The 53,267-nt window shown below is 37.8% G+C and overlaps 2 protein-coding genes across 2 annotated transcripts; one reads left to right on the top strand and one right to left on the bottom strand.

Moving 5' to 3' along the window:
• Nucleotides 1-5,837: 5,837 nt before the first annotated feature.
• LOC143034644 (uncharacterized) lies at nt 5,838-7,938 on the top strand. The gene is made up of 3 exons (XM_076201001.1): nt 5,838-6,682; nt 6,874-7,424; nt 7,811-7,938. Exons 1-3 carry the CDS (start codon nt 6,463-6,465, stop codon nt 7,904-7,906), a joined length of 867 nt encoding a protein of 288 aa, XP_076057116.1. The 5' UTR covers nt 5,838-6,462; the 3' UTR covers nt 7,907-7,938.
• Nucleotides 7,939-18,846: 10,908 nt separating this feature from the next.
• On the bottom strand, nt 18,847-51,864 carry LOC143034643 (F-box only protein 6-like). Its single transcript, XM_076201000.1, has 6 exons — nt 51,531-51,864; nt 46,495-46,648; nt 32,129-32,277; nt 28,400-28,619; nt 23,862-23,997; nt 18,847-22,807 (listed from the first exon to the last, which is right to left on the bottom strand). Exons 1-6 carry the CDS (start codon nt 51,610-51,612, stop codon nt 22,673-22,675), a joined length of 876 nt encoding a protein of 291 aa, XP_076057115.1. The 5' UTR covers nt 51,613-51,864; the 3' UTR covers nt 18,847-22,672.
• Between the last annotated feature and the right edge of the window lie 1,403 nt (nt 51,865-53,267).

Below are 53,267 nucleotides of genomic sequence, written 5' to 3'. Positions count from 1 at the left end.
ACCTAACCTAACCTAACCTAACCTAACCTAACCTAACCTAACCTAACCTAACCTAACCTAACCTAACCTAACCTAACCTAACCTAACCTAACCTAACCTAACCTAACCTAACCTAACCTAACCTAACCTAACCTAACCTAACCTAACCTAACTAACCTAACCTAACCTAACCTAACCTAACCTAACCTAACCTAACCTAACCTAACCTAACCTAACCTAACCTAACCTAACCTAACCTAACTAACCTAACCTAACCTAACCTAACCTAACCTAACCTAACCTAACCTAACCTAACCTAACCTAACCTAACCTAACCTAACCTAACCTAACCTAACCTAACCTAGCCTAACCTAACCTAAAACCTAACTTAACCTAACCTAACCTAAAACCTAACTTAACCTAACCTAACCTATTCTAACCTAAGCTAACCTAACCTAACCTAACCTATCTTAACCTAACCTAACCTAACCTAACCTAACTAACCCAACCTAACCTAACCTAACAACCTAACCTAACCTAACTAATCTAACCTAACCTAACTAACCTAACCTAACCTAACCTACCTAAACCTAACCAAAACTAGCCTAACCTAGCCTAACCTAACCTAAACCTAACCTAACATAACCTAACCTAACCTAACCTAACCCAAACTAGCCTAACCTACTTAACCTAGCCTAACCTAACCTAATCTAACCTAACCTAACCTAGCCTAACCTAACCTAACCTCACCTAACCTAACGTAACCTAATCTAACCTAACCTAACTCAAATCTAACCAAACCTACCCTAAACCACCTAACTTAACCTAACCTAACTTAAACTATCCTAACTTAACCTAACCTAACCTAACCTAACCTATCTTAACCTACCCTAACCTAACCTAACCTAACCAAACTAACCTAACCTAACCTAACCTAACCTAACCTAGCCTAACCTAACCTAACCTAACCTAACCTAACCTAACCTAACCTAACCTAACCTAACCTAACCTAACCTAACCTAACCTAACCTATAATAACCTAACCTATAATAACCTAACCTAACCTAACCTATAATAACCTAAACTAACCTAACCTAACCTAACCTAACCTAACCTAACCTAACCTAACATAACATAACCTATAATAACCTATAATAACCTAACCTAACCTAATCTAACCTAACCTAACCTAACCTAACCTACCCTAACCTAACCTAACCTATCCTAACCTAACCTAACCTAAACTGACACCTAACCTAACCTAACCTAACCTAACCTAACCTAACCTAAAACCTAACCTAACCTAACCTAACCTAACCTAACCTAAAACCTAACCTAAAACCTAACCTAACCTAACCTAACCTAACCTAAAACCTAACCTAACCTAACCTAAAACCTAACCTAACCTAACCTAAAACCTAACCTAACCTAAAACCTAACCTAACCTAAAACCTTTACCTAACCTAAAACCTAACCTAACTTAAGCTAACTTAACCTAAACTAACTAACCTAGCTTAACCTAACCTAATCTAACATAATCTAACCAATCCTAACCAAACCTAACGTAATCTAACCTTACCTAACCTAACCTAACCTACCTAACCTAACCTAACCTAACCTAACCTAACCTAACCTAACCTAACCTAACCTAACCTAACCTAACCTAACCTAACCTAACCTAACCTAACCTAACCTAACCTAACCTAACCTAACCTAACCTAACCTAACCTAACCTAACCTAACCTAACCCAACCCAACCTAACCTAACCTAACCTAACCTAACCTAACCCAACCCAACCTAACCTAACCTAACCTAACCTAACCTAACCTAACCTAACCTAACCTAACCTAACCTAACCTAACCTAACCTAAACTAACCTAACCTAACCTAACCTAACCTAACCTAACCTAACCTAACCTAACCTGCCATCCCCCAGCACCTACCACAACAATTTATATTCTTATCACATTATCATATTTATGCCAACAGTGTCAAACAGGTCTATAAAACATCTATATAACTCTGGACTCATTTGTGGTACTAATATCTGTCCTTGCAATTTGACATACGTTGCTTACTTTTTTATCATTTACAGGCCATCTCTTATACAATTATGCAATGTTTACAAATGCTCAGTACTAACCAAAGTTCTCATCCAATCAACTTGACAACATTTCTATTTCAATTTCATGGTCATGCAAAGTACTTCCAGTATCCAAATAATATATGTCATGTTTCGTACTCTTATAAACAGATAATGTATGTAAGGTATCTATGCTCACAATTTACTTTGGAATTTCAAATTCAAATAGGTTTTGTGCAAGTACAAAAATTACCTAATGGCAATGAAAGAATATTCGAAATAATCTTCAACTTTAAAGTAATACACAAATATATAATATATAGAGACAAGCAAGGTTTTGTCTCGAATGCAATGTGCTCATAAAATAAAGTCATTTCAATTCATCTATACTATTTTCACATTCATCAAGCACTTACCCGCATCCATAGTGCTTATTTCGGGCTTATCTGGGTGTGCTGGATCTGATACATAATACAATGCATAATGCAAATCATTACTTCTTACCAAACAATCTTAATTATTGTAATCTTATCATCAAATGTATATATCAAACTGCATTCACTCACCAGGCAAATTTTCATCTGGGTATGCATTGGGGCACAAACGGGTTCATCATTTATATTGCCGCTCACAAAAATCATGTCTACATATCCTTTCACTTTATTTCATTGTGTACGTCTTTTCTTCCTTAATATTCATATACCGGTTACTTGTATCCACTTTGAACATCTATCAAAAAGAACACAATCTTTATTTACATTTTTACTTCATCAATTAAATGACACTTATATGTCTATAATACTTAATCTTGGCACTATAATATACACTTACCTTTGTGCTTCTTTAGGAAGCCGATGGTACATCAATTCACGATGAGAACTTTTCCACCCTTTGAACTAACCATGTCTTCCAAGTGACGGATGGCTCAAATGTAAACATGCACACGATTCAAAAAGCCCGCTAATTCTTTCCCAATCAAGCACAGCGATCTCTAGCGTTGATTGAAGTAACTAAAGTCATGAGTAATCACTTAGGCTATTTATACACTTTTCCGTCCCTTCCAGTCTTTCCTATATAGTCTTTGCTTGTACGGATGTATATCGGCTAGGAGTCTTCTTCCAAGCAGTCAGTAGTAGAAGGGCCATTTCAAAATCGTGTCATTCACGGTTCCCTATAACACATCATATTGTATATACCTTTCATCTCCTCAACTAAATACTCTACAAATTTCTTTCCTGTATCCTCACCTGCGCGTTCTGTAAACTTTCAGTCTTTATCAACCGAGCATTTTGTGTAACAAGCAAATCAATTAGGCTCGTCTTATTGCGTATAGAACGTATAAGATCCTTCAGCATTTGGCTGTCTTCTTTTTATTCTTTCAAGAGTACTTTCAAAATCGCTATATATTACAAAACGATCTTCTATCTTTTTATACAATGATCTAAAAACAATAGGTCCCTCTACAACCTCCATTCCTACAGCTTTATAGACTGGACATTCACCTTAATGTTAACAAGTACCTCCTTCTTTCACATGGGATCCAGACAGTATCAACAAGGAAAAACTCGTCCATTAGGACTTTTAGTCATAAATTGCCTCAAATCTTCCATCAATACATAGTGCTTATTTTCTTCCTCGGACATATACACAAGGTTTACATCTTTATCTTTTTTCACTTTTGTCATTCTTAAAGGATACACACTTTTATTTTTATCATTATCTAAGGCAAAAACACTCACGCTCATTGGATTCTTCTTTTCAAATATGGTCATCTTATCTAATTTCACTCCACTCCAATCGTCATTTGGAGCACCAGCCTTAACTGTCTTACTAATTCTCTCTTTGTCCTTTTCGTCCAAGCAATCTCACCGGGCAATGCACCATTTCAAACATTCTTCATCCTCATTTTTAATATTCCCTAGTTTAGATTTTGCCTTTTCATATTTATTAGGAACTTTCATATAAGTACACACTTTCAATGCTTCGTATTTTCCTATTTTTATTTCAAAATTGAAATCTTCTCAATTATCCAACCGGAGCCCTCTCTTGTAAATTGATCAATCTTATTTTCTAATTTACCAATCATATCTAGCACTACACTTTTTATTTCTCAAAGATCAGTCATCGGCTTCATCTCGCCACTCTTGCTCCAGGGCTCTTCAGTTGATCTGCTCTCATCTCCTAACTTCTTGTACAACCCAACTTTGAGACAAAGAGAAAATTTCAAACCTTTCCAATTCTGCTCTTCGACTCTCTTCTCTATAACATCCACCATACTCATCATCAAAAGTTTTCCATCAATTGTACTAATGTCAGAATAACAATAAACTCCTAATTGACCCCCACAACCTTCCCGACTATCATCGTATTTACATGTCATTTTAGATATCAGGTTCTGAAAAGGTTTTTTTCTTTGACTGTGACTTCAATATTACATATCCCACATTTTCGTTTGGATTTCTTGGGAATATCTTGGGGGTTAACCTTGTAGTAATGTTTCTTACATTTTTCATGTCTTAAACGGTTCAAAATGGTCTTCTTACAAATTTGCCAATGAAATTTTCCCTCCTTATTGTAAATAGGATTCAACCGTTTCTTGGGATACACTGATTATTTTATGTCTTAAACGGTTAAAAATAATTTGATCACAAATTTCGCAATGAAATTTTCTCTCTTGATTGTAATTAGGATCTAACCGTTTCTTGTGATAGACTGATTTCTCATGTCTTAAAGGGTTAGTAATGGTCTTATAACAAATTTGACAATGGAATTTTAGAGATACTCGTTTTGATTATTTCATCATGGTCTTTCAGTTGATATTTGTATCCATTTTTACATATATAATTTTCTTGAAATCTTTTTTTGTTTGTAAATTTGAACTTTTTTGGGTGACCTGTCTAAGATATAGTTACCCATTGACTAATGAAAGAAAATGAGGGAGATAATACGTCATCTTCAAGCCGGATGTAAGGAAATGATAGTGGCAAAGTGCTATAGAACTTCGGTTCGATTCCCATGCTGGGTACAAAGGTTTTGGATTAATCTATGAGTCGAGGGGCAAAAATAGGAGGAGGAGAAGGAGATCAATAAATTTAAGGAGAAGATTCCAAAAATTGATCTGGAGTGAAATTACACAGAACTTTTTGTTCATTTTCTACCATGGTATTAAGTTCCAGATAAAATTCCGTTGGGCACCCATGGCCAAGCGGACTAAGACGAGACCTATTGAGCCCACAGGTTCCAGTTCGAGTCTGCATTGAGGTGCTCCCTCGAGGGGTCATCCAAGTTTGAAAATGGTTTCCAATTGCCGAGTGCGCATTAAGCAATTGTATAGAACCAGGTTTAGGCGTGGATGACTAATAATACCAACCACATGCTATCCTTCTCCCACAATTCAGTACTAGTCCGACAGGCCATGCATAAGACTATGGATTACTGTCGGGTAGCTGGGTATATAGAATTGAGGTGCACACTGATTCTTCTGAAGACGGAAGTGGCTTAAAGATGTGCAGTTGGAGAGAGTAGTATGGAGGCAAGGGGCGCTTTTACTTGAATTTTGATGAAAGTTACATTTGGTGGTTGAAATTAGGAACGATATATTAAATTTAGATTTGGTGGTTGAATCTGATTTCTACATTGCTGACCCTGTGGGAGACAATACATATCTAACACCACGCTACCGTAACTCGGGTAAGTCACGCAATTGCACATCCACAGGTCCAGGGCGGCCTGGGATGCCCTCCAGTCCAATTGCACATCAGTCAGGCCAAGGGTATCCCTGCCACAGGCCTAAAGGGCATTACTGGGCCAAAAGGCCCAACTTTGGAGGGCTCTCGCTCCCACCCCCTTGGTCTCAGCGGTCTCATTTCAACCTTGCTGTGCACTGTAGCCGACTCTCTCCTTGTGGGAGAAGTTTGGACCAAATCGCTGACCCTGGGATTTCCACTGAAATCCATGGGGTACCCCCTTTCAGATTTTGTCCATTTTGGGCCAATTTGGTCAACTCCACACATTTCCCCGCTAGCACACCCACAGGTCCAGGGCGTCCTGAAATGCCTTCCAGTCCAATTGCACATCAGTCAGGCCAAGGGTATCCCTGCCACAGGCCTAAAGGGCATTACTGGGCCAAAAGGCCCAAATTTGGAGGGGTCTCACCCCCACCCCCTTGGTCTCAGCGGTCTGATTTCAACCTTCCTGTGCACTGTAGCCGACTCTCTCCTTGTGGGAGAAGTATGGACCAAATCGCTGACCCTGGGATTTCCAGTGATATCCATGGGGTACCCCCTTTCAGATTTTGGCCCTTTTGGGCCAATTTGGCAACTCCACCCATTTACCCGCTAGCACACCCACAGGTCCAGGGCGGCCTGGGATATATATAGTAAAAAATGAAAATGAAAGGATGAAAAATGAAGATACTAACAAAAATGAGGCTTTGAAAAAAGAAGTAAAAGAACAAATTAAAGTGGTGACCAAGAAAGTTGGAGATAGCATAAAGGAGACAGATATTCAAGAAGAAGAAAAAAAAATGAAATTAGATCAGGAAAACAAAAAAATAGCTTTTAAAGAAATTGTCCAAGTGGGAGAAAATACATATCTAACACCACGCTACCGTAACTCGGGTAAGTCACGCAATTGCAAAAGTTTTGCATTTTACATTACTGCATTATTACTTAGTGAAATAATTTTATTGTGTTTATCGGAAAATATCAGTGAATGGTATAGCTACCCGTACCAATTGCCATATTGGATCGGAGGGCAGTGAAAATGTGATTTTGAGGTTAATTTCTATTTTTTTATTTTCTATTTTCAGATTTTAGCATGGCAAAGAGAAGCCTGACAGAGGAGGAGTATTTGCAGGCCCTTTTCGTGAGTAGTGATGAAGAAGAGCCTTCTACACTGGCTTTTGAGGCAGACAATGTCCGTGACGACCTGCACGACGCCCTCACTTGGCGGCAGGAGGAGGATGAGGCCCAACGTGTGGCTGCTGAACCTGAGGAAGAATTAGCTGATGAGATGCAAGATTTGGCTGTCTCGCACGCAGTTCATTTGCATTCCCTTGCTCCTAGGCCTTCTTCAGCTGGTCCTGCACCTCCTTCACCATCTCCTGTGTCTTCTGCAGTGTCTCCTGTGCCTCCTGCACCATCTCCTGTGCCTCCTTCAGCATCTCCTGCGGTTACAGCAGCTGTTCCTGTTCCTGCCCTTAGTCCTGTGGAGCTCAGGAGTAGGAAAAGGAGGAGAGGCCCTCTTCACCCTACAGGTGTGGCATTGAAGAGCTTGCCCGACGACTCCTACAAGGCTAAGGACAACACGAAGTGGCACTCAGAGCCAAACTCAACAATGCCACCCATCATGAAGATCGTGGTAAGTTTCATGAATTATTTTTTTTACCAGTTTATACTTACTAGATATAATTTTTAACATTTTTGCCTTCATCTAGGGCCATTGTAGATTGCTTTTGCAAAATTTCAGGCATATCCATCAATTATTAGTACTCTAAATATGACTTTCTTTTATGTAAATTGTGCACGGTAAGGGTTACATTGAAACTAAGCTTTTTTTTTGGCTTATAGCCACTAAATATAATTTTCTAAGGTTTTGTCATCATCTAGGATCATTGTAGATGACTTCAGGAAAATTTCATCCAGATTTAATAAGTATTACTACTATAGATATAGCCTTCCTTTCACATCAAAATTTTTAGTGATTTTGTGTATAAAAAAATTAACTACTTTTTCTTTTCTTTACAGATTTTGCAGTTTTGCTCCAATCAACAATGTTTTTACATCAATCAACTCAGGAACTCTTCTACTTTCAAGAAAACACTCGTTATTAATGTAATTTGATATTCTAAAGTGCACAGTGCCTGTTATTTGACCAAATGTCTATTTTTATACATTTTTTCGTAATCATGTAAGTAAAGTGTTATTTTTATATTCAGCAGTTTTTTCTCCTTCACCAGTAGAAAGTATAGTCTTTATATTAGTAAACTAAAAATATATAAATAAAGAAGGTCATAATGGTAACTGCCCAAAATGAAAGTAACAGATATGACACCACGCTACCCGTAGCGGGAGTTTGTCCACGCTACCTGTCCAGGGTTAAGAGAAAAAAGGAGAAAGAGCAAAAGAAATTCTGAAAGAGGTACAAGATGAGGGGCAAGAGATGGAAAAAGAAATAGAAGTGCATAAAATGGAACAATACTCAAAAGAAAGGAATACACCTCTAAAAATTAAACTAAGGTCACAAATGATAGCAGAAGTAATAGCAAACTTGGCAAAAAGTACATACATACAAGGCTTTTTCCCCTTTACAAGGGAGGTAGCAAAAAAGAAAAAGACATAAAACCATTCCCACCCATTCCATCCATAAATACACTCCACACCCCTTCCACCCTCCCTCTTATCTTAGCACCTCCTGGATGACAGGTCATCCCTACACCTTGTCCACTGGCCTGGGTCAGAGGCAGTGTAGCAAGACACAGCATATCCACAGCAAGGCCACTTCATTAAATCGGCAGCCCCCCTCTACGTCCCTCCATGCAGAGAAGGAGGAGACAGGGAGAATTACCTTCGGGCTGCGTCAAATTTTTCTCACACATACTACCTCACCCCCCACCCATTCCACCTCATGCATCACAGCATCATCCATATACAACCATTCTCCATTCACCCGTCTTCTGTCCTCTCCCGTCCTTCCTCAACAGACATTCCCCTCTTCCCCAAAGCCCCCTTCACCCCATCCATCCACCTCATCCTATGATGCCCCCTCATGTTCACTCCCTCCACATCTGCCTTCCACACCTCTTTTACTAGTCTTTCTTCACTCATTCTTTCCATGTGTCCAAACCATCCTAATACTCTTTCATCAACCCTATCTCCCAACTCCCTTACCACCCCTGTTCTCCTCCTTACCTCCTCATTTCTCACTCTATCTAGCCTAGTAACCCCCATCATACTTCTCAGACACCTCATCTCAAACACATTCAAACTCCTTCTCTCTCCCTCTCTATGTTCCATATTTCTGCCCCATATAGTGCTGTTGGCACAATCACTCCTTCATACAGTCTCCTCTTCGCATCCATTCCCAAATGTCTATTCCTCATTACACTTTTTAATCCACCAAGGCATTTACTCGCTTCTCTCAATCTACATTCTACCTCCACCTCCACTCCACCCTTTCCTGCCACATTTGCACTCAAGTATCTAAAACTATCCTTTTCCTCCAGTCACTCTCTCTTAATGCTCACTTCCAGTCTGCTGCCACTCTCTCCCCTTGTACATCTGATCACCTTACTTTTACCCACATTTATCTTCAATTTTCTTCTTTCACATACTCTCCGTCTGGGGTATTGGCTGCTTGTTATTGTGGCAAAGTAGCATGCAGCCGATACTTTAGGGTCTATATGGGGCGCCCCTACGGACCAGAGTCACACATCATTTTGTCTATGATAGAAGAAATTCTGTTCATAGAGAAATGATGACACTTTTATACTACGACTGTCCCTCCGTTATGCTGTCCCCCAACCCCTTGTTGCTGTCCTGTACCATTTCTCTGAGTATTCTCTTTCTGTGATGGGGGAATTCCCTGTGGTGGGGGAAAAGAATACTGCCACCAAGTATCCCACTTGGATCGTAAGAGGCGAGAAGAAAGGGACGGGGAGAGGGACTAGGCATCCTTCTCCCTGTAGCCCCACGGGGCACATATCCTAAAAAGAAAAGTGAAGGCATAAGGGGTGCTGGAGGGCCTCGGGCCAGCACCCTAAGGTTTGGGTCTTTTAATGTGCGTGGATGTGGTACAGATGAGAGTAAAAGGGAAGAGATAGGTAGTATGTTTGTGAGAAGAAAGATGGATGTGTTGGCTTTGAGTGAAACTAAGTTGAAAGGGAAGGGTGAGTGTAAGTTTGGGAGTGTAAGTGGGAGGTTATCAGGAGTGAAGAGAGGGCGAGGGAGGGAAGGGGTGGCTATTCTAGTAAGTGAGGAGATAGGTAAACAGGTAGTGGAGTGGAAGGAGGTTTCCTCAAGGATAATGTGGATGAAGGTGAAACGGGGAAAGGAGATGTGGGTCTTTGTAAGTGCATATGGGCCTGGCAGTGAGAAGAGTGTGGAAGAAAGGGAGGCCTTTTGGATAGATTTAAATGAGTGCATAGAGGGTTTAGGAAGAAATGTCAATGTAATAGTACTGGGAGACCTTAATGCTAGGGTGGGAAATGGTCCAATCGATGGAGTGGTTGGGAAGTGTGGAGTTCCAGGAAAGAATCGTAGTGGAGAGTTGATGGTGGAAATGTGTCTAGAAAGAGAGTTGATGATAGCAAATACAGTGTTTCGGAAGAAAGTCAAGCATAAGTACACATGGGAGAGGGTGGTGGAGGGAAGGGTGGTAGATAGAGCGCTAATGGATTATGTAGTGGTAAATAGGATTATGATAGGAAGAGTTAAGGATGTACATGTGCTAAGGGGAGAGGGTGGGGGAATATCAGATCATTTTTTGGTGGAAGGTAAGCTGAGAGTGGAGGATAGATGGAGAAAGAGGAAAGGGACAAAAGGTAGGGAGGTTCTTAGAGTGAACTCCTTGAATGAAAAGGAAAAGGAGAAGGAGTACGAAAAGAAGCTGAAGGAGGAGTGGGAGGGAGTAAAGGATGGAGCAGAGATGGGTGTGGAGGAGGAATGGGGATGGTTCAAGGAGGGAGTCTTAAAGTGTGCAAGGATGGTGTGTGGAACAAGAAGGACAGGGGGAAATAGAAGAAAGGGTAGTGAATGGTGGGATGAGGAAACAAAGAAGGTTGTAGAAGAGAAGAAGCGAGCATTCACAGATTGGTTACAAAAGAGGACGGGGGAGTCATATGAGACGTACAAAGAAAAGAAAAGAGAAGTAAAGCAAAAGGTAAAGGAGGCAAAGAGGAGAGCAGATGTGAAATGGGGTAGGAGTATGACAGAAAATTTTGAAAGTAATAAAGAAATTAAGAGAGGAAGAGGAGGCGAATCAAGTAGGGAAGAAAAGGTAAAAGGTACAGATGGAGATATGATAATGGAAGAGATGGCAGTAAGGGGAAGATGGGCAGAATATTTTAGGGAGTTGCTAAATGTCAAGGAGGATAGGGAAGGAAAGATAGCTGCAGTGGGAAATGCGAAGAAAATGAGAGTGATGAGTGAGGAGAATGGAGGAGAAATAAGGAAGGATGAGGTGAAGGCAGTTGTAAAGATGATGAAAGCAGGTAAGGCACCTGGTCTGGATGGATGCTATGCAGAATGTCTGAAAAAGGGAGGTTCAGTGATGGTGGACTGGTTGGTGAGGTTATTTAATGTTTGCTGGAGAGAGGGTAGAGTACCGGAGGACTGGAGAAGTGCCTGTACAGCTTTCAAATGATCCAAACCCCATTAAAATCGCCCGAGTAGTTACGGAGGAGATAGAAAAAATGTAGAGAAAAGGGTAGTTTTGAGATATTGAGCTTTGAAGTTCAAAATACATTTCATTGCATTTTTTTGTATTTTTCATTTCGATTTTTTTCTCTGCGCCAATCTTCATGCATTCTATGTCATTCACATGTTATTATAAAGTGTAGCTGGTACCTGATCCCCCGTTTTACGAGGTATCAGGAGGTCAGAAGGCGAGGGTTTCAGGAAGTGACGTCTCTCATTGTCTCCAGGTTCGCTTACTAGAAAGCTTACTTGAAATCGCTTACTTGAAATCGGAGCTGATATAGTTAGATAGATTGATAGATAGACTTTATTTGGCAATTAATCAATGTTTTTGTCTTGTTCAAGTGCTTTTGTAATGATGGAATTGACTCTGACCAAGTGAGAAAGAAGATTATGTGTCCTTCCAAAGTTATGATCAATGACAGTCGCTCTTGTGATGAAAAAAAAGCACTCGGAGCGTCATTTGTAGTCTCGTGCTGTACGTAACGCATTCTCGATGGTTGCGGTGACGTCATTGGAAACGAGGATACGGAGGGCGGTGAAGGGGTTAAAACGCGCTCGGCTTCGCGCGTCCCGGGCTGGCGCATCAGCAGCACTATTCAAGGTCACTGCTATGAGTCGTCTCCAGTATCTCGATGATTTGATTCAGTTTCTTAGCTTTCATGAAACACACGCTTCTTCTTCGAATGTTTAGGCATTCTTGAAATGATTATAGCTTCAAATAAAAGTAAATAAAAGTTCTATATATCTATCTCCAAGGAACGACAATTCGATTTCTCTCCACAATGATTCGCTCAGCTTACGTACCGAGTGAACAGATTGCAGTCTAGGATGTGTTTCCAAGTAGTCTATATTAGTGAATAACAAAATACAACGCATTTGTGCCATTTTTATTGCGATGAAATAACTTTATCGAACATTTGTGCAGCGAAGGTGTACTAGAAAGTGGGGGTGGGGGGCAGAAAAATAGCCACAACTCCTTTATTTTTTGGTATTTCGCTGAAATATTTCAGGACTGGTTGCCAAAGGCCACTAGATGACAGGGAATTTTTTTCGAATATTTCGATTTTTTGACGGAAATTCATCGGGACGGCCCCCTTAAACGAGTACTTTTCGAAACCGTTTCTTACTTTTTCGATCCCAATAGTTACTGTAAGCAGAATAAAATCGTACTGCTAGAATAAATTCCTGAAAGTAATGTCAGGGTTCAATTTTCAATTTATCTAGCAGTTGTGGAGTAAAAGTGTCATAACTTCAAAATGTTATTCTGATTCATTGTGTGGACTCAATTTTCTAGTAATAGGAACTTGCACGTCTCGATTTTCAGCATAAAGGCGTTGACCACCATGAAGCGTTCTCATGGTAACTCCCGGCAATAGCCTCGTTTTCCAGCTTTCACCTGGCTGTAGATACGAACATTCTCGAAGGATGTCCCCGACAGAGCACATGAATTCTTAGTTTTCTCTAACTCGTTGCGTGCAAACTCCCTCAAAGTTTTCAAAACAAAAACGTTAGCCATACGCTAATATGACTACTTGTCGAAAGACGGCATGCTGGTTGAGTCATGGAAAAGAGAGTATTTTTACATACCGCTGTCACAAATTCAAACGCGTTGAAAAACATCACTGCTCTGATCTTCCTATTTGGCCACGTGGCCAAGAAGCGACTTGCACTATATGGTGCAATTACCCGGTACTCGTTTCCGTTTGAGCTGTAGCAGTCCTAAACACCAAAACAGGAGTACAAACTCTAAAATTGACAGGCGTATTCGATTGACAAGCTGTAATGTGTCACAATTGACATCACTAACGCTGGACTGGCTTTTACTGCACTAGGTAGCCATAAATAATTCGATTTTATCACGATATAAATATCGTTCGTTCACAATAAAATGCATTAGGAACACAAAATTGACATTTGTTTAATTTCTAGTATCAAGTTTGTCAAATGCCTTGTTTGAGTAGTGGAGACTGGAGGAAACCCATTCCTCCCACCCACAGGTACCGTACACTAATACTTCACAAGTTTCACACCAACGAAGTGAGGTGAAGAGTGTGTATTGTGTCAGGCTCCCACTGTATTTTTACTGTTAACAGTGAAAACTCAGCGCAGTTAACATCTTACATTCACATATTCATCCCTTAGTAACCACTATTTTATGATAAACTATCACTTGTGAATTTTCCCACTTTTTCACTCACACACACATACACACACACACACACACACCATAGTTTAGATAAAATGAGATATGAAGACGGGACATCACGAGCATAGCTCCCCTTCCCGTAAAATACAACTAGGTAAATACACACAAACACACACGTATATTATATATATATATATATATATATATATATATATACGTACACACACACACACACATATATATATGTATATATATATATATATATATATGTATATATATATATATATATGTATATATATATATATATATGTATATATATATATATATGTGTGTGTGTGTGTGTGTGTGTGTGTGTGTGTGTGTGTGTGTGTGTGTGTGTGTGTGTGTGTGTGTGTGTATTCACCTCGGATCTGCTGCAGCCTCTTTTCGAGACAGCCAGACACCACCCTACGGCAGTGAGCTCAGAGCTCATTATTAGCAGATCTCTGGGTAGGTCTGTGTGTGTGTGTGTGTGTGTGTGTGTGTGTGTGTGTGTGTGTGTGTGTGTGTGTGTGTGTGTGTGTGTGTGTACAACACTGAATGGGTCCCATTGATTAGAGATACATTTTAACAACCACAATGCACTTTAATTCTAAGCCATCAACATCAGGAGACCCAATGGAGACCGACATACAGAAATTGAAATGCGGTACTGCCAAAGATTCGAGCCCGGCGAGCGCATGACAAGTGCAGTAGTGACTTACCAATTACGCTATCAAGAGAGATATAAGTTGAACGCAACTTTCTTATATATTTGTATGCTTGAGTTACATATACATATATGAAATTTTGCGTTCAACTCGTCTTCACTATGATAGTACAATTGGAAGCATACGAACGCGGGAAAGTATTTGTACAACACTGAATGGGTCCCAGTGATTTGAGATACATTTTAACAACCACAATGCACTTTAATTCTAAGCCATCAACATCGGGAGACCCAATGGAGGCCGACATGCAGATATTGATATGCGGCACTGCCAAAGGCTCGAACACGGCGAGGGCATGACAAGTGCAGTAGTGACTTATCAATTACGCTATCAAGAGAGATATAAGTTGAACGCAACTTTTCTTATATATTTGTATGCTCGAGTTACATACACATACATAAAATTTTGCGTTCAACCCGTCTCCACTATCATAGTACAATTGGAAGTGTATGAACGCGGGAAAGTATTTGTACAACACAGAATGGGTCCCAGTGATTAGAGATACACTTTAACAACCACAGTGCACTTTAATTCTAAGCCATCAACATTGGGAGACTCAATGGAGGCCGACATGCAGATGTTGAAATGCGGTACTGCCAATGAATCGAACCCGGCGAGCGCATGACAAGTGCTGTAGTTACCAATTACGCTATCAAGAGATATATAGGTTGAACGCAACTTTTCTTATATATATATATATATATATACATATATACATATATATACATATATATATATATATACATATATATATATATATACATATATATACATATATATATGTGTGTGTGTGTGTGTGTGTGTGTGTGTGTGTGTGTGTGTGTGTGTGTGTGTGTGTGTGTGTGTGTGTGTGTGTGTGTGTGTGTGTGTGTGTGTGTGTGTGTTGATATTTTAAGTATTTGGCCTGTTGATCTTAACTTGGATAATTTTCTCATTGAAATAAATGTTTTAGTTCCTATCAAATCTAAAACGGAGATAGAACAAGGTAACAAATTATCATTTTCATATGCTATCATACACAGAAGAGACATACTTAAGGTTTGATGTTTTTAGGAAACCCACCGATGTTTTGTCGTATGTTCATTTGATCCTGCTCATCACCTTTACTAATAATTATTTTTCTTTTTCTTCGATGTTTCTCAGAACATATAGGGTTTGTAGTCCAGAATTTTTAGTTAGTGTAATTAAAAGGATATATGAAATTGCTTCACGCCTTGAATATCCAAAACATGTAGATAGATCACAGGAGGTCTTGCCATAACATTTCTCAAAAAGTAATTTTTGCAAGAATCTAGTTCTCTCATTTCATGGAAACTTGTAAAGAAATAATACCTTGTATCCTACAGGAGTTCAACATCCACGTCATATTTACGAACAGCACAACTGTAGAACTCAAATGCTCAATGTAATAACGCAGGATGCGTCTACAGTATTCCCTGGGAACGCTGTAGTTCTTGCTATATTGGTCAAACTGGCAAAGAATTGAATATCAAGATGAGCCAACACAAGTCAAGTGTCAGAACAGGCCAGGTGTCTAGTGGGGTTTTTGTTCATGAAAGGGACACCAACTGACTGCGCCAATCCACAGAAATTCTTTTTTTTTTTTTTTTTGCAATGCTTCTCTTAAAAGAAACATCATATCTAATTTCATCTAAAATACTTTTGAAGATAATTTTGATTTGTGTATGGTTTTGTATAAACTAGATAATTTCATTATTAATATAGAATAGTCAAACATCACATTCCACCATAAATTCTTGTGATCAAGTGTCTTAGAGGGCGTTTGTCCATACACCTCAAACATTTATTAATCTATCCATTATTTGTATACATTTATATATACATTTATATATATTTTTTTGGGGGGAGGGGCGACGACGTGACACCCCGCGAACTGCAAATTTGTTTATTTGACTTTCCCTACGTTCTTTCTTCTGCCTGTATTTACGTTATCTTCTATTTTTTCCTTTGTAATCTGAATGTCTTTAAAGACGAAAATATTTACTATTCAATTCTTATTTCCCCTTAGTTTATGCAAAATTTATATTCACGCGTCCATTGACTATTGTTGCATATATATATATATATATATGTGTGTGTGTGTGTGTGTGTGTGTGTGTGTGTGTGTGTGTGTGTGTGTGTGTGTGTGTGTGTGTGTGTGTGTGTGTATATATATATAAATATATATATCTATATATATATATATATATATATATATATATATATATATATATATATATATATATATATATATATGTATATATATTGATATATTGATATAGTGTAACATGGCAATTAAACTTGGGAAATACTGTAGATAGAGATTCTGGACAATTCTATGATGTTGCGTCATGTAAAGTCACACAAAACCCGCTCTGATTGGCCGTTATCCTACAAGAGGTACGTCATCACTAGGTTTCCACCGGAGTATTTAATCTCCACGCGCGCCTGCCTTGACCAGAAATGCATAGCGTGATCCCCAGCGTGAGAGCAAGGTACCTGTGGCTACGTCCGTGATTATGACGAACTTGTGCCCGTGAACAGTGAGGACCGATGTTGTGACACAGAGAACATTGTTATCACGTAACAGCGATTCATAGAGACTCGGATCCCTGACAACTCAAATTATTTTTTTGTACTATATTAATGCATTGTCTCTATAAACATAAACCCAAGTGATTATTTGTGAACTAAAATTAGCGCGTGAGTCTTCTACCCGTACAAAGAGAACATGGAGAGAAGAGAAAATAATCAGAGAGCCCGGACGAGCTCTGCGCCAATCGCCCCACGACACAAGTACATCAAACTCGCCTTCCCCATTGGCACAGAGACCTCAGTCAAAGACAAGTGGTTCGCGCAACTGCCAAGGACTGCCGGAACCCTTGGAACCGACATCGTCCGACCATCAAATACGAATTCGCCCTTCCTGTATGTGGCCAGGACGAAGGTCGACCTCATAAATGGCCTAACGACAGGCCACTTTGGAGGCATCACGTTTAAAGTGATAGAAACCCCGAGTAACCCAGGGAAATTCGAAGAATATCTAGTCACGAAGTACCATAAGGACCTGCCCATCTCGAACGCCTATCACCTTGATGGCGTTCTTAAGGTTCGACGATACATGAAGGAAGGGCGACCCTTAGACCAAATCCTCATAACGTGGGCCAAGGACTATCCACCCCCAAGTAAATATAACTTCAATGGTCCCAGACATGGTCCAAGCTATATCACAAAGTGGTCCTTCTCGCCGACGAAGTATTCGAAGTGTTTTGGTCTTCATCATCTTGCTGAAGAATGTGGCCAGGCTCCACGAAGGCAACCCGCGGGATCCGTAGGAACTGTTGAGGCTGCGCACAGTGTCTCCACGACAACGGGCAGAAATCACTTGGGCATGCGACGCCACAGCTCCATTCAAGAAGATAATGAACTTGAGCATACGGTGGGAAAACCAGCTGGTGAAAATCGTCGAGGACGTGTGACCAATGGCCAAGAACAACAAGGACCCCCTGGGCAAGTCTCAGCCAAGACATTTTCTTTTGGCTCATCTAGTAGCTCCTACAGGAGGCCGATAGACAAAGCTCGCCAGTTAATTAGACAGCAGTGGGATTAATTTTTTTCTCCCTCAGGGATGAAACCAACATCTATTCCATGGGTCCAAGAAATATAATGAGAATCTATAATTTTCTATTTGGGCAAATATTGTAGAATTATTTCATGCACTAAATTACTTTAATTTTTTCAATAGTTTCACTTGCCACTATTTTTTCCTGCCAGGTCCTTGATGTGTGGACTAATGGACATGTACTGTAAATATCAAAAGTGAAGCCCAGGATTTTAGAGTTCTTTTCCAATGGAAGTGTTTAGCTATTGAATCTTACTATTGGGTGGTTCTTTGATTTATGGTTGTCTGGGATGAGCAAAGTTACTGGTGATTTTTGAGGGGAGGTTTACATTAATTTTTTTTCCAAGTTACTGTTCTAGTTTGTCTAAATTTGGGTGTTCTTATTACCTGTTTTTTAGTTGGATAGTCCAAGGTCCACTTTTTTTTTGGGGGGAGGATGAGGCTATGTTTGGGGGACCTTTTCTAGCCTCTTCTTCATGTGGGGTGAGCAGAGCAGATCATGAAAGAAATACCCAGTCATATAGGCTGCTGCTGAGCTGTATTATTCCTTAATTGTAGCACAAGGTGACCAACCATTGGGCCTACAGTGTGTGGTTTTTGGGTTGTGACTAAGATCTTCCAGAGATCCCCATCTGGCCCCACCACCATTCACCATTGCTGGTGGACTTATGGCTGTTAATTGGAAAAATTAAGTTATTATTAGTAGGAGAGAATACGGACTGTGACTGAATATACTGTCAGTCTTAGCTGCTTCCTCACTCTTGACATTAACTCCTGGATGGGGGGGTCTAACCCAGGGGGCACCACTTGAAGATGGTGGGATAACACTGGGAAATAAAAAGACAAATGATCCACTATTTTTGTCTATTTAGACATTTTTATGGTACATATAAACTCTGTGATAAGCAAACATAAGGAGGAAAAAAATGTGAGAGGTCATACAATGACCTTACTCAACTGAATGTCCTCTTTAATTTATTAACAACATAGCAAAACATATTTTCCATGGAATCATTTCCACTTTATATAATGATGATCTAGCAATATAGGTTTGGAACATGTCCTACCCACAACTGCCTTCTCCAACAAGCTGTATCCTCTGCAACTTAATGGGCTGAAGACCATGGATTCTGCTTTTTTTCACTTTAAAATCAGTCATCATGCACTTTTGCAAATAACAGCACTGCAAAGACACCCTATCAATTCATATAAGCAACCCTTTTCTTCCAGCCACTAAACAGACCCAAATTCTTGGTCAGATATTTGAAAATTGGCTTCCTTGGATCCCTCACCTAAAACACCTAAATACCACCTGTCTATGACCCAGTACATTCTCAAATTATTGTCCCACACAAGTTTCTATCAAGCCCTCATATAAAGCAAAATTCATTATTAATACCAAGTTCACTCTTCCACCTCACCCGCATTGGCCTATACCTCAGTATAGGTATTTTTTGCATTACCCCATCACCTGCAATAAACTTCTAGTCCACAAAACAAAACTTGTGGCAAAACACACTGAAGGGAACACCTGACAAATAATTTTAAGATTATCAAAACTCGTATATGCCCATGACCCTTTCCTCACCATGTCACTCACATTGAGCCAATTTTGACATACATAAGAATCTATAGCTTTTTATGAATAATGATGGTTTTCTCTACTTGTTCTTGTAGTGCTCCCATTACCATATACATCTTACTTGAATGCCCTACTTAGTACTTGCAACAACAACCTACTTTCTGACCTTCCTCTTAAATACTTTTATTACATCTCATTTTTATATTTATTACATCTCTTTTTCTGCATGAGGAGATGGAGAGGGGGGTTGCCAATTAAATGAAGTGGCCTTGCTGTAGATGTATAATGTCTTGCTGCATTGGTTCTGACCCAGGGCAGTGGGTGAAATGCAGGGATGACCCGTCATTCAGGAGGAGCCAAGAAAAGAGGGAGGGAAGGGTGGTGAACAGGAGTGGAGTATGTCGGGATGAAATGGGTGGGAATGGATTTATGCCTTTGACTTTGGCTACCTCCCTTGTAAGGTGGAAAAGGACCTTGATACACGTAATTATGTACATCTCATTTTATGAGATTCAGCATCAATATCCCTATCTTCTTCCCAGAACTCCCTTCAAGAGATGAACCTTCTTTCTGGACTATGACCACCTCATACTATACACACCTGATGTGGTGCCACACCATTACCACAATTTAGTTATATAATGCTCCTATATAGAGTGCACCCTCAACTCCCACCTGAATTGAAGAAACACAAAATAGTGTAATACTATCCTTATGGATAGAAGTACTTGTTACTTATCAATGAAATACAATATTGTTTTGTTCTAAGTCCACCCCTTAGTTAGATAAAATAATTTGATATCAACTAAATAGTAATGTCTGTCAAAAGTTTTACCTATATCAAAGGATTAATTTGATCATCCATATACCGATTAGCCCTTGCACTGATAATAATGATTTAAATATTTATTTTGGCTGCTGCTAGATGATTTGATTTAGCAGAGGCAAACTTTGTTCAACAAAAAGGTTACTTTTTCAGAACTACTAAAAACTTGTATCTTAATTCTGGCTGCTGCCAGGTGACTTTATTCAACTTAACCACTTAGGTACAATGATGCCTATGTAGACATCATGAGGTATGAGTGGGTACATGGGGAAGCTGGTGTTGGCATCTTGATTATATATATTTTTTTGTAGTTGTACATGAGTTACCACTGGATTCTATGAACTGGTTTGATCACGTTTTCTGTGTTTATTATTAATCAGATTAAAAGAGAATGAGTAATACAGCAGTGACTTTATATTTTATAATGTGAGTAGTGTGATGCAAATTACACATGGCAGCTGATGCTGTATGCAAGAATTTGAGTTGTACTGAAGTGTTAAGGGAACCCCCTGCACAGTGAAAAACTCAATGTACCTAAACCTACAGATGGCAATGTTTCTCTATGTCATTTGACTTGGCTGAGGAAAATCTCTTACAAGCCGAGTTCAAGAAAAGGGAAAATGTTGCAATCAAAAATAAAAACAATTTTCACTAAATGGTATACATTTAGCACCACAACTGCTGGCAAAGGTCTTTGGTCCCTCCCACAGATCTCTCTGGGAAGAAACTTTAGACTATTGTTTGTGTTGTATTAGTGTGGAACTATTTCTACATCACTAATTAAAAGTAACAGAAGGCAAGCATTTCCTGGTTTTAAATTAATAGAGATCTTAGACCCAGTCCAGACATCAAGTGTCAGCCATTCAGGGCTGCACCTCTTGATGGAGGTGAGGGGGTTACAGGTTTTGAAAATTGGGAGCTTTGCAGGATTACCACAAGCGTTTCTTTGTTATTTGTCCCTTGTAATTATGATACTAAAAAATCACCAAGATTTTTTTTTGTCATTAAATCATATCTATTTGAAGGAAAAGAAACCAATACATCAAAACTAAAACCACAGTCAAGCAGAAGAAAAAACTGAAGATGGTGAGTCTTTATATTTTGACTGTAAAATACAGTCCTTTTCAGTAGCTTACAGTCAAAATATTTAGATTCACCATTTCCATTTTTTACTTCTCCTCTGACTGTGGTTTTAGTTTTGATTTACAAATGTGCTACTACATTTTTCATCAGTAAACCAATACATGTTTAATTCATACTTTATTTCAATGTCTCAACCTTCCTGAGTAGCTTCCCTCCTTATATTGCTTATTTACCACCTCCATGTTGGACCAATAACAGATACCTGCATATGATGGTCCTGCAATATGGATAGCAAAGCTGCCCATTTTTAAAATCCATCAACCACTTTTATCAGGAGGTGCACACCTGAGGGGCTGCTATTCTATCTTCAGATATCTATCAACTTCAACTGTATTTCTTACGCCTTTTCACATGTGGAGAGCTGACAACCAGTGATTACTCCCCTGTCCCTACCATTTTCAGCTGGTGACAATGAAACAATTCCACACTATTACACAGATAGTCCAAAGTTTCTTCCTGTAGAGATCTGTAGGAGGTTCCAAGAACAATTGCCAGCCACTGTAGGGTTGCTGGTTTTCCACTTAGTGATACTTGTGACAACAATTATGTAATCAACCACATCATAAGTCCACATCCTTGGAGAATATTGTCTGCCAAGGATAGAATCCCTGGATATCCTTGATAAAATTTTAATTCCTGATGCTAGTCTTTCATTATTTAGATCAATGGCTCAAAGAGCCTTATGTAAACACTCATAGCCTATATAAATGAACTGTTGCAAAGATATTCATATGTCATTAACTATAGTACATGCAAATATACATACTAGTAAGAACCTAACTCAGTAGACAATGCACACATCACACAATGAATATTTGGTCTTTAACCCTTTCCATATGGAGGGGTACTCATTTTCATTATGGCAAGTGGGATGCTTTAATTCAGATACATGGTACCCACTTCAGTAAAAAAGTAGCTAATCATATCTTGCTTAACCCTGTCTATTCCAAAAGGTAGTCCCTGTTTTATTTTTGTCAAGGCCAAAATATTATTCAAGTGCACACTACCCCTTTGGTAGCAATGGAGTTAATTCTGAAATAAAGCAGCAAGCTATCCATTATATTTTTCTTTACAGAGGGCAAAATCTACTAGTCAATTCTTACACTGTAATTCCACAATGTTTCATAGCCTGAAAACCACAGAGGAACCTGCTGACTTTGAACCATAATTGCCTGCCCAGAATTGGGTGTCCTTGCTGGAGGAACTGAACATCAAAGACACAGCATCGTGTGGGTAATCCGTTAATACATGTCTGATCTGTAAACATGAAAAATACATATTTAAAATTTCCCCCTCTATTTCTCTATCATTTTCCACAGAATAGGGACTGTCAAACCATCCTCACTGAGGATGAAATGCATTTGTCATTTTTCCTGTTACAATTAAATATATAATTTAACTGTTAATCAATCGGTCAATCTCCAGGAGATCCACAACTCCCAGGTAACTAGCATTGGCCACATAAGAGGCCCATAGGTCACATAAAGAAGTAATATTGTGTTGTTGTCTGGGGATAGTGAGAGGCAGAGTAGGATTAGGTGCCCAGTGTCCTCTGTGTAATGGTTGAATCTCGTGCAATTTCATTCTGTGGCCACACCTATTCTAAGTTGATACTGCCTTAGTGCTGGATGGTGTCCTGAATGTAAGTATACTAAAGTTATTCTTGCTTCTCTAGAGAATGACACTTTTCATCCCACCTAAACACTTACTCTTCTTACTCAATAATTTACCTCAACCCCCACTCCTCCTTCCCCAGGTACATGTGACCCTAAATACTTAAAGCTCTTCAATTTCTCTAGCCTTTCTCCTTGACTTGCATCCACCTCACTGCCTCCCTTTCTACTTGTCTATCTTATCACCTTACTTTTGTCCACATTTACTTTCAAATTTCTCCTTTTAGGCCTCTTATCAGGAATATCTACCACTCAGGTGCTCAGGGGGGTTGGGAGCAACAGAATTCAGGATCACTACTGAAGCATACAATTTGTGGTTCTCACTTTGTGAAGAAGTCTGAGAGATTTTTTTTTTTTTTTTTCCCAATATTATTCAAGCCCAGAAGCTGTTGCCAATTTTCTGGAGTCTGCAAGAGAGACCAGGGGCAATGGATTGACTGATTGATACCCCCTCCCATCTCAACACCTCATGTATGGAGGTTGTAATCCTTTCCCCAGCCACACTTCTGAGCTCAAAGGTAATTTTACAATAATTTATGACAAAACAGAGCTGAGCAACAAAATACTATGAGAATAAAAACTAGGCTTTAAACTAAAACTTGGTAAGTCCACAATATAGATGTGAAAGCATTACTTACCTTTACCCACTGTGTTCTCACATAATCCCCAGTTTCACTGCACCATTTGTGCGACCAAACTGGATTCCAGCTGCCATCGACATAAATATGCACTTCAATGTTATGAGTAGCACCACAGTCAAACCTAGCACTCACCCTGTAATATGTAAATAAAATCACATCATATTTTACATTAAAGAAAAAAAAAATTATTTTCTACAAAAATATTGCCTCCTTGCAGTTTTGCTTAAAACCTTTGTTACAGACATGGTAGTTCTTTTCATGGCAATATGCACTGTAATCAAAATATGATTTGATCTCAAAGGAATGTTATCTTGTGGAGAATGGGTGCATATTATTCTCTGACAATTGTGAACCATCACCACCAAGACTAAATTCAAATAAATAACCAAAAATTCAACCTTGAAAGACAAACACAAAGCTTTAAGGAATATGAGATTCAATCAGGTGAATGCCGTAGATATTTAGAAGATCAAGGATGATGAGGATTATCTTTTTATTTTCCTTTAGCACTCTGTGACAGGGGTCAAGAAAAGAACTACTATATCCTGCATGTCATAAAAGACAACTACATACATTGCAATGACTTGCAGGCTGGCAAAACATTGTAAGGCCAATGGATGGGCATTTGTTGACAACTGGGACTGCTTTTATGGTAAAAATCACCTATACACAAGGGACAGGATTTCGGCTCCTTGCTGAATCCCTTGAGTGAGAAGTAGGCATCCTACAGGGTTTTTCGGGTAGATTACGTGGGAGTAGGGGGGGGAAGTATCAGAATATAGTTTAGGCAATAGAAGCAACTTAGAGAGGGGCTGTGAAAAGAATCACCAAAGCAGGTGGAGGGAAGATAAACTTCAAGTTTACTATACAGATAGCAGGAGCATAATTAACAAAATTGATTTGCTGTGAGGTAAAGCATGCATAGAGAATTTCGATATTATAGCTATTACTGAGTCCTGGATCAACATGGCTGATAAACATTTCCTTCCGCAAATCGAAATAGAAGGATACAAGTTTTTTCACAAGGACAGGGTTGGCAGGAATGGGGGAGGTGTAGCACTTTTCGTTAAAAACACATTAAACTGTATAATCAACAATTCGATTAAGGAAGAGGACTATATGGAATCTATTTGGGTAGAGATTATAGGCAAGAATAAGAAATTTATTATTGGCGTCTTGTATAGACTGATCCCCTGATTCATGAAATTCACAGAGCGTCCCAGTACAAAAACGTTGTGATCATGGGAGATTTTAGTTATAGAAACATTGACTGGGAAACCTTAAAAAAGATCATGAAGCAAAGAAATTCCTAGATGTGGTGCAGGATAATTTCCTAAAACAAGTGATTACCGATCCTACGAGGGGAAAAAATACCCTGGACTTTATTTTAACTAATAATGAGCACCAAATTAGCAGTGTAATAGTGGGAGATAGTCTAGGCTCTAGCGATCATCAAGAAATAAGATTTAATGTTATTTGGGAAAAATTAAAAAGTACGAATAACGTCCAAGTATCAGACTTCAGGAAAGCAAACTTTGACAATAAAAAAACCTACTTGAAATTGAATACGAAATGACATGTGGACGTTTTGAACATTGTTGGGTCTCGGTGCATGACTGGGGGTCAGGTCAGGACTAGGGGTCGGGTCATGGGGGGTAATATGCATACCTTGGGTCAGGTCATTTGGGGGCGAGGGCTCAACAGTCAGGTCAGCGATTTGGATGAAATGTATAGCAATCTAACTGATCTAATTATTAATGCACAAAACACATTTATCCCTCTAAAGTCAATACGGAAAAAATAGTAATACTCCCAAATGGATGACGGACAGATTGAAACATGAGATCGGAATGAAAAGAGGACTTTATGTAAAAATATAGAACGGGGAATCACACCTTAGATCAAGATATAACGAAATGGCAAAGCTGGTTAAAAGGAATACACATACAGTGAAACGTAATTATGAAATCAAGGTTGCCAGTCAAGCAAAATCCAACCCAAAGGGTTTCTTTCACCTCTATAGAACAAAAAACAAAGAAAGAATACATACATACATACATATACCAAGGCTTTTTCCCCCTTACAAGGGAGGTAGCCAAAAAGGAAAAGACATAAAATCATTCCCACCCATTCCATCCCTGAATACACTCCACACCCCTCCACCCTCCCTCTTATCTTAGCACCTCCTGGATGACAGGTCATCCCTGCACCTTGTCCACTGCCCTGGGTTAGAAGCAGTGTCGCAAGACACAGCACATCCAAAGCAAGGCCGCTTCATTAAATCAGTGACCCCCCCTCTCCATCCCCCCATGCATAAAAGGAGAAGACGGCGAGAAATCCCTTCGGGCTGCGTCAAATTTTGCTCACACATACTAGGACCAAATAAAAACAATGAAAATGTCATGATAGAATCTGAGGAAAAAATGAGTGGGGAGTTTAACAATTATTTTCTATCGGTGTTTACTATGAGAGGTTAGATAAAGTACCTGACTGCGATCCGATTTTCAGAGGGGATGAAGAAAGTAGTCTATCTAATATCAGCGTTAGTAAAGAAGAAGTATTCAAGTAGATTGAAAGACCAAAAGCTACAAAATCTCCGGATCCAGACGAAATTTTTCCAAGAATGCTTAAGGAGTGTAAATTTGAAATCTGAGACCAATTAACTGAAATATTTAATAAATCGGTAGACACTGGTTTTGTGCCAACTGCTTGGAGGCAGGCAAACGTTGTTCCTGTTTTTAAGAAGGGAGACAGATCGTCTATATGCAACTACAGGCCAATCAGTTTGACATCAGTTATAGGAAAAAAATTTGAATCAATAATAGTAAATAGACTCAGAGAACACATCGAAGGACATAATTTAATTCATGATTCACAGCACGGTTTCTCCAAGGGTAAGTCATGTGTGACTAATCTTCTATCCTTTACACTAAAGTATATAAGGCATCAGATAACAATGATAAATACGATGTTATTTACCTTGACTTTAGCAAAGTGTTCAACAAGGTGCCACACCAGAGACTACTAAATAAAATCAAAGCCTATGGCATAGGAGGAAAAGTGTTGGAATGGATTAGAGCTTGGATTAGTAACAGAAAACAGCGGGTCACTATAAATGGAATAAAATCTAGGTGGGGCAATGTTACTAGCGGGGTCCCCCAGGGCTCGGTTTTGGGTCCCTTGTTGTTCATTATATACATAAACGACTCAGACGATGGGATAAATAGTGATGTAAGTTTGTGGATGACACTAAAATAGGACGCCTAATTAGGTCAGGAGATGATGCAGAGATTCTGCAGGATGATCTTAATAAATTGTTCACATGGTCGGTGAAATGGCAAATGAACTTCAATATCTCTAAGTGTAGCGTGTTAAACGTAGGGCTACACAACCCCGAAAATAGATACAGCTTGGATAACACGTTTTTATAAAAATCTGAGTGCGAGAGGGACTTGGGAGTTCTGGTGAGTCCGGACCTTAAAACTAGGAAACAGTGCATTAGCGCCAGAAATAAAGCTAACAGAGCATTAGGTTTCATTGCTAGGATGGTAACAAATAGAAGTGCTGAGGTAATTATTAAACTATCTAGCAATAGTTAGACCCATCCTTGACTATGTGGTACAGTTTTGATCTCCGTCCTACAGAATGGACATATATTCACTAGAATCAGTACAGAGAAGAATGACCAAAATGATACATGGACTCGGAAATTTGCCTTACAAAACGAGGCTTTGGCACCTTAACTTACACTCTCTGGAAAGACGCAGAGTGCGGGGTGATCTAATAGAAGTGTTCAAGTGGATCAAAGGTTATAACAAAGGTGATGCAAACAAGGTCATCATAATAAAACAACAGGGCAGGACTCGCAGTAATGGGTATGAACTGGACAAATTTATATTTAAGGAAGAAATAGGCAAGAATTGGTTTACTAATAGGGTGGTCGATGAATGGAATAAACTTAGTAACCATGCAGTAAGCGCTGAAACTATCAGTTGTTTTAAAGAATTATTAGACAACTTTATGGATGGGGATGACTTGTGGTGCTGCCTAGTGTAGGCCTTATGGTCTCTTGCAGTCTCCTTTATTCTTATGTTCTTATGTACATAGAGGCAATGCAGTCAGACACAGCACATCCACAGCAAGGCTGCTTCATTTAATTGGTGATCCCCCCCCTCTCTGCTCCCTCATGCAGAAAAAGAGAAGATGGGGAGAAATCCCTTTGGGCTGCATCAAAACATCATTCACACATACTCCCTCACCTCATCCCCATCTCCCATCTACTCCCTTCCATCATCACAGCATCATTCATCCAAACCATTCTCCAATAATAGCAAAATAGTATCACAACCTACAATCAAAGTGTTAGACCATGCCACTGACAGCTATGGAGAGCAACACTCTACACATGAACCACAAAAACCTAGAACTAGGATACTGAGTGAATGATTTAACTTTGTAAATAACAAACAGGTATTGATAGTATCTTTTTAAGCTAATCTTATTTCCTCTACCATCAATCCAAAGGCACCACTTACCACTCTGAGATTTCTATTTTGGGTTGCAGGACTTTTAAAACCCATGGTGTGATTCCCTCCTTTTTGAAGTCTACCTTCTGATATCGTTTAACTTTGAAGTAAGTTCCCACAAAGCAGTGTTGGCTTGGTAAGTTTGCTTCCTCTGGTATTGGTTGGCTTCCTACAGGGGGACTTTCAACTATCATCCCATTACTTGATACTCGCCAACCCTTGAACTTATCTGGAATAGATGATGGTACTTACAAATTCACAATGAAAAATGACTGCTTCATCTTTAAATATAGGATTTGTTTTCATATGACTGCAGAGTTTGGGAGGATATGTGAGAAAAGAAAACTGAAGGGGAATGTGGGCAAAAGGTGATAAGATATACAAGAGATAGTGGTGATGGTGAGGGGTTGGAAACAAGTTTAAAAGATGAGAGGCTGAAGGAAGTGGAGATTTTTAAGTATCTGGGGTCACATGTAGCAGAGAATGGAGGAGAGGAGTTGGACATGAATTGGAGTAATAGAAGTGAGTAGATGTCCAAGGGAAATGAAAAGTGTCATGAGAAATATTTGGGGACAGATGCAAAAAGAGGACTGTATGAGGGAATAATTGTACCCAAAGAAGAGAGACTTGGAGTATGAAGGAGACAATGGGAGAGCCTAAAATTCCAGAGAGATCTGTGGGAGGACCCAAAGACCATTACCAGCTGTGGGTTTACTACTTAGTGAAGCTTGAAACAACACTTGCCAGTAACATTACTCACTCCAGCTAATCATGAATTAAAAACAACCTTACAATGAAATTAAACATCCAAACCCTTCCACTGGTAAAGAACCCTAAAATTCTAGGCCTCACTTTTGATATTTTATGACCAATTATCATATTATCAAGCTTACTTTAGGGTACAATGATAGGAACCTACATGTGGTGGTCAGCCCTTCACCTCCATCAGGAGGTGCAGCCCTAACGGGCTGATAATTATTCTCCAGACTGGGACCAAGATCTCTCTCTATCAACTTCAGCTGCATTTCTTACATTTTTTCATGCATAGAAAATGGAGCAGTTAGTGACTGCTCTCCTCTCCCTACAGTTTTCAGCTAGTGTCATGGAAACTCGAACACCAAAAAATGCAAAATACTGGAAATAGCAATAGTTACAAAAGACCATCATTAAACTATTCTTTAAGAAAAGAATCTATTACAAAACAAAAAGAGGACAAATATTTAGGGGTGTTGATAAAAGATGACCTGTCACTTGACAGACATAGCAGGATTGTGGATGGAGAGATAATAAAAAACTCATAGAAACTCATTTGTACAAGATTTGAATATTTGTCAGTGGTATGGTCCTGTCATAGTGTTCCATGATGTGTCATGACGAGTCACAATGTGAAACAAAGTTATGAAAGTGTAACACAGTAACTTTTGTAAGTTATGTTAGGTAATATTAGTCTACATATCCTTGCGAGAGTTATATAACATTGTAACTGCCCTTACTAGCTATCTTATGGTGCCAATACACAAGTTGATATTAAATTCGACCACTACTTGGCTATCTTAAGCTGGATGATGAGATATGGGACTATAATACTATATAACTTATGATAAATGATCAGTTACAGGAAAATTGCTGTGGAGTACACTGGAGGAGTACACAAATGAATCAATTTGCAGTGAAGGGTCAAGGGTCAATACAACAATGATGGCATGGGAAAGTAGTGCCATCACAAATCACACTTAGTTCTTAGCAAGATTGAGATAGATAGCAAATGATAAGTTGTAAACTTTCTTCACTCAAAAATAAAGTGGAAGGATTATGTGAAGGCAGGTAAATAGGAATATAGAGTAGGCCTATAGATATAGCAAAATGGCACCTGCCATTGGCACTTGCATGTGCCCCACATACAAAAATAGGGTTGCATGCTGTGCCAACATATTCGCACCCTCGCTCAAACCTCTCATATCTTGTAAGTTCACTCTGTACATATTTTATATTATACAAGTAAAATATTTATATTTTGCATTTCACCTTTATTGATAGAACTGATCAAATTGTGCCCAGATTTGATACAGCAAATCAAAAACAACATGCCAGATCATGACAGTCCCTACACAGAAATGAGTACTCACTTATATCAAAGGTCTCTAACTTTTTCTGGATGTCATCTGTGTACTCTTACCAAGTCTAGAGATGTTGTTAGGTGATTCTGTGCAAGAGGATATTGAGTGGGGTTGTTGCTGGAGTTTATTATGTTAAGGCTGAGGAGTTGTTCTAGTATTTTGTGTCCACTCTGGTCTGCTGTTTATCTATTAACTCCTTCCATACAGTGCCGCCTACGTAGGCGGCATGGGGAGCAAGTGGATACGCGAGGCTGCCATATCGGCGTCTTGATTATATTTATTGTAGTTGTCCCTGCGTAACTGACATACTCTCTAAACTGGCTTCATCACATTTTCTATGGTTATCAAAATTCACAGGTGAAAGAGAGAACGATCGATACAAGCGGTGACTATTTTTTATGATGCGAGTATTATGACGCAACATCGTACGTCTGGCAGCTAATGCTGCCCGCGAGATTTTGGCCCGAAGTGAAGTGGTTAAGCCAGATTAGGTGAAATGCATTGAGATCAACTGCTAGTATGTGGTTTGCTAATGAGCTGAGTTGCTTGAGTTGACAGATGAAGCCTTCAGGAACTGATGTAGTGGGTGGTATCAATAGGTTTTTGATGTTGAAGGTTGTTTTCTTTATTTGTGCTTTGATTATGGTTATTTCAGTTGTGGTGTCTGTGAATGTTTGTTTGATTTCTCTTGTTTTGTTGGAGAATGGTATCCTATTCTGTATAAGTCATGAATCCGCTGTTGTGTTTTGTGTTGTCTTCTCTTACTCTTGTGTAATCAGTTTTATTTCTTGGATTAGTTGTATATGAATGTTGTGTTCGTGTATCACTGGGTCCTGTCTTCTATTCTCTAATTTTCTAATATACCTAGATTCAAATTCATGTACAGCTCCAACATAAGATATATCTTTGATTTCCAATTATCATATTTAAATTTAAACTCATTTATTGTTTGAGCTTGGGCTATATCACATTCTAAGCTATTTCACAAATTTATACATCTATATAGAAAACTGTATTTCTTCACATCCTTTTCACACATGCTCTTTCTTAATTTACTTCCATGACCTCTTAAAGCCTTCCCATCCTTAATCAGGAGATATCTATCAATGCAATCTATCCCCTTTCATGACTGGAACACTGTAATCATGTCACCTCTTTCTCTTTGATCTTTCAAAGTTGGTGCTTATGTCGATGTGGTTTTGGGTGCACTTGCTGTCATGTCAGCTGCAGCTGCAATTTTTTGAATACTGGTTCGGGCATGTCATGTGGAACCAATAGTGGCGTGTGTTGCATATGTGTGTGTACAGTTTATAGGTTATGGGTATGTAGGATTAGTGTAAGGTTCTGGGTTGGTTTCTATGTCACTAGTAAATAGAAGAAATGTGAGGGTAGGTGCCTGCGTACTGACCTCCTTATGTGTAAATAAAATAAAAAAAATAGAAGATAGTCAAGAGCTATGAATAGAGTGGGGAAGTTGTACCATTTGGAAGGAACAAAACTTAGGTATTCATCAGTTGTCCATTTGGTTCAATGACATCCTCTGTTATAAATAGTGGAACAAATATGAAGAGGATTATTAAATATTACATAGATCTAATACAGAATAATATTGGGTACCTACTAGCTCCAGAGCTGTTCACTAAAACATTTCTGTTGAATGTGTGATACACACTCAATTTTTGAAGGTTTCTACATACTTCTGCCTCAGAGGAATGATCCATCATACTTTGCCGTACAGGTAAAGGTATAGTACTTCCTTCCATATCTAACCTGCAAAAAATTCCATTGCAACAATTATGTACACCTAGGTCTCTTAATCCAACACTCGCCAAATGCTGCTTTGCAGATATATGGGCCCATAACATAAAATACCACCAATTCCTGGAGTGGGTTTATGTCCTGGGCCCAAACATCCACAAATGTGGCAGTTGGTGAGTGTACAATACACCTTGGTCTCTTAACCTAGGTGTATTGTAAAACTACTGATGATGCATAGCTATTAGTATCAAACACTACCATCTAGTAAAAAAAAAAATATCAATATGAGCTGTAATAGTGAATGGAACAAATAAATATAATTTCTCAGTGGATAAACATACTGAATTTATGTTGAAATTATAATATCAAATTTTAATGAGGTATTTCATGATAAATCATGAACACTACAGACAGTACAGACTGACAATAACTTTATGATATAAAATTCAATGATGAGATGAATCTATATCCTGTATTCCACAACCAGTTAGATACATGACTGTAGACAAACAAATACAGTATTCATTAATTTAGAATTGCTTCTGATTCAGGGCAGTGGGCAAGATGCTGGAATGACCTGTCATCCACAAGGAGCCAAGTAAAGAGGGAGGGGTGGTGAATGGGAGTGGAGTATGTGGGAATGAAATGGGTGGGAGTGGATTTATGTCTTTGACTTTGGCTACCTTCCTTATAAGGGGGAAAAAAACTTTATATATATATATATATATATATATACAGGTAAACGTCGACTTACGATGGCCGCGACTTACGATTGTTCGACTTTACGATGACGACGACGACGATGACGATATGATAATTTAACCCCTTCCATACGGTGCCGCACACGTAGGCGTCATGAGGAGCAAGTGGATTCGCGACGCTGCCATATCGGCGTCTTGATTATATTTATTGTAGTCGCCCCTATGTTTTTACATTCTCTCAAATGTGCCCTAAATCCCATTCTCTGTGGTTTTCAAAATTCGCGGGTGAAAGAGAGAACGACCGATATAAGCGGTGACTATATTTTATGATGCGAGTATTATTACGTCACGTCGCACGGCTGGCATTGGCTGCTGCCCGCGAGATTTAAGTTCCGTACTGAAAATACATATTATAGTGTTTGAATATGGTAAAAAGGATAAAAATAATTAAATAAACTACTGTACATGTTTAATAGGCTATATTCAGTATCTCTGGTGGTTAATATACAGGTAGGCTAGGTACAGTGACCACGGAACAGAGTGGGGATCGACTTACGATGAGATCGTCTTACGATGGCTCTATCGAAACCTAATGCCATCGTAAGTCGACGTTTACCTGTATATATATATATATATATATATATATATATATATATATATAACTGTATATATATATATATATATATACATATATATACATATAATATATGTATATATTTATATATATTTATATATATTTATAGATATTTATATTATTATATTTATATATATTTATATATATTTATATATTTATATATTTATATATATATATATATTTTATTATTTATTTATATATATATTTATATATAATATATATACATTTATATATAATATATATACATTTATATATATATACATTGATATATATATACATTTACATATATATACATTTATATATATATACATTTATATCTATATACATTTATATATATATACATTTATATATATATATACATTTATATATATATATACATTTATATATATTCTATATATATATATATATATATAAACATTTATATATATATACATTTATATATATATAAATTTATATATATATATATACATTTATATATATATATACATTTATATATATATATATACATTTATATATATATACATTTATATATATATATACATTTATATATATACATTTATATATATATATACATTTATATATATATATATTTATATATATATACATTTATATATATACATTTATATATATATACATTTATATATATATACATTTATATATAATATATATACATTTATATATAATATATATATACATTTATATATAATATATATATATACATTTATATAATATATATATATATATTATATATATATGTATATATGTGTATATATATATATATATGTGTATATATATATATATATATGTATATATGTATATATATATATATATATATATATATATATATATGATGTTGAGGAATGGACGACAAAAGAGTGGCAGGGTGGTGAGATAAACACTGAGAACCGTTGAAGTTTTATTAACTGACGTTTCGCTCTTAACAGAGCTTCTTCAGAGCGAAAAGGCCGTTAATAAAACATCAACGGTTCTCGGTGTTTATCTCACAACCCAGCCCCACAAATTGTCGTCCATTCCTCAACATCATATATAGATATATATATATATATATATATATATATATATATATATTTATATATATATACATATATATGTATATATATATGTATATATATATATATTAGTGTATCCAGGAAGAATATTTTCTTGTTGACAGACGAGATTAAATGATATTGCTGTTTCTGCATTATTTATCTTTTTGTTAAGAACTTCAATTTCTCTTGCTAATTTACGGTGTTGGACTGATAGTTTGCTGAGTAGCTGTCCGTATGAGGTTGCAACGTTTCGGTCTTCTCTGTAGACCATCTTCAGGCTAATTGTTTGGGTGTGTGTGTGTGTGATGTTTATATACTATTTTATTTCTGATTTTTTTTTTTTTTTTTTTTTTTTTTGGGTGGTGTCATGTGAAGTTGATAGTGGAGTTTAAATATCGCTGAGGGCATTCACTTTTACCATTAAGACAGAGGTTTTTGTTGCTAGGTTTTACGTTTACCTCTGTCTTAATGGTAAAAGTGAATGCCCTCAGCGATATTTAAACTCCACTATCAACGCATACATACGACGCGCCATATCACACTGCTCTACATGGAAAGATACACACACTGAACTGGAAAGACTTACCCAAGTCCTTATTAACAATGGGTATAGTAACAAGTTAATTAACGAAGCAACAAAACGGGCCATCAACAACTGGTATTCTAACAAACCTACCACACAAAAACAAGAAAACATAAATATATATTACAGAAATTACATGTCATCAGAATATAAGACAGATGAAAAAGTCATTAAGGACATAATAACAAAACACGTCAAGCCCACTGACCCAGAAGACAAAATATCACTGACCATATACTACAAGACCCGAAAGACGTCACAACTTTTACTGAGAAACCGCCCTCCCAAATCGACATCGTCTTTACAAGATAATCACGTCATTTACCAACATAACTGTACCATTGAGAACTGTGGGTCTCAAACATACATTGGAATGACGAGGACTAAACTTACAAGACATTTGACCTGCCACCTACAACATGGATCCATAAAGAATCACTATAACACCAAACATAATACTTCCCTCACCCGTCAAAACTTAGAAGAAGGAACAATAATAATAGACAGAGAAAGAGACTCCCGCAGATTAGCATTTATTGAAGCAATTTATATAGCAGAATTAAAACCAACCATGAACATACATAGTATAGACCTCCAGATTCTCCCATCCCACAAGCGGACCTGACCTCACCTCTCCCAGTGATTCCTGATGACTACGCAGCAGCCAATCAGGATGATCGCTTCACACGACACCACCCAAAAAAAAAAAAAAAAAAAAAAAAATCAGAAATAAAATAGTATATAAACATCACACACACACACACCCAAACAATTAGCCTGAAGATGGTCTACAGAGAAGACCGAAACGTTGCAACCTCATACGGACAGCTACTCAGCAAACTATCAGTCCAACACCGTAAATTAGCAAGAGAAATTGAAGTTCTTAACAAAAAGATAAATAATGCAGAAACAGCAATATCATTTAATCTCGTCTGTCAACAAGAGAATATATATATATATATATATATATATATATATATATATATATATATATACATATATATATACATATATATATATGTTTGTATACCGTGGGAGTAAATTTTCTCTTAGGCAGGCTTGGTTAAAAGCAACCGCAAATTCAGCACTGACCAATTTCTTCTTCAGTTTCCAACTTCCTGAAGGTATCCTTTATAGCAAGGGGTAAAGGAAAGAGAAGAGAAGATTTCCTATTCCGGTCATTATTGACGTTTCGACTCTACCTGAGTCATTATCAAAATACAAAGATGGAACAAATGCAAGAGTTTATATATTACAAAGATACAGAAACACAGCGTGTGATTGGCTGGAAGGATGACCATTTTTGGTCCCCTCATGGTTGGGAGGGCGGGACAGTTTCCCACGTACACTCATTGGCTGGCTTGTCCGCTCTCTCGAGCCCCGCTACCCCGGGTGTGTAGTGTGATGTTTTCTGTCCTGCCTCGGGGCTTGCTTCTCCTAAATGGCTTAATACTAGGCAGTATAGTAGGGACGTCTTGGTGGGAATTCAGAGACGGCCTACTATCCGCAATATATAAAGCTTCAAGGTAGGTAAGGCGGTTCTTGTCGGACTCTCTCTGAATGATGACAGTGTTATGCCGAAGGACATCACCTGTGAGATGCTGGCTATGTTTCTCCAGGATCTCACAGGATCTTTTTGGTACTGGGTGTCCATAGTGTTGCTGCGTACTCAAGTTTTGGTCTTATTAGTGTAGTTATGAATTTTTTTTATTATATATATATATATATATATATATATATATTTATATATATATATATATATATATATATATATATATATATAAGCACAAGCATTATAAAACACACGTGACTACACCGATATGCTGAACACCACAGGGAAAAGAAAAATTCTCGTAATCCGAGCGCTTCCGTGATATTTTCACATCTACAAGGATTACGTTCGATTGTAATTCTTAAAGATGTGAAAATATCACGTAAGTGCTCAGATTTCAAGAATTTTCCTTCTCCCTGTGGTGTTCAGCATACATACATACATATATATATATATATATATATATATATATATATATATATTGAGACATTCTGACAGGTTGATGTAAGCGGAATAGGAAACACAGGAGTCTTAGTCTTGAGTTTATTCCAGACTAGTCTCGCAGGTATGCATACCTGCGAAACTAGTCAGGAATAAACTCAAGACTAAGACTCCCGTGTTTCCTATTCCGCTTACATCCTATATATATACATACATATATATATATATATATATATATGTATATATATATATATATATATATATATATATATATATATATATATATAATAAAAAAAAATCATAACTACACTAATAAGACCAAAACTTGAGTACGCAGCAACACTATGGACACCCAGTACCAAAAAGAATATAAAAAAATTAGAAAGAATACAAAGAGCAACAACGAAACTAGCACCAACTCTTTCCGAACTGACATATGAGCAAAGACTGTCCAAACTAGAATTACCAACTTTGGAACAAAGAAGGGAAAGAGGAGTTGTTGTTTGCTGATGACACTGTACTTGTAGAAGGAATACAAGGTAAGCTACTAGAATGGATGAAAGATTTCTTGAGTGGGAGAAAAATGAGAGTGGTGCTTAGAGACAAAAGCTCAAACTGGGAAAATATGATAAGTGGCATCTTGCAGGGCTCTGTATTGGCTCCTTTAATGTTTGCCATATATATAAATGATATGGATGAGGGAGTGAAGTGTTACATTAACTTTTTGCTGATGATGCCAAATTACTTAAGACAGTAAGCACAGATGAAGACTGCAGATCATTACAAGAAGTCCTAGACAAAATATGGGAATGGAGTCAGAAGTGTGAAGTGAACTTTAACATTAAGAAATGCAGTATAATGGAATTTGGATAAAGCAAAAATAGAATATCGATTCATTATAAAATTGGTACCAAGGAAGTAAAAAAATAGACTCAGAAAGGGACCTGGGAGTGACTTTTAACTTACTAAGATCAATGAAAGTGCCCTTCAACTACATGGATGAAGAAATGATAAAGAAAATAGTAATTACACTGATAAGATCTAAATTGGAGTATGCTGCGACACTATGGGCACCTAGTACAAAAAAAAAAAAAAAAAAAACATAAGGAAATTAGAAAGAATTCAAAGAGTAGCGACAAAAATGGCACCTACACTCTCAGATTTGACATATGAACAAAGATTGGATAATTACATCTATCAACACTGGAACAGAGAAGAGAAAGAGGTGATTTGCTGACTATTTACAGAATTATGAATGGGATGGAAGTTCTTGATAGACATGACTTATTAATATGGGACAGAAGAGAAACAAGAGGACATGAGAAGAACCTAAAGGACAGTTACAGAAGAGATTTGAAAAAGAATAGCTTCCCACATAGTGTGATTGATGTCTGGAACAAACTAAGCAGGGAAACAGTGAGTACCAAAACTATACAAGATTTTAAGAACAAACTGGATGCAGAGATATAAAAATGGGTCACCATGAGCATAGCTCTCGTCCCGTTAAATACAATATATATATATATATATATATATATATATATATATATATATATATATATATATATATATATATATATATATATATATATATATATACAGACACTCCTTAACTTATGTTTTAGTTACGTTCCGAACGGCCGAACGTAACATGAAAATGAATGTAAGTTATTACTGTATGTTCCAGTAATGTATGACCATTCATACTGTACTATACATCCATAAATTCTATTACCGTATCTTATAAAACACCCCTAAATCATTAATTATAAACATAACATTGTAAAATAATAACATTAATTTCAAATAATTTAAATTCAAGCAACATAAAGTGAGATGGTGGAGGAGAAGGAGGAGGGGGAGGAGGAAGAGGAGGAGGCAAGGCATGTTCAGTCTGTCGTGTGTACCATGTAAACAATGGACGCAGCATCATGCATAAGTATTGTTTGCACGTCTCGTACTATGGAGAGCGCGCTAAGCTCAAAAATTCACTAAAAAAAAAAAAAAAAAAATACAATTTTTATTTTTTACAGTCAGTTCAAACGTAAAATCGAAAAAACGTAAAATGAATGAACTTAAGTAGAGGAGCGTCTGTATATATACAGACGCTCCTCTACTTACGTTGTAACGGGACGGGTGTAACGGTATTGTTACGTCGTTTCCATCCAACGTCACTTGTAGACACAAAATGTAACGGGTTTGTCACATCATCACAATTAGGGGTCCACTGCACAAACACCTCTAAGTTTTTTTTTCTTTATTGGTGTATCCAGTATAAAGTTATTTCACACACTATTACACAGTCTTATCACTAAGGCACGTCACTAAGAACCGCCGCTCCAAGGGGTCCGCGAGCTGGTTTTGGTGCCCGGAAACCATGAGTTAGCACTTATGACGTGTCATGCTCGCATAATCTTTAGAGTTTTATGCGAGCAAGATCACGGTCATCTCCTAAGGTTAGTATCCTGGGATTACAGGGTGTGATTTACTTAATAACTAAATATGTATATATATGTCCAGGGGGGATCGTCAATATACTTAATTTGTGTTTTGTGTTTGTTTGGTTACTCGGATGTTCATGTGCGTTCGTATGTCTGTTTGGTGGTCGAGTTGTTGTTGCAAAGCCGATGGTGCTGACTCGACTCTTAGTCAGCTAGAAGGGCCGGACATTGAGTGAGTGAGTGAGGGAGTGAGTGAGCGGTGTGAGCGAGTGATATTACTCATCATGTATATGGTGGCGTATACAATGTTCATTCGTTTTACGTTTTTTCAATTTTACGTTTGAACTGTATATATACAGATGCTCCTCTACTTACGTTCATTCGTTTTACGTTTTTTCGATTTTACGTTTGAACTGACTATAAAAAAATGTAAAAAAAAATGTTGTGAATTTTTTAGTTTAGCGTGCTCTCCGTAGTTCAAACGATACTTACGCAAGATGCTGCGTCCATTGTTTACATTGCACAAACAACAGACTGAAAGTGCCTTGCCTCATCATCCTCCTCCCCTCCTCCTCCACCATCTCAATTTATGTTGCTTGAATTTAATTTATTTGAAATTAATGTTATTATTTTACAATGTTATGTGTATAATTAATGATTTAGGGGTGTTTTGTAAGATACGGTAATAGAATTTACGGATGTATAGTACAGTAACAACTTACGTTCATTTTCAACTTACGTTCGGCCGTTCGGAACGTAACTAAAATGTAAGTTGAGGAGCGTCTGTATATATTCTATATCCACTATCTTCTTAGTGATTTTCTCAATTTTCTGAATGGCTTATTTGTATCTTGAAGGGAGGTCAAGCACAAGGCTTCCAAGTTCCATGGTGTTATTATAATGAAAAACTTTACATGCTTTTCATTATAATAACATTATAATAATAGTTCTGGTCTTCAATCGAACATGTCTACAAGAAAACTTACTGCCCATTTAGACAGAAAGGCACTGTGGGAGGTTTTGCAGATATACGGGATAGGAGGAAAGCTTCTAGGAGCTGTCAAGAGTTTTTATGAGAGTAGTAGAGCTTGTGTCAGGATTAGAAATGGAGAGAGTGAGTGGTTTGAGGTAAAGATGGGACTTCATCAAGGATGCATTATATCGCCCTGGCTGTTCAACTTATACATGGATGGGGTAGTGTGAGAGGTAGGGTAGTGGGTCAGGGATTGGAGATGGTTAAAGAAAATGGAGAAAAGTGGGAGGTGAGCCAGCTGTTGTTTGCAGACGACACTGTGCTTGTAGCAGGATCGGAGGAGGGATTGAGGAAGTTGGTGACAGAGTTTGGGAGAGTGTGTGAAAAAAGAAAGCTGAAGATAAATGTGGGTAAAAGTAAGGTGATGAGATGTACAAGGGGTGAAAGTGGCAGTAGACTGGAAGTGAACATTAAGGGAGAGCGACTGGAGGAAGTGGATAGTTTTAGATACTTGGGTGCAAATGTGGCAGGAAAAGGTGGAGTGAAGGTGGAGGTAGAATGTAGACTGAGAGAAGCGAGTAAATGTCTTGGTGGATTGAAGAGTGTAATGAGGAATAGATGTTTGGGAATGGATGCTAAGAGGAGACTGTATGAAGGAGTGATTGTGCCAACAGCACTGTATGGAGCAGAAACATGGAACATAAGAGAGGAAGAGAGAAGGAGTTTGAATGTGTTTGAGATGAGGTGTCTGAGAAGTATGATGGGGGTTACTAGGCAGGATAGAGTGAGAAATGAGGAGGTGAGGAGGAGAACACGGGTGGAAAGGGGGTTGGGAGATAGGGTTGATGAAAGTATTAGGATGGTTTGGACACATGGAAAGAATAAGTGAAGAAATACTAGTAAAAGAGGTATGGAAGGCAGATGTGGAGGGAGTGAACATGAGGGGACGTCCTAGGATGAGGTGGATGGATGGGGTGAAGGGGGCTTTGGGGAAGAGGGGAATGTCTGTTGAGGAAGGACAGGAGAGGACAGAAGACAGGGGTGAATGGAGAATGGTTGTATATGGATGATGTTGTGATGCATGAGGTGGAATGGACGGGGGGATGGGGGGTGAGGTAGTATGTGTGAGCAAATTTGACGCAGCCCAAAGGGATTTCTCCCCGTCTTCTACTTTATGCATGGGTTTTTTTTTGTTTTTTTTTCCGCCGATTTAATGAAGCGGCCCTGCTGTGGATGTGCTGGGTCTTGTGACACTGCTTCTGACCCAGGGCAGTGGACAAGGTGCAGGGATGACCCGTCATCCAGGAGGTGCTAAGATGAGAGGGAGGGTGGAGGGGTGTGGAGTGTATTCAGGGATGGAATGGGTGGGAATGAATTTATGCCTTTTCCTTTTTGGCTACCTCCCTTGTAAGGGGGAAAAAGCCTTGGTACATGTATGTATGTATGTATGTATAAACAAACATTCATGCACACATGACTTACTAAACTGGGACAAGAGAAACACAAGAGGACATGGAAAGAAAATCAAAAAACATAGCTACAGAAGAGAACTGATGAAAAACAGTTTTCCACATATAGTAGTGGACACTTGGAACAAACTGGATAATGAAATAGTATGCACAAAAACCATTCATGAGTTTAAAAGCAAACTAGACACTGCGAGATACAAAGGCGGGACACCATGAGCATAGCTCCCCTTCCCTCAAAATACAACTAGATAAATACACAATATTTGGATAAGGAAATGATTAAAAAAATATACAGGTAAACGTCGACTTACGATGGCCGCGACTTACGATTGTTCGACTTTACGATGACGACGACATGATAATTTAACCCCTTCCATACGGTGCCGCACACGTATGCGTCATGAGGAGCAAGTGGATTCGCGACGATGCCATATCGGCGTCTTGATTATATTTATTGTAGTCGCCCCTGTGTTTTTACATTCTCTCAAATGATTCATTCTCTGTGGTTTTCAAAATTCGCGGGTGAAAGAGAGAACGATCAATATAAGCGGTGACTATATTTTATGATGCGAGTATTATTACGTCACGTCGTACGGCTGGCATTGGCTGCTGCCCGCGAGATTTAAGTTCCGTACTGAAAATACATATTATAGTGTTTGAATATGGTAAAAAGGATAAAAATAATTAAATAAACTACTGTACATGTTTAATAGGCTATATTCAGTATCTCTGGTGGTTAATATACAGGTAGGCTAGGTACAGTGACCACGGAACAGAGTGGGGATCGACTTACGATGAGATCGTCTTACGATGGCTCTATCGAAACCTAATGCCATCGTAAGTCGACGTTTACCTGTATTAGTTATACTAATACGACCAAACTGGAGTATGCTCCTACACTATGGACACCCAGTACTAAAAAGAATATAAAGGAATTAGAAAGAATACAAAAAGCAACGACAAAGATGGCACCAACACTCTCCAAATTAACATACGAACAAAACTTGTCCAAGTTGGAAATACCAACTCTGGAACAAAGAAAAGAAAGAGGGGATCTACTGACTATTTATAGAATCATGAAAGGAATGGAAATCTTAGAGATGATTTATTAAAATGGGACAATGGAAAAACAAGAGGACATGAAAAGAAACTTAAAAAGGATAGTTATAGAAGACATCTGAAAAAGAATAGCTTCCCACACAGAGTGGTGGATATCTGGAATAAATTAGATAAGGAAACAGCATGTGCAAACACTATTCAAGATTTTAAGAAAAAACTCAGTGCTGAAAGATACAAAGACTGGTCACCACGAACATAGCTCCCTTCCCATATAATACAACTAGGTTAATACACATAATGGAATTTGGAAAAAGTAAAAAAAGGATATCAGGACAAATATAAAATTGGTGCAAAGGAAGTAAAGAAAGTGGGATCTGAAAAAGACCTGGGAGTAATCATCCCAAAGGACATGTCCCCTGATAAAGATAAACAAAATTGTCAGGTGGCTTTTCCTTACTTGGACAAAGAAATAGTGAAGAAAATACTAGTCATAATGATAAGGCCAAGATTGGAGTACACAGCGACACAATGGTCACCCAATACAAAAAAGAATATATGGAAAATTGAGAGAATCCAGAGAGAAGATACAAAGATGGCCCCAACACTTTCAAAACTGTCATATGAAGCAAGAATGTCAAAATTAGAATCACAGACTCTGGAACAAAGAAGAGAAAGAGGTCACTCATTGACTACAGAATCATGAGAGGTATGAAAGTCCTTGTTAGAGAAGACTTACTTAATTGGGATAAGAGAAATACAAGGGGACATGGAAGGAGGCTCAAAAAGGACAGTTATACAAGAAACCTGAAAAAGAACAGCTCTCCCCACAGAGTGGTGGATGTATAGAAAAAACTAAATGAAACAATAGTGTGTGCAAAAACCATACATGAATTTAAGAGCAATTTAGACACTGCAAGATACTATGACGGGACACCATGAGTGTAGCTCCCCTTCCCATAAGATACAACTAGGTAAAAACACACCAAAAGGCCTCTTCCTCCTAATGAAGTGGGTGGTTGATTCAAAACATATACACACATACAATATATATATATATATATATATATATATATATATATATATATATACATATATATATATATATATATATATATATATATATATATATACATATATATACCATCTGGGGTATTGGCTGCATGTTGTTGTGGGGTTAAAAACTGCTCAGTAGCATGCAGCTGATACACGAGGGTCTATATGGGGCAACTCAATGGACCAGAGCCACACATCTTTTTGTCTGTGATAGAGGAAATGTCTATTCATAGAGAAATGATGATACTTTATTATACTGCAACTGTCCCTCTATCATGCTTTCCCCCACTCTTGATACTGTCTTGTACCAGTTCTCTGAACATTAGTTTCCTTTTTCACCTAACCCTGTGGTGGTGAAAAAGAATACTGCCACCAAGTATTCCCACTTGAGTCATAAACAGTGACAAAAATGGGATGAGGATTGGATTAGGCATCCATCTCTCTGTAGCCCCAAAGGGGACATTCCTAAAAATAATCAAAGGAATAAGAGGGTCTGGGAGGAGTTTTCCAACAATAACCCTTCCATCCACTCTATGCACTCATTTAAATCTATAAAAAAGCCTCCCATTCCTCTACACTCTTCTCAATACCAGGTCCATATGCATTTGCAAAAACCTACATCTCCCTTACCAGTTTCACCTTCATCCACATTAAACTTGATGAATCCTCTTTCCACTCCACCACACGTTTACCTCTCTCCTCACTTATTAGTATAGCCACCCCTTCTCTCTCTTGATCTCTCTTCACTCTTGACACCCTCCCAACTACACTCACCCCTTTCTTTCAACTTAGTTTTACTCACTGCCAACAAATCCATCTTTCATCTCACAAGCATCCTGCCTCTCTTCCCTTTTACTCTCATCTATACTACATCCACGCTGAGCCCTTACATGCACAAGTGCCGCCCCAGAGCAAAGTTCTCAGTGAACCGCCCCACCTTCCCCACCACCACTTCCCATTTCCACCATTCCTTACTGGCTATTATAGCTATTGGCTTGCAAAATAATTAAACAGATTTTAAAAATGTTATTTAATGTCCCTATTGCAGAAAGGATAAGGGAAAAATTTCTGTTGATACTAACACAAAATTTGTATATTATGGTAAAATATTCAGGGCTCCTCTGACCTTTTTTTTTTTATTACAATTATTTTGTCAGTCTTGTGGGTGGCATGTCCAGACTAGAACTCCTGCCCCACTAAATGTGCAGCCCCAGGGCATAACCCCCCTGTCAGGGCCCTACATCCACACACATTAAAAGACCCAAACCTAAGGATTTTGGTTGGAAAACTCCTTCCATACCCTCTTATCACTTTTTTTAAGTCCCCTTTGGGACTACAGAGAGTAGGATGCCTAGTCTCATCCTGGTCCCTTTTTTGTTGTATTTTATGACTCAAGTGGGAACCCTTGGTGGCAGTATTTTTCTCCCCTCCCACAGGGTTTGGTGGAAAAGGAAATGAATATTCAGAGAAGTGGTATATGACAGTATTAATAGTGGAGGGACAGTCGCAGTATAATAAAGTAGCATCATTTCCCTATGAATAGAGATTTCCTGTATCACAGACAAAATGATGTGCGGCTCTGGTCTGTAGGGGCACCCCATATGGACCCTAAAGTATCAGCTGCATGCTACTGAACAGCTTTTAACCCCACAATAACATGCATCCAATACCCCAGACAGGGTAAAACAATACCAACATAGAATAGATCCAGCCACGAAAGTTGCCCCATGTTGGATAAATATCACTGAAATGTTGGCATTGCTTGGGACCTCCCACTTGCCAGGAAGGCATGCTTACCAATTACACCATGGCTGCCTCCTGCGATCATTCACACATCTCCCTAGCTAGGCCCTCTGAGGGCCAGTCCAGGAGTGTGCACTATGAGATCCTACTCACTGTGCCATGTTGATAGGAAGCATTACTGAAAAGCTGGCATCACCCAGGAATCAAACCTGGGACCTCCCACTTGCCAAGTAGGAGTGCTTATCAATTACATTACTGTTGCCTCTAGTGATCACTCACACACCCCATATTCAATCACACCACACAGAGGACACAAACAACTAGGTAAATACACTGCCCTACTCTAGCCTTACAAGACAACATAATACTTATTCCCTGAGTAACTTGTGGGCCAACCTGATGACTTGTTTGTTACTTATGAGCTGTGGATTTCCTGCAAGAGACCTGGAGCAACTACACATTTTGCCTGAAAGTTCTTTCTCATTATGAGCTGTGGAAAAAAGACAGTTTATTAGAAAACCTCCTTACCTGTGGATCCAAAAGAGGCAGTTTGTTAAGATTCTATTCCATTGTTGGCACACATGGCTTACTTTGTTAATGAGAAATCTGGACTCTAGGTAACTGAAAATCTCCTCCAACACAGTAACTGGCACCAGCACACCTCCAAGAACCAAGCCATTACCTGTTGGTTAACAAACATCAGAGCTACATTGTCTAGGCTTTACATGATATAATATTAATTCAGTCAGTTACAGCCTTATGGGAAACTAGGGCCAAGAGTTTTTTCTATTATCATTATCATCATCATTATCATTAATACTATCATCATTATTACTATTATTATCCTTATTATTATTATCATTTTTCATACTGGTATGGCCCACCTTCTCAGGGATCCTCTAGGCATGCTGAGGCATTTAGTTTAAGAGTAATGTATGCATGCAGTAGAAAGGACTTGGGCTGGGTTTATTCATGTGCATGTGTGAGTATTCACCTAATTGTAGTATACAGGAAAGGAGCAACATTCACTGGGTCCCATCTACTCTCTAATCCAATATTTCTCAACCTTTTTACCCTTGCATAACCTTTAAAATAAATTGCATGTCTCAAGGAACCCCTGCACACACACACACACAATATATATATATATATATATATATATATATATATATATATATATATGTATATATATATATATATATATATACATATATATATATATATCATATATTTCTAATTTAATTTTCATTGTAATAATAGGTTAGATAGGATGAAGTCTATATTACATTATTATGCCATGTGTGTTTAGTTATATTACATATATGAAATTCAATAAAAAATCAAAGGAACCCTGGTTGATAAATGCTGCTCTAATCTATCATACCTATATCTGTGCATGCATGCGTGTGTGTATTTACCTAGTTGTATTTTACAGGAAGGGAGCTATGCTCATATGACCCATCTTTGTATCTTTCAGAATCAAGTTTGTTCTTAAATTCTTGTACAGTTTTTGCACTCACTGTTTCCTCATCCAATTTATTCCAGATATCCACCACTTTGTGTGGGAAACTATTCTTTTTCAGATCTCTTCTATAACTATCCTTTTTAAGTTTCTTTTCATTTCCTCTAGTTTTTTTTTATCCCATTTTAGTAAATCATCTCTATCGAGGACTTCCATTCCTTTCATAGTTCTGTAGATGGTCAGTAGATCTCCTCTTTCTCTTCTTTGTTCCAGGGTTAGTAGTTCGAGTTTGGACAATCTTTGTTCATGTGTCAGTTTGGGGAGTGTTGGTGCCATCTTTGTTGTTGCTTTTTAAATTCTTTCTAATTTCTTTATATTCTTTTTAATACTAGGTGTCTATAGGGTTGCAGCATACTCCAATCTTGGTCTTATCAATGTAACTAATATTTTCTTTACCATTTCTTCATCCAAGTAGTCAAAGGCCACTTTCACTGATCTTAGTAAATTGAAGGTTTCTCCAACTATGTTGTTGATATGCTTGCCTGGTGCCATATCATTGCTGATAATTACTCCTAGGTCCCTTTCCAAGTTCACTTTTGACTCCATTCCCAGGCTTTATCCAGGTCTTTTTGTAGTGATTTACAATCTTCCTCTGTACTTACTCTCTTTAGTAATTTCGCATCATCTGCAAAGAAGTTCATATAACATTCCACACTTTCATCCATATCATTTATATATATGGCAAACATTATTGGAGCCAATAAAGAACCTTGAGGGACTCCATTTATCATTTCTTCCTAGGTCAAGTTCTTGTCTCCAAGTACCACCCTCATTTTTCTTCCATTCAAGAAACATCCATTCCAATAACTTTCCTTATATTCCACCTATTATTTAAATTTTTTGTGTGGTACTTTATCAAATGCTTTTTGTAGATCTAAGAAGGCACAATCTGTCCATCTGTCCCTCTCTTGCATTATTTCTATTAGCCTCGAGTAAAAGCAAATCAAGTTTGTGGCACATGATCTTTCACGTCTAAATCCAAAATTATTCATTATTCCCTTGATGCAGTTTCACTATTTCATTTTTATCTTTTAGTTTACCATTCACATACCTGTAGAATACACATTTCTTAGTTTAATGTATGTTTGCCACTTTTTTTTTCTTTTTTTTCATCTTTCCCAGGCTGTCTCTTCTATCTTTAGCCTCACTACATTTTTTGTTGTACCAGCACTTAATGTACACCCTTTCTTGCTTCTGCTTTGGTATGTACTTGTCTATTCCCTCATTATAAATTTCTTTTAATATATTCCATTTCTCTTCCATCTGTGTTTCTCCATTTAAGAAGTTTTCCCGATCTACATTTTGAAAGAATTTTCTAAGTTTCTCAAAATCTGTTTTGTTGTACATTAGTCTTCCTTTTCTATGTTTCTCATTTCTTCTCAAATCAATTTGTTCTTTTAGTTTGAACTCCATTAGTATGTGATCACTCTTCCCAATTGGTGTCTTGTATTCCATTTTATCCAGAACATCAGGTTCTGACATAAATATTAAATTTAGTTTTGATGGTTCTTCATTGTTTCTATATCTGGTATTTTCCTTTACCCATTGAGTCATTGTGTATTCAATGGTCATATCCAGTAGTATATTTCCCCAAAGGTCTTCTCCACTTTTCACTGTCATTTCTTCCCAACATATTTCTTTGGAGTGAAAGTCACCCATAATAACTATGTTTCCTCCTTCTTTCAGTAATATGATTCATGCATTCTTTGTGTCTTCCAACACTTTGGAATGATCCCTCTCTGTCCAAGACTGTGTTTTTGGGGGCACATATATTACTACAAATTTTCTACTTTTTACATCACCATTTTCAACTTTTATCACCATTTTCAACTTTTATTCAGAAAAGGAAGATCCTGCTTATCAAAGCTCCTAGCTCATCATGACTGAGTCCTACACAACCTAGCTGAGGGGAAGAACATAGATGTAGTGTTCCTTGATTTTGGAAAGGCCTTTGATAAAGTGGACCATGGAATACTGTTACACAAACTCAGGGACCTTGGCATCACAGGGAAACTGGGCGTGTGGATCCATGCATTTCTCACAGGACGCCTACAGACAGTCTCGGTAGGAAGGTCCCAATCACAAAAAGCACAGGTAATCAGCAGTGTACCCCAAGGCTCTGTATTGGGCCCACTCCTATTCCTGATCTACATAAATGAGGGAGTGAATGGCTCTAGCCTCTCCTCATTTGCCGACAACACCAGTCTGAGCCTACCAATCACCAGTACTGAAGATGTACCTAACCTCCAGAGAGACCTAGATACTGTATATGCCTGGGGGGCCTCAAGAAATAACATGGTCTTCATTGAAGAGAAGTTTGAAATACTGCGACATGGCCAACATCAAGAAATAAAAACTGAAACAAACCTACTCACAGAAGGGGGCCATGAAATTAGCACACTTCAGACTGCTAAATGCCTGGGGGTACATCTGGGAGAAGACTGCACATTTCACCACCACATAGCCGAAATTGTGAGAAGAGCAAGAGGGATGGCAGGCTGGGTACTCAGAACCTTCCATACCAGAGAACCCAAAATAATATTGAGCCTTTGGAACACCATGATACAGCCACTCTTAGACTACTATATCCAGCTGTGGTCCCCTCACAAAAAGAGGGGAAATTCAGCAATTAGAGACTGTCCAATGCTCTTACACCAGGCAAATCAGAGGAATGAGGGAATTAAGCTACTGGGGACATCTCAAAAAGTTGGGGCTCTGCTCTCAACAATGAAGAAGAGAAAGGTATCGTGCAATCTATGTATGGAAAATAATTGAGGGAAAGGTACCTAACCCACCACCCCATTCACTGCAGCCTTACAGCACTGAATGTGCAGGGAGGGAAATAACAAGAAAAACAATACCAACCAGAGCTCTGGAAAGGATCAAGACCCTGCTAGTGAATAGCCTGAGCTTTGAGGGTCCAAAGATCTTTAATGCCCTCCTGAGAGATATAAGAGATATCACCGGCTGTACAGCGGACAGACTGAAGGCTGGACTAGATAAATTCCTATCATTAGTACCATACGAACCACCTGTACCAGGCTACACTGCTGGATGCCGGTCAACAAACACCATACCAGACCAGGTGACCTTAAAGAAATTGGACACCAGGAATGGTAACAATGGCGGATCACCGTAGCTGTGAAGAGGTCTTCTAGACATATCCAAGTAAATACTCTTTCTTGCTTATGTTGTGGTACATATTTGTTCACTCCCTCTTAATTTTTTTTTAATATACAGACGCTCCTCAACTTACGTTTTAGTTACGTTCCGAACGGCCGAACGTAAGTTGAAAATGAACGTAAGTTTTTACTGTACTATACATCCGTAAATTCTATTACCGTATCTTATAAAACACCCCTAAATCATTAATTATACACATAACATTGTAAAACAATGACATTAATTTCAAATTAATTAAATTCAAGCAACATAAATTGAGATGGTGGAGGAGGAGGAGGAGGCAAGGCACGTTCAGTCTGTCGTTTGTGCCATGTAAACAATGGACGCAGCGTCATGCGTAAGTATCGTTTGAACTTCTGAGAGCGCGCTAAACTAAAAAATTCAAAAAAAAAATTTTACAATTTTTTTTTACAGTCAGTTCAAACGTAAAATCAAAAAAACGTAAAACGAATGAACGTAAGTAGAGGAGCGTCTGTATTCCATTTCTCTTCCATCCTTGTTTCTTCATTTATGATTTTTTCCGAGTTTGCATTACAAATGAATTTTTTAAGTTTCTCAAAATTCATGTGTGTGCATGTGTGTTTACCTAACTGTATTATATACATGACAGGAGCAATGCTTGTGGGATCCTCTCTCTTACTCTTCAGTTTAACATACCTAACTTCAGTTACATATATGGTCCCAAATTGGTCTAAATCCTTGTTTTCACAGGAAATCAACAAGTATTTTTGTTTAAATCTATTTGTCATCAAGCTATTTCATTCACCTCCATGACACCCTCCAAATAATATTAATAATTATTATAATGTATGATAATGATTCTAGGTAAAATGTCTGACTAATAATAGACGATACAAACCATCTGGAATATCCATTGGATTGGTATCTGAAGAATCTGTTGGAGTGGCCAGTAGCAGTAAATCACGAAAAAACGAAATCATTTATGCCTAAGCTTGAGGCTGATTCCAAGGTTGTGTCCTGAGTGATGTCATGGGTATGAAAGTTTTCCTTGATTTGATTACTTCCAGTGGTATGTATTTGAAAGTTGGGATGTAACATTTAGACAAGTCTACAATTAAGAGACGTATTTCTTTGGTGGTACCTCGAACAACTGTGTGTACAACTATTTATGCAGCACGCTATTCCAACCCCTGGGAAAGATTGCGTGACATTAACATCGTTTGTTTATTTACTATTGCCAGTGTTCGTTTCGAACAATATATACACACATACATACATATATGTATATATACATACATACATATATATATATATATATATATATATATATATATACATATATATATATTTATATATATGTAGGTATGTATATATGCATGTATATGTGTATATACATATATATATATATATATATATATATATATATATATATTTGTATATATATATATATACATATATATATATATATATATATATATATATATATATTATCGGAAAATTTCGAAACACGACTCAGAGTAACAGAATTTATTACCTATATGTACATGCGCCAAATCTCGCATCAAAAAACCCAGATGTATATACCGCCATTAAGAAGTATAAAGAAATAGACAAAATATCAGAAAAGGAATTTTCGATATTTAATCACAATAATACCCAAATTGACCCCGAATTAAATTTTTACTCAAAATTAACAAAAGACAGCGATTACTATAGTGATACACAATTTGACACGGTATTTCGTGATATTGATGGTTTCACACTAATTCACATCAATGCAAGGAGCCTAAACGCCAATTATCAGAAAATTGACTATTATCTCAAGTTACTCAATAAAAGCTTTGACGTTATAGTGATAAGCGAAACATGGATTGACCCAGGATGTCTAGTAAACTTCTTACAAGACTATACTCCTTACAGTGCTAATAGACAGATCCAAAAAGGCGGCGGAGTCTCTATCTTCATAAAAAAATCAATTTCATGCAAACTAATAAATCAATCCACTAATTCGTATGAAAACCTATTTGATTGCGTAGCTGTTGAGATTTTCAGTAAAACTAAAAAGAATACCGTCATAACAAGTATTTACAGAAAGCCAGGCACAAACATCAATGAGTTCACAAATATGCTTGAAGAAATCATAACTCCATTTAGAAATAAAAATCTATATCTCTGTGGTGACTTCAACATAGATTTACTTAAGTATGAGACTCATGAACAAACAAGACACTTTACAGATATGATTTTCTCTTTAGGTATATATCCTTTGATAAATAAACCAACCCGAATAACAAATACAAGTGAAACATTGATAGATAACATTTTCACCAATATTGTAAACTCTGAGATTCATAGTGGTATCTTAATAAGTGATATAAGTGACCATCTACCGGTATTCACTATCAGTACAAAAGAAATGCACTGCATAACAAAACCCAGAATTGTACTTAAACGTAAAATTGACGAAAAAGATATTGCAAAATTAAATCAATGCTTAAAAGAAGAAAATTGGGATCAGGTTTACGAGTCAGAAAATGCCAATCTATCATATAACGAATTTGTAAGCATTATCATGAGTAATGTAAACAAATGCTGCCCAGAGAGAGAAGTAGAAATAAAACCACGTAACGTAAAC

The sequence above is a fragment of the Oratosquilla oratoria genome, chromosome 17 (genome assembly GCF_046742065.1).
Source record: "Oratosquilla oratoria isolate Oo_2021 chromosome 17, ASM4674206v1, whole genome shotgun sequence".
Classification (NCBI taxonomy): domain Eukaryota; kingdom Metazoa; phylum Arthropoda; class Malacostraca; order Stomatopoda; family Squillidae; genus Oratosquilla; species Oratosquilla oratoria.
Note: the sequence above shows the minus strand (reverse complement) of the source record. Positions and strands in the feature narration are given on the sequence as shown.

Bases quoted from the DNA above. Each gene is read 5' to 3' on its own strand.
- LOC143034644 (XM_076201001.1), top strand. From the start codon at position 6,463: ATGAAAAATGAAGATACTAACAAAAATGAGGCTTTGAAAAAAGAAGTA. The intron at 6,683-6,873 runs GTAAGTCACGCA...TTCTATTTTCAG, and splicing joins ACCACGCTACCGTAACTCGG to ATTTTAGCATGGCAAAGAGA. The intron at 7,425-7,810 runs GTAAGTTTCATG...TTTTCTTTACAG, and splicing joins CACCCATCATGAAGATCGTG to ATTTTGCAGTTTTGCTCCAA.
- LOC143034643 (XM_076201000.1), bottom strand. From the start codon at position 51,612: ATGATTTCGTTTTTTCGTGATTTACTGCTACTGGCCACTCCAACAGAT. The intron at 46,649-51,530 runs GTTTGTATCGTC...GTTAACCAACAG, and splicing joins TCCAATGGATATTCCAGATG to GTAATGGCTTGGTTCTTGGA. The intron at 28,620-32,128 runs GTAGGTACCCAA...CATCTATTCCAG, and splicing joins AGTGAACAGCTCTGGAGCTA to ATAAGTTCAAGGGTTGGCGA.